The sequence below is a fragment of the Salvelinus alpinus genome, chromosome 7 (assembly GCF_045679555.1).
Source record: "Salvelinus alpinus chromosome 7, SLU_Salpinus.1, whole genome shotgun sequence".
NCBI lineage: Eukaryota > Metazoa > Chordata > Actinopteri > Salmoniformes > Salmonidae > Salvelinus > Salvelinus alpinus.
In genome coordinates this window covers 69,771,358-69,843,446 of record NC_092092.1, presented here as the reverse complement: position 1 = coordinate 69,843,446, position 72,089 = coordinate 69,771,358, and the positions used below count along the sequence as shown (strand labels likewise).

General features: G+C 42.2%; 3 protein-coding genes across 7 annotated transcripts in view; 2 read left to right on the top strand and 1 right to left on the bottom strand.

The window, feature by feature from the left end:
- Positions 1-18,391: 18,391 nt before the first annotated feature.
- On the bottom strand, positions 18,392-22,553 carry LOC139581559 (fibroblast growth factor 20-like). The gene is made up of 3 exons (XM_071411466.1): positions 21,815-22,553; positions 21,342-21,445; positions 18,392-19,860 (listed from the first exon to the last, which is right to left on the bottom strand). The coding sequence occupies exons 1-3, from the start codon at positions 22,104-22,106 to the stop codon at positions 19,615-19,617; spliced, it is 642 nt and encodes a 213-aa protein (XP_071267567.1). The 5' UTR covers positions 22,107-22,553; the 3' UTR covers positions 18,392-19,614.
- A 674-nt stretch (positions 22,554-23,227) lies between these two features.
- Positions 23,228-57,938, top strand: LOC139581558 (calcium uptake protein 3, mitochondrial-like). Of its 4 annotated transcripts, XM_071411465.1 has the most exons (15): positions 23,258-23,502; positions 25,107-25,254; positions 29,127-29,158; positions 29,861-29,939; positions 31,909-31,956; positions 32,061-32,143; positions 32,240-32,311; positions 37,358-37,399; positions 41,398-41,490; positions 42,418-42,509; positions 43,184-43,355; positions 45,908-46,016; positions 46,964-47,118; positions 51,401-51,478; positions 56,140-57,938. In XM_071411465.1, exons 1-14 carry the CDS (start codon positions 23,266-23,268, stop codon positions 51,476-51,478), a joined length of 1,440 nt encoding a protein of 479 aa, XP_071267566.1. In that variant the 5' UTR covers positions 23,258-23,265; the 3' UTR covers positions 56,140-57,938. The 4 variants fall into 4 exon arrangements, with proteins under 4 accessions (XP_071267563.1, XP_071267564.1, XP_071267565.1 ...); XM_071411462.1 differs by lacking the exon at positions 37,358-37,399 and having other exon boundaries at positions 23,228-23,502; positions 56,140-56,276; XM_071411463.1 differs by lacking the exon at positions 41,398-41,490 and having other exon boundaries at positions 23,228-23,502; positions 56,140-56,276.
- Positions 57,939-58,631: 693 nt separating this feature from the next.
- zdhhc2 (zinc finger DHHC-type palmitoyltransferase 2) overlaps positions 58,632-72,089 on the top strand; it is a 28,683-nt gene continuing 15,225 nt past the window's right edge. For both annotated transcript variants that reach the window (XM_071411454.1, XM_071411453.1), the window contains exon 1: positions 58,632-58,884. In XM_071411454.1, coding sequence (XP_071267555.1) covers positions 58,758-58,884 — 127 coding nt within the window. In that variant the 5' untranslated portion in view covers positions 58,632-58,757. The remainder of the gene's footprint in view (positions 58,885-72,089) is intronic.

Genomic DNA, 72,089 nt, shown 5'->3' with positions numbered 1-72,089 from the left:
ATTAGGTATTGGTAACCCCACTACATTAGGTATTGGTAACCCCACTACATTATGTACTGGTAACCCCACTACATTATGTACTGGTAACCCCACTACATTAGGTATTGGTAACCCCACTACATTAGGTATTGGTAACCCCACTACATTAGGTATTGGTAACCCCACTACATTAGGTATTGGTAACCCCAATACATTAGGTATTGGTAACACCACTACATTAGGTATTGGTAACACCACTACATTAGGTATTGGTAACACCACTACATTAGGTATTGGTAACACCACTACATTAGGTATTGGTAACCCCACTACATTAGGTATTGGTAACACCACTACATTAGGTATTGGTAACACCACTACATTAGGTATTGGTAACACCACTACATTAGGTATTGGTAACACCACTACATTAGGTATTGGTAACACCACTACATTAGGTATTGGTAACCCCTCTACATTAGGTATTGGTAACACCACTACATTAGGTACTGGTAACCCCACTACATTAGGTACTGGTAACCCCACTACATTAGGTATTGGTAACCCCACTACATTAGGTATTGGTAACCCCACTAATTAGGTATTGGTAACCCACTACATTATGTACTGGTAACCCCACTACATTAGGTACTGGTAACACCACTGCATTAGTTATTGGTAACCCCACTACATTAGGTATTGGTAACCCCACTACATTATGTACTGGTAACCCCACTACATTATGTATTGGTAACCCCACTACATTAGGTATTGGTAACCCCACTACATTAGGTATTGGTAACCCCACTACATTATGTACTGGTAACCCCACTACATTATGTACTGGTAACCCCACTACATTAGGTATTGGTAACCCCACTACATTAGGTATTGGTAACCCCACTACATTAGGTATTGGTAACCCCACTACATTAGGTATTGGTAACCCCAATACATTAGGTATTGGTAACACCACTACATTAGGTATTGGTAACACCACTACATTAGGTATTGGTAACACCACTACATTAGGTATTGGTAACACCACTACATTAGGTATTGGTAACACCACTACATTAGGTATTGGTAACCCCACTACATTAGGTATTGGTAACACCACTACATTAGGTATTGGTAACCCCAATACATTAGGTATTGGTAACACCACTACATTAGGTATTGGTAACACCACTACATTAGGTATTGGTAACACCACTACATTAGGTATTGGTAACACCACTACATTAGGTATTGGTAACACCACTACATTAGGTATTGGTAACCCCACTACATTAGGTATTGGTAACACCACTACATTAGGTATTGGTAACACCACTACATTAGGTATTGGTAACACCAATACATTAGGTATTGGTAACACCACTACATTAGGTATTGGTAACACCACTACATTAGGTATTGGTAACCCCACTACATTATGTACTGGTAACCCCACTACATTATTTACTGGTAACCCCACTACATTAGGTATTGGTAACACCACTACATTAGGTATTGGTAACCCCACTACATTAGGTATTGGTAACACCACTACATTAGGTATTGGTAACACCACTACATTAGGTATTGGTAACACCAATACATTAGGTATTGGTAACACCACTACATTAGGTATTGGTAACACCACTACATTAGGTATTGGTAACACCACTACATTAGGTATTGGTAACACCACTACATTAGGTATTGGTAACCCCACTACATTATGTACTGGTAACCCCACTACGTTATGTACTGGTAACCCCACTACATTAGGTATTGGTAACCCCACTACATTAGGTATTGGTAACCCCACTACATTAGGTATTGGTAACCCCACTACATTAGGTATTGGTAACCCCAATACATTAGGTATTGGTAACACCACTACATTAGGTATTGGTAACACCACTACATTAGGTATTGGTAACACCACTACATTAGGTATTGGTAACACCACTACATTAGGTATTGGTAACACCACTACATTAGGTATTGGTAACCCCACTACATTAGGTATTGGTAACACCACAACATTAGGTTTTGGTAACACCACTACATTAGGTATTGGTAACACCACTACATTAGGTATTGGTAACACCACTACATTAGGTATTGGTAACACCACTACATTAGGTATTGGTAACACCACTACATGAGGTATTGGTAACACCACTACATTAGGTATTGGTAACACCACTACATTAGGTATTGGTAACACCACTACATTAGGTATTGGTAACCCCAATACATTAGGTATTGGTAACACCACTACATTAGGTATTGGTAACACCACTACATTAGGTATTGGTAACACCACTACATTAGGTATTGGTAACACCACTACATTAGGTATTGGTAACACCACTACATTAGGTATTGGTAACCCCAATACATTAGGTATTGGTAACACCACTACATTAGGTATTGGTAACACCACTACATTAGGTATTGGTAACACCACTACATTAGGTATTGGTAGCCCCACTACATTAGGTATTGGTAACACCACTACATTAGGTACTGGTAACACCACTACATTAGGTATTGGTAACCCCTCTACATTAGGTATTGGTAACACCACTACATTAGGTACTGGTAACCCCACTACATTAGGTACTGGTAACCCCACTACATTAGGTATTGGTAACCCCACTACATTAGGTATTGGTAACCCCACTAATTAGGTATTGGTAACCCACTACATTATGTACTGGTAACCCCACTACATTAGGTACTGGTAACACCACTGCATTAGTTATTGGTAACCCCACTACATTAGGTATTGGTAACCCCACTACATTATGTACTGGTAACCCCACTACATTATGTATTGGTAACCCCACTACATTAGGTATTGGTAACCCCACTACATTAGGTATTGGTAACCCCACTACATTAGGTATTGGTAACCCCACTACATTATGTACTGGTAACCCCACTACATTATGTACTGGTAACCCCACTACATTAGGTATTGGTAACCCCACTACATTAGGTATTGGTAACCCCACTACATTAGGTATTGGTAACCCCACTACATTAGGTATTGGTAACCCCAATACATTAGGTATTGGTAACACCACTACATTAGGTATTGGTAACACCACTACATTAGGTATTGGTAACACCACTACATTAGGTATTGGTAACACCACTACATTAGGTATTGGTAACCCCACTACATTAGGTATTGGTAACCCCACTACATTAGGTATTGGTAACACCACTACATTGGGTATTGGTAACACCACTACATTAGGTATTGGTAACTCCACTACATTAGGTATTGGTAACACCACTACATTAGGTATTGGTAACACCACTACATTAGGTATTGGTAACACCACTACATTAGGTATTGGTAACACCACTACATTAGGTATTGGTAACACCACTACATTAGGTATTGGTAACACCACTATATTAGGTATTGGTAACACCCCTACATTAGGTATTGGTAACACCACTACATTAGGTATTGGTAACACCACTACATTAGGTATTGGTAACACCACTACATTAGGTATTGGTAACACCACTACATTAGGTATTGGTAACCCCAATACATTAGGTATTGGTAACACCACTACATTAGGTATTGGTAACACCACTACATTAGGTATTGGTAACACCACTACATTAGGTATTGGTAACACCACTACATTAGGTATTGGTAACACCACTACATTAGGTATTGGTAACCCCACTACATTAGGTATTGGTAACACCACTACATTAGGTACTGGTAACACCACTACATTAGGTATTGGTAACCCCACTACATTAGGTATTGGTAACACCACTACATTAGGTACTGGTAACACCACTACATTAGGTATTGGTAACCCCTCTACATTAGGTATTGGTAACACCACTACATTAGGTACTGGTAACACCACTACATTAGGTACTGGTAACCCCACTACATTAGGTACTGGTAACCCCACTACATTAGGTATTGGTAACCCCACTACATTAGGTATTGGTAACCCCATTACATTAGGTATTGGTAACCTTGTTGTGCCTTATTGCTATTATAAACTGGTTACCAACGTAATTAGAGCAGTGAAAATGTATGTTTTATAATACCCGTGGTATTCGGTCTCATGTACTATGGCAGTCAGCCAATCAGCATTCAGGGTTCGAACCACCCTGTTTAGAATTTTCTATAATTACGGTGGCATTTGCGTCCCTCACCTTCGCAATCATGAAAAACACTTTAATATTACAATTATTTACACATCATACATGTTTTTGTTTGGTTACACAACAGTGTTATCATAATGGTAAAATGATCTCAAGTCATTAAGCTGCCATTGTAGTTGATTTAGAATGGGAAGGTGTACCCAAATACATAAAAAAGCCATGCCCAAATGCTACTCAGGTTAAGAATGACCCTAATTTGACCCTCTGATATTTGAGGCAGAGAGAGTCTTGTGGTTGTGAAGTTTGGCATGATTGATTTACATTCTGGTGTTGAAATCATTACTAATCAAAAGACCAATACTGTGGCTAGGGGGTGATTATTTAAACAATTTGTCTTGTACATGACTCTAACCATGTTTGAGCCCAGCAGCGACAGCTACTCATTCTCTGTCCAATTCGGGTCAATAGCAGCCAGAACGAATGGGAGGAAAACAGTTAAAACAATTTGTCTTTTACATTTATTTTCATTGATCCTCTACAGAGAGAGCTACAGTTAACTGCCAAAATAAAGGAAACACATGAATAAATTAAGGATACAAAGTATATTAAAAGCAGGCGCTTCCACACAGGTGTGGTTCCTGAGTTAATTTAGCAATTAACATCCTATCATGCTTAGGGTCATGTATAAAAATGCTGGGCAGGCCATTATTTTGGCTACCATGGCTATGGCCCCATAGGATAACAATGCCCCCATCCACAGGGCACGAGTGGTCACTGAATGGTTTGATGAGCATGAAAACAATGTAAACCATATACCATGGCCATCTCAGTCACCAGATATCAACCCAACTGAACACTTATGGGAGATTCTGGAGTGTCGCCTGAGAGCGTTTTCCACCACCATCAACAAAACACCAAATTATGGAATTTCTCGTGGAAGAATGGTGTTGCCTTCCTTCCAATAGAGTTCCAGACCCTTGTAGAATCTATGCCAAGGTGCATTGAAGCTGTTCTGGCCCGTAATGGCCCAATGGCCTATAAAGATACTTTTTGTTGGCATTTCCTTTATTTTTGCAGTTACCTGTACATTTGCTGTGGTAACTTTGTTTGTTCTGTGCACACTCTTGCACATTGTTGTCATCCAAATTCAGAAGAAAAGTTCCTCCAGAATCCATGTCTTTATGTCGAATACAGTGTGTTTTATAAGTCATGGAATCACCCCTGAAGTAAGAAACCCATCCAAGAGGATTAGCAAGTCAATCACTAGTTGTTTGTTGAAAACTCAATGCATCCCACCACAGTAAACATGAAAAGAACTACAAGTTGTGCATCTAATTATTTTATTCTCAAATCAACTAATTCCTGTTTTAACGCAGAAAACAACATACAATTCCATCCTCATGAGCCTACTGTATAATAATGTTTTGTGGTCATCGGCACAATTAATTAATCAGTGGTTTTCTGATTTATTGGTTTGCATGCTATGAACGTGCAGGATTACACAGGAAATTCTTATTGCCTATCGTTTTCCCCTTCCTCTGTCTTTAATTCTCTCCCTCTCTCTAAGCCCTCTTTTCTCTCTGTCTTCCCCTCGTTTTGTTATTTTACCTGGAGGTGCAGGTGTGAAGGGGTGAGGCCGTGGAAAAACATTCGATTCCGTAAGCTTGTCATGAAGGAATCCATTGACTGACCACATCTTGGCACACAATGACAAATGGGTTAGCAATTTTCCGCCTGACTTAGGAACAACAAAGCACATTTCCACTTTCACCAGCAGGTATTGAGTGTAGAGTACAATCTATCTAATCTCATGCCTTCTACAAATAGACAAATAATATATATATTTTGTATTGGCTTTTGCCATGAAATTGTTTATTTTGGGCCCATACATATGATGTATCAATACATACATACATGTGATTATGTGAAAGCTTGACTTTAGATATAGGTGAGGCCATTTGCTTCAGTAGAACAGACTCCTCTAAGCATTAGAATGTGTTCTCTCTCTTTAATTACAGAATCAACTCCTGAAGCGAATGAGTCTTTGATATCTTATACCAAAAAGATCTTATAAGTACTTTATTTTCATTGAAAATCTTTTTTTAGTCTGTATGATGTGTGCTTTCATACTTATCCAAAGCAGGAAGTAATGTGTCAGTTTTATAAAGAAAAGCAGGACGTAATGTGTCAGTTTTATAAAGAAAAGCAGGAAGTAATGTGTCAGTTTTATAAAGAAAAGCAGGAAGTAATGTGTCAGTTTTATAAAGAAAAGCAGGACGTAATGTGTCAGTTTTAAAAAGAAAAGCAGGAAGTAATGTGTCTGTTTTATAAAGAAAAGCAGGACGTAATGTGTCAGTTTTATAAAGAAAAGCAGGAAGTAATGTGTCTGTTTTATAAAGAAAAGCAGGAAGTAATGTGTCAGTTTTAAAAAGAAAAGCAGGAAGTAATGTGTCTATTTTATAAAGAAAAGCAGGACGTAATGTGTCAGTTTTAAAAAGAAAAGCAGGAAGTAATGTGTCTGTTTCATAAAGAAAAGCAGGAAGTAATGTGTCTGTTTTATAAAGAAAAGCAGGAAGTAATGTATCTGTTTTATAAAGAAAGAATAAGCATAGCCTATACTCAGATTTACCCCCCAAGAGGAAACATTTTATCCACACTGCATGCTCCCCAAGTCAAAGTCATGTGTATTAGAAAACACATTATCATTACATGGGTCTAATTTCAGCATCCTGCAGAGTGTTTTGCATCCTAAACCAATTCTCCAGGATGTGTACGCTGCTCTGCATCCATCCTTAATGACTGTTGGTAATGCTGGGCTGTTAACCAGTGTTGTTGCTGCTGATTGAATTACTTACAAAACCCAGAAGAATGTTTAAAGTGGAAACTATGGAAATTAACCAATTGACCTTTGTTGTGACCTTAAAATCTGTGATCCCTGTGGGAGAGAGAACTGTCAGGCAGCTCCACAGCCAGAGAATCAAAGGGATCCAGGGATGGATTGGGGCCAAAAATTGGCCCGGGCATTTCTAACACCCCTGCCCCCTTTTTCACTCAATGCCCCCACACTGGTAATTTTTTTCCCCCTTAAGGCCCCCATTATTAGACAAATAATGATAATTTTGCGCAAAACCCCAAATTTAGACAGGCCCACTGGGCTAAAGATGAACCAACCCATCTGGCATTTGCCAGAATTGCCCTATGGCCAGTCCACCCCTAAGGGATCTATGCAGCTATTACTACTGCTGCACCCAGAGACCTACCACCAAGCCCCCAGTCCAACTCCCTCCTCTACCCTCATGTATAAATTATCATTACAAATCAATCGTTTCATAATGATGATGTATCTTATCGACTACTGGTTGTGTCAGACTGATTGCGGAAGTCCAACTACAGTACTGAACAAATATTTATCTGATACTGACTACCACATTCAATCAGATTACATTTTAGTTTTGGGGTAAAAAGGTGCTAGCTATGTCCCACAATTCATCATTGAGTGGAGTAATGTCTCTGTATTTAAATCCCTGCAGCTAAGTGAATGATTTGCGCTGGGGCATGAGTGAGCCATAATAGTGTGGTCTGAGTGTGTGTGTGTGCCCTGACAAGGTACTCCAGTCTGGGAGTCCGGCAGGGCGATTATGTCCTGTAGGGATAACCTGTCATGGTGCTGAGAGCCTAATTGATGCCTCATGCTTTTCAGGGGGCAATTATAGCGCCCAAATGTCAAGACCTAATTTGTGGCTTTGTAATGTGGACACATGGGCCGGGCACAGGGGCGGCGGAGGTGTCCACAAGGGACATAAAGACAGGTTTGGTCAGCAGATGTGAGGTGGAAATGGTGGTGGTGTGGGAGGGGGGGGGGATATGAAAGGTTTTGGTGTGGGGGGACACTTACTGTGGGGAAAGGCTATGAGGGGTTGTGGTGTGGGGGAAACTGACTGTGGGGAAAAGCTATGAAGGGTCATGGTGGGTGGGGAAACTGACAGTGGGGAAATGCTATGCAGGGTTGTGGTGGAGGAGGGACTGACTGTGGTGAAAAGCTATGAAGGATTGGTGATGGGAGGAAACTGACTGTGGGGAAAGGCTACGAAGGGTTGTTGTGGGGGGGAGGGTGCAGCGAGATAAAAAAAACTGTTGATCACAACTGGGAGCAGACAAGCAGAGATGTGGGTTGAGAGTGGGTAAGAAAAAATAGGTATTTCACAGAATATACTGTATAAGGTATAGCTAAAACACAGCATATATAACGTATAGCTAAAACACAGCATATAAAACATATAGCTAAAACAGAGTATACTGTATAACATACAGCTAAAACACAGCATATATAACGAATAGCAAAAAACAGAAAATACTGCATAACATATAGCTAAAACACAGCATATATAACGTATAGCTAAAGCACAGAATATACTGTATAACATATAGCTAAAACACAGAATATACTGTATAACATACAGCTAAAACACAACATATATAACGTATAGCTAAAACACAGCATATAAAACATATAGCTAAAACACAGAATATACTGTATAACATATATCTAAAATACAGCATATATAACGTATAGCTAAAACAGAATATACTGTATAACATATATCTAAAACACAGCATATATAACGTATAGCTAAAACAATCCCAGACATGTATGCAGTCATTCCTTGGGATTTATAGTGATGGGGTATTATTGTGACTAGACGTTTTACTGTGTACTGTATCATCTGAGTCAAGCAGCTGCTGCATATGCCAGGTGTCAATCTGTTGTTACGTCCCAAATGGTACCCTAGCACCCTATTCCCTATATGGGAATAGGTACTATATGGTGCTATATAGGGAATAGGGTGCAACATTAGGGCACCATAATACAGAATAGGGTGCAACAGTAGGGCACTATATAGGGAATAGGGTGCGACAGTAGGGTACTATATAGGGAATAGGGTGTGACAGTAGGGCACTATATAGGGAATAAGGTGCAACAGTAAGACACTATAGAGGGAATAGGGTGCCATTTGGGACGCAGCTGGTCTGTTTTTTGTATCAGCACAGTTTTCCTTCTCGGGCCTTCCAGTTCTTCTCCCAGTCTCAGATCATTTCTTTAATGCTCTAAGACACAACAGTGTCAGTTACCTGCTGGGTAGACTAGAACTGCAAGCCCTGCTCCAGGTCTATATGTTAAAACTGAAAGACAACATTTGCATGGTGTGGAAATAGCAGTGCTCTGAGGGTTTTTGCAAAGTTGTTTTTTCTCCTAATGTTTCCATGGAGATCTAAACAGAGGAGCATATTTTCCATTGGAGCTGACATCTCTGGAACTCAAATGACAGTAAATCAAATATGCAGAGCCTAATTGCAGTTTGTAGAAAGTAGACCACAAAACCCTCAAGGATAGCTATGACATAAAAAAAACAATTGTACTTGAAAGGAGTTACAATATAGGAAGTATAACAACATGGTCATTCTGTACTGCATACCTTGATGTCTTGTGTTGTGGGATGAACCTTTAGTACACCAATCTTCCTGGATGAGTTATCACAGAAGTCTAACATCTTCAGATGATGAAATCTTTTTCTTTCATTCTGCTATTTTGGGGGATTTTCTTCCTGGTCCCCAGGATGTGTGTTGGTTTCTATTGTAGATACAATCAAGGCAACTTCGCCAGAGAAGACATTTCCTGCAGTCCAATGACCTAGTGGCCTCATGGGTGGAATGTTTTTTCATATTTTTCATATTAATAAACTTTTTTTTTGTTGCTGAAAATCCAACAGTTTGTTATATTTCAGTCTTCTGTAATGTATAAAGTGTAATATTGGGATGCAAACTCAAAATGTAATACATGTCAACTCTATATCTGACATGGTACAGGTGTCTTATTTTTTTAAGCCCAAAACCATGTGTGTGAGGTGTATACTTTTGTTTCAAAGTAGATTTGTTTAAGACTACCACTCTGTGGGACCCTGATTTAGCCCACTGCAGTAAAAGTTTAAGGGATTCAGGAACAAAAATATCAAGTGCATAATAGCATACTTTTATCCTAGTCTTAATATGTCGGTAGACTGCCATGTACACAGACTTAAACAATGCACACAGACTTAATCCATGCATACACCATTGTAACTCATAATTTGGTGAGCATGGCAATTTACTATTGAATCAACAAACACCAAAGAGCCTAAAATCAATAGTTGTAGGATTTCAACAACACAAAGAGACAGTCAGACACCATCCTTAAGCAGACAGACAGACAGACACCACTTCTTAGAAGTGACCATGGCTTTACAACAGTAGGTGAGTTAAGCTCTTGGCACTTCCCCTGCTGTGTTCATCAGGCCAGCCTTTCTAAAGATAGAAATTATGCTCTCTAATAATTGGGGCAGACAACAAAGCTACCTATATTTCCAGCAGGCAGGTATGCTGGTGCTAACTCACCTCCCATATCCCCAGCTGACAAACAGGCGACAGAGGATGAGGAGCGGTGGGAACACCTGCACACGCTGTCTGACTGGAATGACTGACTGCAGAGATAGACAGGCAACGAAGATCACTGACTTCCATACCTGCTCCGTGGACTCATTCACACACGCACATGCACACGCACACGCACACACACACACACACACACACAGTCTTGTACAGCTAATCTTGTTGGGACACACAATTCAATCCCATTCAAAATCCTATTTTACCTAACCCCTAACCCTAACCCATACCATAAACCCTAACCCTAACCCTAAAACGAACCCTAGCTCCTAACCCTAAACCTAACCCTAGCTCCTAACCCTAAACTTAATTCTAACACTAACACTAATTCTAACCTTAACCCTAAACCCCCTAGAAATAGTATTTGACCAACAACATGTCCCCAGTTGGTCAAATTTTTGTTTGTTTACTCTTCATTGTTAAACACGTCCACACACACACACACACACACACACACACACACACACACACACACACACACACACACACACACACACACACACACACACACACACACACACACACACACACACACACACACACACACACACACACACACACACACACACACACACACACACACACACACACACACACACACACACACACACACACACACACACACACACACACGCTGAGACACACACCTGATTGGGCTTCCTGCAGAGGCCTTTGAGGCTGTGGCTGAGGAGGTGATGAAAGTCAGGAAGCATACAATAAGTGAGAGAGAGCCTCCGAGTGGGATGGATGAGGGGTTTAAGTGTTTTCACTAAGGAGCCACAGACCACCTGCTGGGGCAACAAAAGTATCTCTCTAAAGGCTAGGGTGACTCCAAAACATAAGTCCAACAAGTGCTAAAGAGCACTTCTGGGCATCAGGTATCACAAGTCAGGGTGGAAACCTGTTTAGAGACACGACCCTCAAAATGTCAAGGGAGAACACTTACATTAACACAAAGTGTTTTTCTATGGCCAGAAAGGTAATGGCTAAGTGCCAGACTTTTTAAATGTTAGGTTACTTTGAATATTTTGGTTTCTCATGGAGAACGTAATATCCAACAGAGGGAACCACAGACTAAGCCGGTCCTTTTCACATGGAAGCAACCTGTGATGACGCTCCCAAGGAATGGGAGCTGCCAGTCGTGACATTTCAGCACACTTCAATGATTACTGTTGAATACAATTTTTTTATAAAACATACATTTTATAACTGTAATGTTTCCAATTGCGCATCTGTTTTGTTTTAAAATAGCAATATTTTAGTTGCCAGGACTATGAAGAAAGAAAATTGCCCTTGTCTTTTTAAACCGAATATGTAACAATTAGTAATGCATCTAAACCCAGAATACGTATTTATGGGGTAGATAGTCAGGGAATACGTGTTTAAAGGATAGATAGTCAGAGAATACGTGTTTAAAGGATGATAGTCAGAGAATACGTGTTTAAAGGGTGGATAGTCAGGGAATACTTGTTTAAAGGATAGATAGTCAGGGAATATGAGTTTAAAGGGTAGATAGCCAGGGAATACGTGTTTAAAGGGTAGATAGTCAGAGAATACATGTTTAAAGGGTGGATAGCCAGGGAATACGTGTTTATGGGGTAGATAGTCAGGGAATACGTGTTTAAAGGGTAGATAGTCAGGGAATACGTGTTTAAGGGGTGGATAGTCAGGGAATACGTGTTTAAAGGGTAGATAGTCAGGGAATACGTGTTTAAAGGGTGGATAGTCAGGGAATACGTGTTTAAAGGGTAGATAGCCAGGGAATACGTGTTTAAAGGGTAGATAGTCAGAGAATACGTGTTTAAAGGGTGGATAGTCAGGGAATACTTGTTTAAAGGATAGATAGTCAGGGAATATGAGTTTAAAGGGTAGATAGCCAGGGAATACGTGTTTAAAGGGTAGATAGTCAGAGAATACATGTTTAAAGGGTGGATAGTCAGGGAATACGTGTTTAAAGGGTAGATAGTCAGGGAATACGTGTTTAAAGGGTAGATAGCCAGGGAATACGTGTTTATGGGGTAGATAGTCAGGGAATACGTGTTTAAAGGGTAGATAGTCAGGGAATACGTGTTTAAGGGGTGGATAGTCAGGGAATACGTGTTTAAAGGGTAGATAGTCAGGGAATACGTGTTTAAAGGGTGGATAGTCAGGGAATACGTGTTTAAAGGGTAGATAGCCAGGGAATACGTGTTTAAAGGGTAGATAGTCAGAGAATACGTGTTTAAAGGGTGGATAGTCAGGGAATACTTGTTTAAAGGATAGATAGTCAGGGAATATGAGTTTAAAGGGTAGATAGCCAGGGAATACGTGTTTAAAGGGTAGATAGCCAGGGAATACGTGTTTAAGGGGTAGATAGTCAGGGAATACGTGTTTAAAGGGTGGATAGTCAGGGAATACGTGTTTAAAGGGTAGATAGTCAGGGAATATGTGTTTAAGGGGTAGATAGTCAGGGAATACGTGTTTAAAGGGTGGATAGTCAGGGAATACGTGTTTAAAGGGTAGATAGCCAGGGAATATGTGTTTAAGGGGTAGATAGTCAGGGAATAAGTGTTTAAAAGGTAGATAGCCAAGAAATATGTGTTTATGGGGTAGATAGCCAGGGAATACGTATTTATGGGGTAGATAGCCAGGGAATACGTGTTTAAAGGGTAGATAGTCAGGGAATACGTGTTTAAAGGGTGGATAGTCAGGGAATACGTGTTTAAGGGGTGGATAGTCAGGGAATACGTGTTTAAAGGGTAGATAGTCAGGGAATACGTGTTTAAAGGGTAGATAGTCAGGGAATACGTGTTTAAGGGGTAGATAGTCAGGGAATACGTGTTTAAAGGGTAGATAGTCAGGGAATATGTATTTATGGGGTAGATAGCCAGGGAATACGTGTTTAAAGGGTAGATAGTCAGGGAATACGTGTTTAAAGGGTAGATAGTCAGGGAATACGTGTTTAAAGGGTAGATAGTCAGGGAATACGTGTTTAAGGGGTAGATAGTCAGGGAATACGTGTTTAAAGGGTAGATAGTCAGGGAATATGTATTTATGGGGTAGATAGCCAGGGAATACGTGTTTAAAGGGTAGATAGTCAGGGAATACGTGTTTAAGGGGTAGATAGTCAGGGAATACGTGTTTAAAGGGTAGATAGTCAGGGAATATGTATTTATGGGGTAGATAGCCAGGGAATACGTGTTTAAAGGGTAGATAGTCAGGGAATACGTGTTTAAGGGGTAGATAGTCAGGGAATACGTGTTTAAAGGGTAGATAGTCAGGGAATACGTGTTTAAGGGGTAGATAGTCAGGGAATACGTGTTTAAAGGGTAGATAGTCAGGGAATATGTATTTATGGGGTAGATAGCCAGGGAATACGTGTTTAAAGGGTAGATAGTCAGGGAATACGTGTTTAAAGGGTAGATAGTCAGGGAATACGTGTTTAAAGGGTAGATAGTCAGGGAATACGTGTTTAAGGGGTAGATAGTCAGGGAATACGTGTTTAAAGGGTAGATAGTCAGGGAATATGTATTTATGGGGTAGATAGCCAGGGAATACGTGTTTAAAGGGTAGATAGTCTGGGAATACGTGTTTATGTGGTAGATAGTCAGGGAATACGTATTTATGGGGTAGATAGCCAGGGAATACGTGTTTAAAGGGTAGATAGTCAGGGAATACGTGTTTAAAGGGTAGATAGTCAGGGAATACGTGTTTAAAGGGTAGATAGTCAGGGAATACGTGTTTAAAGGGTAGATAGCCAGGGAATATGTGTTTAAGGGGTAGATAGTCAGGGAATACGTGTTTAAAGGGTAGATAGCCAGGGAATACGTGTTTATGGGGTAGATAGCCAGGGAATACGTGTTTAAAGGGTAGATAGTCAGGGAATACGTGTTTAAAGGGTAGATAGTCAGGGAATACGTGTTTAAAGGGTAGATAGTCAGGGAATACGTGTTTAAAGGGTAGATAGCCAGGGAATACGTGTTTATGGGGTAGATAGTCAGGGAATACGTGTTTAAAGGGTAGATAGTCAGGGAATACGTGTTTAAGGGGTGGATAGTCAGGGAATACGTGTTTAAAGGGTAGATAGTCAGGGAATACGTGTTTAAAGGGTGGATAGTCAGGGAATACGTGTTTAAAGGGTAGATAGCCAGGGAATACGTGTTTAAAGGGTAGATAGTCAGAGAATACGTGTTTAAAGGGTGGATAGTCAGGGAATACTTGTTTAAAGGATAGATAGTCAGGGAATATGAGTTTAAAGGGTAGATAGCCAGGGAATACGTGTTTAAAGGGTAGATAGTCAGAGAATACATGTTTAAAGGGTGGATAGTCAGGGAATACGTGTTTAAAGGGTAGATAGTCAGGGAATACGTGTTTAAAGGGTAGATAGCCAGGGAATACGTGTTTATGGGGTAGATAGTCAGGGATTACGTGTTTAAAGGGTAGATAGTCAGGGAATACGTGTTTAAGGGGTGGATAGTCAGGGAATACGTGTTTAAAGGGTAGATAGTCAGGGAATACGTGTTTAAAGGGTGGATAGTCAGGGAATACGTGTTTAAAGGGTAGATAGCCAGGGAATACGTGTTTAAAGGGTAGATAGTCAGAGAATACGTGTTTAAAGGGTGGATAGTAAGGGAATACTTGTTTAAAGGATAGATAGTCAGGGAATATGAGTTTAAAGGGTAGATAGCCAGGGAATACGTGTTTAAAGGGTAGATAGCCAGGGAATACGTGTTTAAGGGGTAGATAGTCAGGGAATACGTGTTTAAAGGGTGGATAGTCAGGGAATACGTGTTTAAAGGGTAGATAGTCAGGGAATATGTGTTTAAGGGGTAGATAGTCAGGGAATACGTGTTTAAAGGGTGGATAGTCAGGGAATACGTGTTTAAAGGGTAGATAGCCAGGGAATATGTGTTTAAGGGGTAGATAGTCAGGGAATAAGTGTTTAAAAGGTAGATAGCCAAGAAATATGTGTTTATGGGGTAGATAGCCAGGGAATATGTATTTATGGGGTAGATAGCCAGGGAATACGTGTTTAAAGGGTAGATAGTCAGGGAATACGTGTTTAAAGGGTGGATAGTCAGGGAATACGTGTTTAAGGGGTGGATAGTCAGGGAATACGTGTTTAAAGGGTAGATAGTCAGGGAATACGTGTTTAAAGGGTAGATAGTCAGGGAATACGTGTTTAAGGGGTAGATAGTCAGGGAATACGTGTTTAAAGGGTAGATAGTCAGGGAATATGTATTTATGGGGTAGATAGCCAGGGAATACGTGTTTAAAGGGTAGATAGTCAGGGAATACGTGTTTAAAGGGTAGATAGTCAGGGAATACGTGTTTAAAGGGTAGATAGTCAGGGAATACGTGTTTAAGGGGTAGATAGTCAGGGAATACGTGTTTAAAGGGTAGATAGTCAGGGAATATGTATTTATGGGGTAGATAGCCAGGGAATACGTGTTTAAAGGGTAGATAGTCAGGGAATACGTGTTTAAGGGGTAGATAGTCAGGGAATACGTGTTTAAAGGGTAGATAGTCAGGGAATATGTATTTATGGGGTAGATAGCCAGGGAATACGTGTTTAAAGGGTAGATAGTCAGGGAATACGTGTTTAAGGGGTAGATAGTCAGGGAATACGTGTTTAAAGGGTAGATAGTCAGGGAATACGTGTTTAAGGGGTAGATAGTCAGGGAATACGTGTTTAAAGGGTAGATAGTCAGGGAATATGTATTTATGGGGTAGATAGCCAGGGAATACGTGTTTAAAGGGTAGATAGTCAGGGAATACGTGTTTAAAGGGTAGATAGTCAGGGAATACGTGTTTAAAGGGTAGATAGTCAGGGAATACGTGTTTAAGGGGTAGATAGTCAGGGAATACGTGTTTAAAGGGTAGATAGTCAGGGAATATGTATTTATGGGGTAGATAGCCAGGGAATACGTGTTTAAAGGGTAGATAGTCTGGGAATACGTGTTTATGTGGTAGATAGTCAGGGAATACGTATTTATGGGGTAGATAGCCAGGGAATACGTGTTTAAAGGGTAGATAGTCAGGGAATACGTGTTTAAAGGGTAGATAGTCAGGGAATACGTGTTTAAAGGGTAGATAGTCAGGGAATACGTGTTTAAAGGGTAGATAGCCAGGGAATATGTGTTTAAGGGGTAGATAGTCAGGGAATACGTGTTTAAAGGGTAGATAGCCAGGGAATACGTGTTTATGGGGTAGATAGCCAGGGAATACGTGTTTATAGGGTAGATAGTCAGGGAATAGAAGCACAAGCACACTCGCATTAACATCTGCTAACCATGTGTATGCGACCAATAACATTTTATTTTATTTTATTTGAAAGTCAGGGAATAAGTGTTTAAAAGGTAGATAGCCAAGAAATATGTGTTTATGGGGTAGATAGTCAGGGAATACGTATTTATGGGGTAGATAGCCAGGGAATACGTGTTTATGGGGAAGATAGCCAGGGAATACGTGTTTATGGGGAAGATAGCCAGGGAATACGTGTTTATGGGGTAGATAGCCATGGAATACGTATTTATGGGGTAGATAGCCGGGGAATATGTGTTTATGGGGAAGATAGCCAGGGAATACGTGTTTATGGGGTAGATAGCCAGGGAATACGTGTTTATGGGGTAGATAGCCAGGGAATACGTGTTTATGGGGTAGATAGCCAGGGAATACGTGTTTATGGGGTAGATAGCCAGGGATTAGGTGTTTATGGGGTAGCTAGCCAGGGAATATGTGTTTATGGGGTAGATAGTCAGGGAATGTACACATAAACATAGAGAGCACAGTTGAACAAGGTGCATGATATCATTATGTTGAGAAGAGATAGAGGTAGTTGTTGATTATGTAGGTGTTCTGATGGGAAAGTCCCATCATATCCTACAAGGCTGAGAGTTGGCAGCAGAGCAGACTCCCCATGTCAAGACAGCAGTTGGCTTGCCATCACAGAGATGTTGAGATCACAGGCCTTTAGCTTTCATGCTTCAACACAGATATCCTCCCAACCGTTGAGGAAACTGTACAAAGATACCAAGATGGTGGCTTTTAAATAAATATGCTTTTCAGCCATTGTCCGAAGATCATATGTTTTATATAACGTTCTAATTCCTGTTTCGTTCTAAATATTGTTTAGGTTACAGTTGGATAGAGACATGCAGGTACTAAGAGGGCTATATCTCCTCCTTTGAGCACAAGCCCCTATAAATAATTTGGCTATCACTGAAATTGCATGGATATTGTAAAACAATCTCTCTGTGAAACAATTTCACACAAAGAAATAACCATCAACTCAGTGGACACGCGTTCTGCTGCGTTAAAGCTGTCAGCAGACTAAAAAAAGGATAAGGTATTACAAAAAAAGAATGGGACACAAAGGTTTTCACTCAGTCTGGAGGCTGGAGAGATTTCTTGGCCACCTTGGCTCTCTTTCATTGTTCAATAATACTATTAATCAGGACTATCATTCTGCAACTGTCAACAGAGCTTACTTAGCCCTTATCGCGCTGACCTCCAGTTTTATACAGCTGCCAAGCCGCTGAACAGACCAGCGGTAAAGGTCATTTTTTATTTGGCCCTGGCTGTGTCATTGTGAGGCCGCTACGTGAGCAAGTTCCACAGAGTGACTTTGAAGTTTTTATGCATGTATGGGAACCTCGCTCTTGTCTCTCAACATAATGGCAATCATAAAAAGAACAACAATGATCTCGTAAATAGGTTTATATATTTGAACTCACCAAATTCAAAAGACAAAACTATAGATACCAATGCATTACGCCTCTTTAGAAAATGTGAACTTTTAAAACTGAGTTAAACTTGTTTATTTTTTATAATTTTTTTGTCAGTTGGTTCATCAAGAAAACCATAGAGGTAATAAACAGTGTGGTCCTCTTAGTTTCTAAACCCAAATGTTAAAACATTTACAATACATCATTAAATGTTCCAAACAGATATCAAAAAGACAAATCTAGTTCACTGACTTTAATAAGGATACACTGCCACAGACTTTAAATGTGATGCGTACAGCAGAGGGCTTTTGGGGAAAGAATCAGCAAATGACAGTTTTCCCCCCACATTATTTTAAGACAATCTCACAATGTGGCCCAAGCTAAGTGAGAAAACTGATATCCTCAGATTAAAAGAAATATGATTTCTATATAGATACAATTTCTAGTGGTTTCTCTATACAGTACTGTATATTTAACTGCAAAAATATATTCTGAAATAAATAAATATATAACATAAATATATGTATCTAGAAATGAATAAATAATACATTTTGAAATGATATCTGTGGCAAATATCTTTCTGCTCCTTTCAGCATGATCTAGTCACATGTAAAACGAGAAGAAAAACAGGTGAATTCCTTCAAAATCCTTCTTGAATGAACAGAGCCCCCCCAAATAAAAAAATAGTTACTTTAACTGTATAGAATCCCATAGATTTTGCCATTCTAACAATAGATAATAGAACAGTTCTATCACTATGTTCTATCTCTATGTTCTATCTCTATGATTCCAACTAGATCCTCAGTCCAAAGACACTTCCTGAAATGTATTGGCCCTCAAACAGAAGAGTGACCCTCCCTCCCTCCTGCATCAGCATCGCTTCCTCTGATCCTGTTCCTCTCCTATTCCACACGACAGCTACTCTCGGGGGTCAGTTGGCCCCTGGAACAAACAGCCTCCTCATGCCTTGGTGTGCATGTTGACAATGTCAGACATTCTAGACTGTCTTTGTCACCGCTGAGAGCTGGCCCGTGCATTCTGAGGGGAGACCCCTGGCTAGTACCTTTATCCCCAGTGTAGGCCTTCCCTGCTGGCTGGCTGGAGCTGGGGCCGCTGTAGGGCTGGGACTGGGGCTGGGGCTGGGGCTGGGGCTGCTGTAGGACTAGTTGGCTCCACTGTCTTAACACCGCCAGTCACACTGCCTGGCCTGCACACATCCCTGCTTCCCACAGCAGGAGGGACTAGAGCTCAATACACAGCTATTCCTGGTCTGATCTGGGACGGTGGGTGCAGGCCAGTCTCAGCTGTGGCCCAGAATCTCCTTGTACAGCTCCGGTACCCGGTCAGGGTCCACGGGCCTGGGCAGGAAGTGGGTGAACTTTTGGTGTCGCCTGGACTTTGTTCCATCCCGAGCCGTGCCGTCCTTGTTTAACGCCACAAAGTAGCGAGTCCCTTTGTCTCCGTGCTTGTAGAGGTTGGAGGAGTATGTGTTGTACCAGTTCTCCTCAAACTGCTCCCTGAAGACACACTCAGCGCTCAGCTTCTCCTGCAGGGTAGAAACCAAGTCAGATCAGATTATGATGTCAGATTCGTTGACAATAAATCAACGGTCTTACCAGAGCAAGGATACATTTTTGGTAAGGCTGCTTGGTTTGTTTTGTTTATTTGAATGCCCATTAGCTTTTGCCAAAGCAACAGCTATTCTTCCTGGGGTCCAGACAAAATCATCAAACATGACAAGTAACAAAACACTGATACACAAGAACAGTCACACAAATGTAAAATACAACGCTATACAAACAATACAACTAAATAATAATGTGTGTGTAGATTGTGTGTTAGAGTATGATAGAGTGTGTGCGTATATTTGTGTGTGTGTCATTTCACAGTCCCTATTGTGGACGATGATAAGACCATAACTAGTGCAGAACTGGATCATTTATGGCAGAGTGACAGCAGAACTGGATCCCTTATGGCAGAGTGACAGCAGAACTGGATCCTTTATGGCAGAGTGACAGCAGAACTGGATCATTTATGGCAGTGTGACAGCAGAACTGGATCCTTTATGGCAGAGTGACAGCAGAACTGGATCATTTACGGCAGAGTGACAGCAGAACTGGATCATTTATGGCAGAGTGACAGCAGAACTGGATCATTTATGGCAGAGTGACAGCAGAACTGGATCATTTATGGCAGAGTGACAGCAGAACTGGATCATTTATGGCAGAGTGACAGCAGAACTGGATCCTTTATGGCAGAGTGACAGCAGAACTGGATCCTTTATGGCAGAGTGACAGCAGAACTGGATCATTTATGGCAGAGTGACAGCAGAACTGGATCATTTATGGCAGAGTGACAGCAGAACTGGATCATTTATGGCAGAGTGACAGCAGAACTGGATCCTTTATGGCAGAGTGACAGCAGAACTGGATCCTTTATGGCAGAGTGACAGCAGAACTGGATCCTTTATGGCAGAGTGACAGCAGAACTGGATCCTTTATGGCAGAGTGACAGCAGAACTGGATCCTTTATGGCAGAGTGACAGCAGAACTGTATCCTTTATGGCAGAGTGACAGCAGAACTGGATCATTTATGGCAGAGTGACAGCAGAACTGGATCATTTATGGCAGAGTGACAGCAGAACTGGATCCTTTATGGCAGAGTGACAGCAGAACTGGATCATTTACGGCAGAGTGACAGCAGAACTGGATCATTTACGACAGAGTGACAGCAGAACTGGATCCTTTATGGCAGAGTGACAGCAGAACTGGATCCTTTACGGCAGAGTGACAGCAGAACTGGATCATTTACGGCAGAGTGACAGCAGAACTGGATCCTTTACGGCAGAGTGACAGCAGAACTGGATCCTTTACGGCAGAGTGACAGCAATAGTCAAGGAAACCCATTAATGCCACCTGCTGGTATATTCTAATGTATATTGGACAACAAAAGACCCAGAGACCCTTCTACAACATATATGTAATGAGAGGTGGGACTACAGAAACAGCAAATGAGGGTAATACTTACAGAACCATAGAGCTCTCCCTTGTCATTCATCCCCAGGTAGAGAGCACTGTCCACTCCTCGAATGCTTATCAATCCAACAGCAATGCTTATGAATTCCAAAATACCTGGAGAAGAATAAATCCGTTGTTCCAGGTGTATTTCACCAGAGAAACCTTCTATCACAGATTGTGACACACTAGGATAGAGTATAGCCACATTTTCCCTATAGGACTTTCACATTACTTCCAGTGATAATTATTGAACAAATTATAACAGTTGCACTATTGCTTTAGGGCTAATATTGGCAACTGATGTTATGGTAGGAAACTGATCTTGTTACACAAATAAAAATAAGAATAATAAAAATAAGAATAATTATTATAACAATAACTTGTATTATATAATAATGATTCAATATTGGTAACATTTTTAACCATAAAATATGAATGTGTAATATGAGATCTGTAATAACACACTAATAACTTGATAATTACCGAATCTACTGTGGTCCTTTCTTGTCCCTTGCACAGTGCCATCAGGAAGAATTTCCAGATGAAATCCAGTTCTACAGTATAACTGCCTTCTCCGGAGAATCCCTTTTAAAAGTGTTAAATCTGCCGTGGCGCTCCGGGACAGGCTTTCCCCGGCACCAGGTACGAGGTGTTCACCCTGACCCAGCAGTACCGCTGGACTCTCTCCAAGAGACGTCAGGAGAAAATGGGACCCGACGTGTCCTACACCATCAATGGCGTGCAAGAAGCTTCCAACTTCACCCAGAGCAGCCATCGCAGCAGAGTCCTCCCGGTCGTCAGAGTCGGAGCGGGTAAAGTTCAACAGAGAGATCCTGAGTGAGCGCTCTCGCGTCGACAGTTACCAGATTGCTACTCTGTTGCCTATTGCATGTTTACGTTCGCGTCCGTTACTAAGCAAATGCTCTGTTGAACTGAAACGGATTAGTCCCTTTTGTCCCTTGACATGTATACCTTGGGTAAATGAGCTCTCGTGGCATATACGTTATGAGAACACATTCGTTCCAAAATATGACCCTACCGCTTGATGTCTTCATCAGTTGAGTTAAGGTAATGTTGCTCAATTCTGGTAGTTCCCACCGCTCACGAAGGGTTGGAAAATTGTGAAAATCAAATACAGTAGCAAGTCAGAACCTTTTACAGAGAGCTACCAATGTATCCAACCCCTCTTTCTATGAGAGACACAAGACCACTGCTCTGCAGGTAAGGGAGGCTAGCTGTTGGAGGATTGCGCACACAGTGCCTAAAGACGTGAGGCAGGTGCAAAATGACGGGGACTTTTAGTGGGCGGGGCTATCGTTCAGACTTGCCTTGGCAGAGATTTTTTTCTTCCTAAAGTATAAAATAAGACAGAGAGAGGGAGAGAGAGAGGGAGAGAGAGGGAGAGAGAGAGGGAGAGAGAGAGGGAGAGAGAGAGAGAGAGAGAGAGAGAGAGAGAGAGAGAGAGAGAGAGAGAGAGAGAGAGAGGGAGTTTGATCATGTATTTGGTTACATTGCAATATGTTGGCCATTGATTGTACTTTGCTACTTACCTATGGCAACGATAGTGACAGTCCTATCGCATTCTCACACTCATTAGTCTACTTCAGTTTGCACTGCACCAACCAGCAAGAGCAACTACCACAACCTAACAAACACCGTGATGTGATCAAAATACTTACACATGAAACAACACATTCAATAGCCTATGTATTGAGCTATATAATCAATGCAATGTGATGCCTCTATTTTAAGGCATTGCCATATTATCCCGAAAAATTCTAAGAGAAACTTGGATTCTTGACTGAGAGACGCTATAAAACTGGGAGCGCAAAACATTCAGGTAAAACGGGGTGAAACGTCACACGGATTATCTCGCGATGGAAAAGAACCGCTTGCCGCGATCTTCTGCTATGACACTTCAATGAACAACAGCCATGGCTGCCTTCCGTAGACTTATTTCCACATCGACTAATTTCTCATCTACCTCAGGGAGATTTGTATTTTGGAAACAAACACCGAAGAGAACTAAGACATTTAAACGTATTGCAACTGGAGTATGTATCGCCACCGGAGCTGGTTTCGCGAGTTATTACAATGTCCAAAAGAAACTGTCAAACCAAATCGATAATGGTTTACTTCTCGCATTACCAGCAGTATCTGCTACAGATAAGGTATTGTATAGCCTACTTGTCATGGCATGGGGCATTAGTATATATAGCATGTATAATAAATATCATATTTATCTGTCTATGTAATAGCCTAGCAGATAGCCTAATATTAATAATGCACGCAATAGGCTGCCAGTGAGTGACTCTGTAGCTACACGTTAACATGCCCACTCAACTCACAACGCGAGGCAGAGCTGAAAATACTATTATTTTCGGGTAAGATTCGAGGCTGACGTTCCGTGATAGTAAAAAACCCATTGCATAAATAAAAAACTATCAAACAGGAATGCATTGTGTAGACAGAAACACACATGGTCATTTAATTTAAATGGACCAATGTGACTATTTGCCCCATTATAACAAGGGCGCTGTCCATGACATGGGGTGCTGAAATGTTTTGTACTGGTCTATTTCGTGAATTTAGATTAAAATTACGTTACATAAATATAACCTACATATTAAGACCTCTTATAACAATTTAAATTCTCTATTTTATTTTTTTACAAGTGCCATGATTGCTATGTGAGAATAGGTGGAGGCAGTCTTCCTCGTCATAATATGCTTGTATAGGGCTATTTACATAGAGTGAGAAGACTTGGACATGTACAGGCAAACAGACAGGCAGTGACAATAATAATAGTGGAAACCAATAAGGCCCAGTGAGGCGTTGCTCTCACTCCCTCTGTTTAGTTGGCAGGTTTGTTTTAGGATGATCTGTGGGATCATTGCTGTAAAGCCTTCATTAGACTGTTGGATCAGTAAACTGTGCTGAAGTCACTGACCACGGTCTAGTTTGCAACCCTCCTTTTACATTGTGTTCCTTTTTTAATACTTCCCAAATGGCACCCTATTCCCTATATAGTGCACTCTTTTTGACCAGGCTCTAGGGAATGGGGTGCCATTTGGGGCATAGCCTTTGTCCCCACCCTCTTATCTAACTCTAGGGTGGTGAGGGTGGGAATGATGGTGAGGGTGGGAGTGGTGGTGACGGGACGTGGCTTGATGTAACCTTGACTGGGGGTTTGAGACACAGGAATCCAGGAACGTAGGAAACTGGACACGAGGACTTGGCGGAGGGGCTGACATTTGATGGTGGGGGTTTACCCAGAGGAGGAGGGGTGTGGGGGCTGGGGAGAGGGCGGGGAAGAAGGGGGGAACACATTCCCTGAGGTGTTTGCTGTGTGCCCAGTGGGCCTGGCACTCTGCCACCAGAGAGAGACGTCCACTCTGTCCTCGCCAGGCCAGGCAGGCCTGCCTCTTGATATCGCTGTTTTTTAAACATTTGTAGGGACGTTATCTGGTGCACAGGCCTGAATAACTGGCCTGACAAAACATGGTGCCCATTTTTTAAAGTAAAACATGGGTTCTAGTTTTTAGCTCATGGGTTCTTCAAATTGGCTCATCTCCGCTGTAACTATTCTCCAAGTCAATGCTGTAAATGAGTGTGTTCTTACACTGTTTGCCCATGAAAAAACATGTTGTTTTTAAAACTATTCATTGAAACCTTTTTCACACTTTGCTTAAAAACTTTATAAATTATTTTGGATGTGTGTGTGTGTGTGTGTGTGTGTGTGTGTGTGTGTGTGTGTGTGTGTGTTTTGTTTCAGGCCAAGACATTTGATCTGGATGATGGGGATGTGTACATGTCGTCCCATGAGGCCAGGTTTCGGTTGTTCAGCTCAGTGGAATATGAGGGACAGCTATATATGACCCCATTGAACTTCATTGAGTCTGTCACCATGGGTGAGCCTAAGAGTGAGTACTAACCAACACACACACACACACACACACACACACACACACACACACACACACACACACACACACACACACACACACACACACACACACACACACACACACACACACACACACACACACACACACACACACATATCTCAAACACCCACCACGTATTGCTTCTCCTGATATAGTCGATAAATAGACATCAAACTAAGATGTTGACATAAGGTGCTGATTAAATAACAATCTTCAGCAGTTCTATTCTGTACTGTACAGATGATGATGGTAGAGTCCGAGGTGCCAATGTTGTTTGCTGGACACTCACATCAACACTCTTTATGTAAAGGCCTTGTGAGTGACATAAAAATAACTGTGTGATTGGCTAGGAGTCAAGTAGATACAGATCTTTACTAGCAGCACCACTGTTACGTCTCATTTCTGTAGCAACAAACTCTGACGGACAGACAAGCAGACAGACGGAGACAAAACAGCATGTCTCAAGTGATAGACATTCATGATGTCTGTGATTCATGATGTCTGTGAATCATGATGATTTTAGTCACTACATCAGAACCTGTTAAACACATGGTAAATTATCAGATATAAACTCACAGTATTGGGATTGAATAAAGATCTTGTCTCCTTCACAAATGGCACCCTATTCCATAGATAGTGCACTGTGTAGGGAATAGGGTGCCGTTTGTTACATAGCTCTGTATTCTGGGGCCTGTTGATGTGGTGTGTCTTGGTTTCCCTGGCATGTAACGAGGGATATAAATGGAGCACTAATGTGAATAGCACACATTGCGTCAGCCTTCTCTCCTCACTCTCTCTGATGGCTAATGTGTTACGAAATAGGGATAATGACGTTTTATGGTTTTATGCTGTGGTTGTAAAATCAGATAAGTTTTTTCCCTGACTGAGGATGTTTGGAAAAGTCTGGGATATAGGGCAATTATATATCACAGAATATTGTCATAATTTACATACATTCTTTCATATGAAAATACCTTCTGCTTTGTGTTACTGTTCAATTAAAATGATATCGCCAGATTCCCGTTTTCTAAAATTGTGGGAGCCTGTATGGTATTGTGGTAACCTATGTGGTATTGTGGTAACCTGTATGGTATTGTGGTAACCTATGTGGTATTGTGGTAACCTGTATGGTATTGTGGTAACCTATGTGGTATTGTGGTAACCTGTATGGTATTGTGGTAACCTATGTGGTATTGTGGTAACCTATAGGGTATTGTGGTAGCCTGTATGGTATTGTGGTAACCTATATGGTATTGTGGTAACCTATGTGGTATTGTGGTAGCCTGTATGGTATTGTGGTAACCTATGTGGTATTGTGGTAACCTATGTGGTATTGTGGTAACCTATGTGGTATTGTGGTAACCTATATGATATTGTGGTAACCTATATGGTATTGTGGTAACCTATGTGGTATTGTGGTAGCCTGTATGGTATTGTGGTAACCTATGTGGTATTGTGGTAACCTATATGGTATTGTGGTAACCTGTATGGTATTGTGGTAACCTGTATGGTATTGTGGTAACCTGTATGGTATTGTGGTAACCTATGTGGTATTGTGGTAACCTATATGGTATTGTGGTAACCTATATGGTATTGTGGTAACCTACAGTGGCTTCAGTCTGCTTTCCAACAGACACTGGGAGACAAATTCAGCTTTCAGCAGGACAATAACCTAAAACACAAGGCCAAATATACACCGGAGTTGCTTACCAAGATGAATGTTCCTGAGTGGCGTAGTTATAGTTTGGATTTAAATTGGCTTGAAAATCTATGGCAGGACTTGAAAATGGCTGTCTAGCAATAAAATAAAAAAAGATAAGCACATTTTGTACAATCCAGCTGTACACAGCTCTTAGAGACTTACACAGAAAGACTCACAACTGTAATCACAGCCAAAGGTGCTTCTAAAAAGTTTTGACTCAGGGGTGTGAATACGTTTGTAAATTAGATATTTCTGTATTTAATTTTCAATAAATTAGCAAAAACATCTTTGTCATTATGTGGTATTGTGTGTAGATGTGTGAGAGAAAAAAATCTATTTAATCCATTTTGATGTCAGGCTGTATGTAACACAACAAAATGTGGAATAAGTCAAGGGGTATGAATACATTCTGAAGGCACTGTATATGGTACTGTGGGAGCCTGTGTGGGTGGTTTCAAACTTGTTCCCATGACGAAAAAGGAGCATCTCAGGTATTTCAGAGAAATTGCCTGTTTGCTTAGAACAGTGTTGGTTTTAATTCTGCCAAGGTAAATGGTCACTCTTTTCTAGTGATTTTAATGATTTTCTCTCTTCAAAGAACGAGCCAGCCAGCCAGCCAAATAAGCCCTGACCCAATGTATTCCTATACTGAGGCTAAAATGTCTGTTGGGAAAGGCACCAGTATAACTCTGGTCCCCATTGTTAGAGACTGATGTATGTCTAATGAAAGAGTTCATAGTCTGTGTTGATGTGTCTGTTTTACAGTAAGGACATAGCTATCATTGCTACACATAGTTTTCTCAGGGTTTTTTCATCAACATTTTAGTCAAAACCGCAAAGATCTTCTGCTGAACAAAAATATTTACATTTCTGAGTTACAATTCAAATAAGGAAATCAGTCAATTGAAATACATTCATTGGGCCCTAATCTATGGATTTGACATGACTGGGCAGGGACGCAGTCATTAGTGGGCCTGGGAGGGCATAGGCCCACCCACTTGGGAGCCAAGCCCACCCACTGGGGAGCCAGGCCCAGCCAATTAGAGGGAGTGTTTCTCCACAAAACGACTTTATTACAGACAGAAACACTCCTCAGTTTCATCAGCTGTCCGGTAGGCTGGTCTCCGACGATCTCGCAGGTGAAGAAGCCAGATGTGGAGGTTCTGGGCTGGCGTGGTTACACGTGGTCTGCGGTTGTGAGGCCGGTTGGACGTACTGCCAAATTCTCTAAAACGACGTTGGAGGCGGCTTATGGTAGAGAAATTAACATTAAATTCTCTGGCAACAGCTTTTGTCGACATTCCTTCTGTCAGCATGCCAATTGCACGCTCCCTAAAAACTTGAGTCATCTGTGGCATCTGTGGCATTGTGTTGTGTGACAAAACTGCACATTTTGATCATGCTGTTTAATCAGCTTCTTGATATGCCAATCCTGTCAGGTGGATTATCTTGGCAAAGGTGAAATGCTCACTAACAGGGATGTAAACACATTTTTGCACAGAAATAAGCTTTTTGTTCGTATGAAAAATGTCTGGGAAATTTTATTTGAGCTCATAAAACATGGGACCAACATATGTTGCATTTATATTTTTGTTCAGTGTATTTTTACTGGACCACTGTGCCATGAAACCCCTGGGTCACCCTAATCTTTATACATTTCAGGCCTTGGTGTGAATGTGAATGAACTTTTCAGGGGATTAAATGCACAAATTGAGGATTTCTTATATTTGCTTGTCTATCCAGACACCTCAGTTTGGTGGGAGAGCTCTACAAAGCAAAGGGTCATCATAACTGCTTCCTCCATCAGAAACAGACCTTAAAGTTATTGTCACTGTTATCATCCCTCTGGGGTGGTAGGGCCATGTGAATCACCTAGCCAGGTGTTTTTATGAAGCCAACGCCTTATCTTATGGCCAGGGACCTTTTTATGGAGTATTGGAATGCGTTCCTCGAGATATGGCACTCATGTTTCAGTACAGCCCTGAGTCCAGCTGTCCTTTCTTACACATAGCCACTTGTTTTTCCACCATAAAGTACATTATAGGCTTGTTCATAGCATGTTGTGCGAATAATTGTAATTTTTTTCACCATGGATAATACTGATCAGTTCATTTATTCTGAACAATACTTTCCTTTTTCTTTTTAGAAAAGAGGATTTGGAAGTCTCTAACAAAACAGGTGGGAGGTTTGTGATTAAAGCACTGCATGCATTGACAAGTGTGAAAATGTATTTGAAATAGAACCCTGCTTTTCTAAGAGAACAATCGATGTACACTGAGTGGAGAAAAAATTAGGAACACCTTCCTAATATTGAGTTGCACCCCCTTTTGCCCTCCAAACAGCCTCAATTTGTTAGGGCATGGACTCTACAAGGTGTCCAAAGCATTCCACAGGGATGCTGGCCCAGGTTGACTTCAATGCTTCCCACAGTTGTGTCAAGTTGCCTGGATGTCCTTTGGGTGGTGGACCATTCTTGATACACACAGGAAACTGTTGAGCGTGAAAAACCCAGCAGCGTTGCAGTTCTTGACACAAACCAGTGCACCTGGCACCTACTACCATACCCCGTTCAGCACTTCAATCTTTTGTCTTGCCCATTCATCCTCTGAATGGCACACATACACAATCCATGTCTCAATTGTCTCAAGGCTTAAATATGATTCTTCAAAGTGTCTCCTCCCCTTCATCTACACTGATTGAAGTGGATTTAACAAGTGACTTCAATAAGGGATCATAGCTTTCACCTGGATTCACCAGGTCAGTCTATGTCATGGAAAAAGGTGTTCCTAATGTTACACTCAGTGTATAATAATGAATTATTCATGTTTGTGTACTGATTCTTCAAAGAGTAAATACTGTGATTTTCTTCCATTGTTGAAGGAGTTGGAACAGATGCTGGCAGACACCCCTACTGTTTTTAAAGGATCATCCAATTTATTCAGGAACCTACGTCACCGAGGTGAGACTCCTTAACTCTCTCTATCATCAAGAATATGGCCAGTGGAATGTTTGCAGGTTCCATATACCAAATCAATCGAGAACAGAGTACAGGCAGTAAACACCATCTTATCTTTCCATCAATCAGTGATGTTGTCATTTGCTCTCAGGTAACCTTAGATACGAGGGTGAAGGAAATCTACCCTATATAGGATGTACCATTGATTAGCGATACCGTTACCAGTTATAATAAACTACATCCCCGTACTGAGAATGAGATGAGCTTGTATTTTTAAAATAGTGTAGCGATCCTTGAAATATGAGCCACGTTACGATTCCCATCAAGTAGGTTAAATTTATTGGTGCAATGCATAGTGTGTTTGCCTTTTACACAAGAGACCCGGGTTCGCTTCCCGCTCCCTCGATTCGCTACAATATTGACAAGCTGAGGAAAGGAGGTAATTGTAAGTGTTCTTCAATGTTGTTATTTTCATGGAAACATGCTTCAAGTAACCTGTTCTCATTGCTCCCTGAAGAAGTGAACATCACTCCCTGCGTTTCAAACCCTGTGTTTGGTGTATAAGTTCTCCCTGCTCTCTCCTCTGTTGCTTTAGCTAAGTGCCAACGCTGGGATCTGGGGCTTTTAATCCTGCTGTTAAACATGGCGGTTTTGCCGAGAAAAAAAGGATTGGATTGATCAGCGAACAAAGCCTTGCTTTGAGAATGAGAGGTGCTGTTTGAACCCGGTTATGTTGAGGCATGTCCCACTGGCTGCCTCCTGATCACCATGGACATGATGAATCCTAAGAATGGAGTAGGATTACATCTCCGGTTCTGCCACTCTATACGAAGTGTTTCTGAGGAATTATTTCTATTGTCTGACAACATCTACTTGAGCTCAGAGGTTGGAAGGGTTGGGGATTGGGGAGGGAAGGGGAGGGTTGGAGAGGGGAGGGAAGGTTTCTCTCTCCCTGAGTGAAGGTGTGTGTGGTATTGGTGAGACACGGCTGGAATCTTAAAGATTTTTTCCCTCCAACCTATTTAACCCTTAAAAAGTCAGAGAACTTTAGTCATTTTTAGGCCCTATACATTTTCAACAGAGAAGTTCTCGAGCAGATCAGTGTCTCATGTTGGGATGCACCATTTCATTGGGACTTTTCAACAGAAACTCTCTATTGGCATCCAGTACTTCCCCACCGCATTCAACTATCCAAACGCAGACAAACATCAGATATCTGCAGAACTTTTATATGACAAGGAGTATCAGAAATATAAAGAAAGAGGATTTTATTGGATGCACTACCATAGTCCATTCATAGTATTTTTTTCCTCCCAAGTGTCCTTTTTTTGGGGGAAATCTCCCTGGAGCAAAGGCCATACCTGAATCCTTTTCCCATAACACCCAGAGCTGTCTGTGCTGGAGTCACTGTCTTCTCCTGCAAACAAACGCTTGGGAATGCTTTCAGAGGCAGCAAGACAACCCTCCTCAGTCTACTGAGATGGACTCTGACAGTTACTCTTCTCTTCTCCTCGCAGTCACACAACAAAGGGAGTTCTAGAACACAAAAAGGAACAGGAAGCCGAATCAGGCATCCACAATCAGTGACAGATCACTGGAGAATGTTTTACACCTTGTTATCCAAACAGAGGACGCACCGAAGCCAGCACTGGGGCTTCATTTTGTTTGGGTTTGTGTCCAGATAGGTCACTTACGTTGTAAAGCCTCTGTTTGTGTGATGAGAACACCAACCATGAATTAAGAGGCACCTTTTTAAGATGTTATCAATATGAAAGAGAAGATTAGCTGTTGTCTAAAGGTGTTGCACTATTTCGTGGGGTGTTTTATTCATGTGAAGAGTTAGGGCAGGACTTTGAAAAACTCTATATAACTCAAGTAAACTGCTAGACTAATGTTCAATTATTTTATGAACTTTCTATATACATTTATGACAGTCAAGGTTAAAGCCAAACATTTGTATTTTTGTTTCCAGGCATCATCGGTTACACAGAGTATCTATTCCTGCTCTGCATTTTAACAAGTAAGTATGTTTGATTAGATATTTTATTAAAAAAAGAAAACATACGTAAGATGTTAGTTTGAACGTGGTTTCTTGTCTTATCTCTTTTCTCGGTCCTTTCCCAGAACCTCATGCTGGCTTTAAGATAGCTTTCAACATGTTTGATGCTGATGGAAACAAAATGGTGGACAAACGGGAGTTCTTGGTGGTATGTAATTATCTTAAGGTTAAATGAGAAGGATAGTTCCTTTGGTTAGTGAAGGAAGTCTGAAGAACATCTGAACATCTTCTGTCTTCTAACCAGCTTGAGGAAATCTTCCGTAAGAAAAAGGATGGAAAAGAAGCAGATGATGGTGCTCCAAGGTCTGACAAGCTGGTAAGGAGAGGCATTTCTTTGGTGAATATTCTTCGCATTTAGGCCATGCATTTCACTTATTGCATTTATTTTAGGTATTAATTCCTGTAAGGTTCAGTTAGATAGAAATTACGAAGAGCAATGTTTCCCCATTATACATTTAAAGTTTGGAACAATAAAATTGTCCTGCAGGAAGTATGGAAGTCAGGGAGAAAGTGTTTGAGCTGTAGACAGACGGTATGTTGGATGTGGTAGACTGTAGACAGACATGGTGGATGTGGTAGGCTGTAGACAGACAGTATGGTGGATGTGGTAGACTGTAGACAGACAGTATGGTGGATGTGGTAGACTGTAGACAGACGGTATGTTGGATGTGGTAGGCTGTAGACAGACAGCATGGTGGATGTGGTAGACTGTAGACAGACGGTATGTTGGATGTGGTAGGCTGTAGACAGACAGTATGGTGGATGTGGTAGACTGTAGACAGACATGGTGGATGTGGTAGGCTGTAGACAGACAGTATGGTGGATGTGGTAGACTGTAGACAGACAGTATGGTGGATGTGGTAGACTGTAGACAGACAGTATGGTGGATGTGGTAGACTGTAGACAGACAGTATGGTGGATGTGGTAGACTGTAGACAGACATGGTGGATGTGGTAGACTGTAGACAGACATGGTGGATGTGGTAGACTGGAGACAGACATGGTGAATGTGGTAGGCTGTAGACAGACAGTATGGTGGATGTGGTAGACTGTAGACAGACATGGTGGATGTGGTAGACTGTAGACAGACATGGTGGATGTGGTAGGCTGTAGACTGACATGGTGGATGTGGTAGGCTATAGACAGACAGTATGGTGGATGTGGTAGACTGTAGACAGACATGGTGGATGTGGTAGACTGTAGACAGACATGGTGGATGTGGTAGACTGTAGACAGACATGGTGGATGTGGTAGGCTGTAGACAGACGGTATGGTGGATGTGGTAGGCTGTAGACAGACATTATGGTGGATGTGGTAGGCTGTAGACAGACATTATGGTGGATGTGATAGACTATAGACAGACATTATAGTGGATGTGGTAGACTGTAGACAGACGGTATGTTGGATGTGGTAGGCTGTAGACAGACAGTATGTTGGATGTGATAGACTATAGGCAGACATTATAGTGGATGTGGTAGACTGTAGACAGACAGTATGATGGATGTGGTAGGCAGTAGACAGACATTATCGTGGATGTGGTAGACTGTAGACAGACATGGTGGATGTGGTAGGCTATAGACAGACAGTATGTTGGATTTTGATAGACTGTAGAAAGACAGTATGTTGGATGTGATAGACTGTAGAAAGACATTATGGTGGATGTGGTAGACTGTAGACAGACATGGTGGATGTGGTAGACTGTAGACAGACATGGTGGATGTGGTAGGCTGTAGACAGACAGTATGGTGGATGTGGTAGACTGTAGACAGACAGTATGGTGGATGTGGTAGACTGTAGACAGACAGTATGGTGGATGTGGTAGGCTGTAGACAGAGATGGTGGATGTGGTAGACTGTAGACAGACATGGTGGATGTGGTAGACTGTAGACAGACGGTATGGTGGATGTGGTAGGCTGTAGACAGACGGTATGGTTGATATGGTAGACTGGAGACAGACATTATCGTGGATGTGGTAGACTGTAGACAGACATGGTGGATGTGGTAGGCTATAGACAGACATTATGGTGGATGTGGTAGACTGTAGACAGACATGGTGGATGTGGTAGGCTGTAGACAGACATTATGGTGGATGTGGTAGACTGTAGACAGACATGGTGGATGTGATAGGCTATAGACAGACAGTATGTTGGATGTGGTAGACTGGAGACAAACAGTATGGTGGATGTGGTAGACTGTAGACAGACAGTATGGTGGATGAGGTAGGCTGTAGACAGACATTATGGTGGATGTGGTAGACTGTAGACAGACAGTATGGTGGATGTGGTAGGCTGTAGACAGACATGGTGGATGTGGTAGGCTATAGACAGACATTATGGTGGATGTGGTAGGCTATAGACAGACATTATGGTGGATGTGGTAGACTGGAGACAGACATTATCGTGGATGTGGTAGACTGTAGACAGACATGGTGGATGTGGTAGGCTATAGACAGACATTATGGTGGATGTGGTAGACTGTAGACAGACATGGTGGATGTGGTAGGCTGTAGACAGACATTATGGTGGATGTGGTAGACTGTAGACAGACAGTATGGTGGATGTGGTAGACTGTAGACAGACAGTATGGTGGATGTGGTAGGTTGTAGACAGACAGTATGGTGGATGTGGTAGGTTGTAGACAGACAGTATGGTGGATGTGGTAGGTTGTAGACAGACAGTATGGTGGATGTGGTAGGCTGTAGACAGACAGTATGGTGGATGTGGTAGACTGTAGACAGACATGGTGGATGTGGTAGACTGTAGACAGACATGGTGGATGTGGTAGGTTGTAGACAGACAGTATGGTGGATGTGGTAGACTGTAGACAGACATGGTGAATGTGGTAGGCTGTAGACAGACAGTATGGTGGATGTGGTAGACTGTAGACAGACATGGTGGATGTGGTAGGCTGTAGACAGACATGGTGGATGTGGTAGACTGTAGACAGACATGGTGGATGTGGTAGGCTGTAGACAGACAGTATGGTGGATGTACCACCAGGATTTGATCACAATGATAAAACAGACTATCTGAGTGAGGTCCTATCACATCAACAGTACAACAGCATTAGTCTTATTCAGTGAACCAATGAAAGGAGTGTACATTCTTGGAAATGTTTACATTAAATTTAATGTAAAGTCTTTAGATTGATAGACTATGAAATGTTTTGTGATAATGTCCTGTATTGTTGAAGACACTTTTGAACATAGAACAATGGACAGTCTTCCCTGCATGTTCTAACATGGTTCTATCTCTACCCTATCTCTAACATGGTTCTATCTCTAACATGATTCTATCTCTACCCTATCTCTAACATGGTTCTATCTCTAGCCTTTCCCTAACATGGTTTTATCACTACTCTATCTCTAACATGGTTCTATCTCTAGCCTCTTTAACATGGCTCTATCTCTACCCCATATCTCTAACATGGTTCTATCTCTAACATGGTTCTATCTCTACCCTTTCCCTAACATGGTTATATCTCTACCCTATCTCTAACATGGTTATATCTCTACTCTACCCTATCTCTAACATGGTTCTATCTCTACCCTAACATGGTTCTATCTCTACCCTATCTCTAACATGGTTCTATCTCTACCCTATCTCTAACATGGTTCTATCTCTACCCTATCTCTAACATGGTTCTATCTCTACCCTATCTCTAACATGGTTCTATCTCTACCCTATCTCTAACATGGTTATATCTCTACCCTATCTCTAACATGGTTCTATCTCTACCCTATATCTAACATGGTTCTATCTCTACCCTGTCTCTAACATGGTTCTATCTCTACCCTGTCTCTAACATGGTTCTATCTCTACCCTGTCTCTAACATGGTTCTATCTCTACCCTGTCTCTAACATGGTTCTATCTCTACCCTGTCTCTAACATGGTTCTATCTCTACCCTGTCTCTAACATGGTTCTATCTCTACCCTATCTCTAACATGGTTCTATCTCTACCCTATCTCTAACATGGTTCTATCTCTACCCTATCTCTAACATGGTTCTATCTCTACCCTGTCTCTAACATGGTTCTATCTCTACCCTATCTCTAACATGATTATATCTCTACCCTATCTCTAACATGGTTCTATCTCTACCATATCTCTAACATGGTTATATCTCTACTCTACCCTATCTCTAACATGGTTCTATCTCTACCCTATCTCTAAAATGGTTCTATCTCTACCCTATATCTAACATGGTTCTATCTCTACCCTATCTAAAACATGGTTCTATCTCTACCCTATCTCTAACATGGTTCTATCTCTACCCTATCTCTAACATGGTTCTATCTCTACCCTGTCTCTAACATGGTTCTATCTCTACCCTGTCTCTAACATGGTTCTATCTCTACCCTATCTCTAACATGGTTCTATCTCTACCCTATCTCTAACATGGTTCTATCTCTACCCTATCTCTAACATGGTTCTATCTCTACCCTGTCTCTAACATGGTTCTATCTCTACCCTATCTCTAACATGATTCTATCTCTACCCTATCTCTAACATGGTTCTATCTCTACCCTATCTCTAACATGGTTAAATCTCTACCCTATATCTAACATGGTTCTATCTCTACCCTGTCTCTAACATGGTTATATCTCTACCCTATATCTAACATGGTTCTATCTCATGGTTCTATCTCTACCCTGTCTCTAACATGGTTCTATCTCTACCCTATATCTAACATGGTTCTATCTCTACCCTATCTCTAACATGGTTCTATCTCTACCCTATATCTAACATGGTTCTATCTCTACCCTATCTCTAACATGGTTCTATCTCTACCCTATCTCTAACATGGTTCTATCTCTACCCTATCTTTAACATGGTTCTATCTCTACCCTATCTCTAACATGGTTCTATCTCTACCCTATATCTAACATGGTTCTATCTCTACCCTGTCTCTAACATGGTTATATCTCTACCCTGTCTCTAACATGGTTCTATCTCTACCCTGTCTCTAACATGGTTCTATCTCTACCCTATCTCTAACATGGTTCTATCTCTACCCTATCTCTAACATGGTTCTATCTCTACCATATCTCTAACATGGTTATATCTCTACTCTACCCTATCTCTAACATGGTTCTATCTCTACCCTATCTCTAAAATGGTTCTATCTCTACCCTATATCTAACATGGTTCTATCTCTACCCTATCTAACACATGGTTCTATCTCTACCCTATCTCTAACATGGTTCTATCTCTACCCTATCTCTAACATGGTTCTATCTCTACCCTGTCTCTAACATGGTTCTATCTCTACCCTGTCTCTAACATGGTTCTATCTCTACCCTGTCTCTAACATGGTTCTATATCTTGCATGCCCGCATCCATCTTTCCCCTGCATTTTATAGAACCTGCAACTGTATGGGAACCGGGAGTCCCGTGCACAGAGAGTATGTATTCTCCCTCTCCCCAGAATATCTGCACTGTCTGTTATGTGTTTTCTTCTTGGCTAGCCTGTTGCATGTGGCCTATTTTGCTTATGAAAAATGTAAGGAATCTACTGTAGTAACTTAGCCAAGTGGGCTAATGGGCATGAAAACCACGGAAGCCATTCCATGCTAAATGCATTGATGATATTACTGTATCTTGGCCTTCTCATGTGCAAGGTTAGCAGAGCGTCATGCGAGCTGCGAGGTAGCCAGGACAATGCAGCCGTAATGGGTCCAGTCCAAACTCTGAATGTGCCGCTGGACTGCCACAGCACAGCAGATGATTTATGTACTGGCCTTCTGTCTGTCAGAGTGGCTGGCTGAGCGATGGGTTCTATGGGCCCAGAGATCCCTTTTCAAAAGGCCCTTATCTGAAGACTGACAGCATTCCTCCCGGACCCCCATGTTTTATTTTTACAGTTTCTTGAAAAGTGGTATTTGGGCTCGGGTTACCTTTTGTGGTGGGCTTGACAATGCTGATCGGCGTGCCAGTCAGTGAGAGCTATAGAGCTAGTACTGCTAGAATGAATGTCTCAACACAGACACATAGAAAAGGGTGCTGCTGCAGCTAGCAAGAAGAAAACCAGGGCTTTTGAGATGGTTGTTTTAAGAGCTGTTGGGTTAAGGTGTGTCTTGGTTTTGATTTGTTCTGCATCACTCAAGGTATCCTCCCAGAGAATGGTTCAAAAGGCAAATATTTTCAAACTCTACATGACAGGCATGTCTTGAAACCTGCGGTTGGGCTTTCCCCACCCGTGTATTCTAATTACAAACGTTTCATACTCTTTTAATGGGCCGAGATGAAGATAGAGCAGCGGTACATTAAAGACTTAGTAATTAGCTCTGGGATCAAGTCATGAATCTCCCTCTGGTGAGGAGCGATGAAGTGCAGAGGAAGAGATGTTTTATCAGCTGTCTCAACTGTCTCATTCCCCTGCCAGGCATGGAAAAAGAATAAGATAAATAAATATTATGAAATGAAGCAAGACACATTTTGAGGACATGTGTTAGAGGATCTGGCTCTCACTGGTTGGCTGTTCGTGGTGCCTTTGAACAAGGCGATGTCGAGACATGAGAGACATTGAGAACCAGGGCAAAAAGGATGAGGTAAAAAAAAACAGCACTCAACTGAGTGTTTTGCTCACCTGTGGGTGGAGGCAGAAGTTGGCCCTGGAAAACTGTTTCACTGGGAATTTTTGTTTCAAGGAAAGTCCGAGAGCTAAAACCTGATTGAATGGTGAATAGTACTACAGTTGAAGTGGGAAGTTAACATACACTTAGGTTGGAGTCATTAAAACTCATTTTTCAACCACTCCACAAATGTCTTGTTAACAAACTATAGTTTTGGCAAGTCGGTTAGGACATCTACTTTGTGCATTACACAAGTAATCTTTCCAACAATTGTTTACAGATAGATGATTTCACAATTCCAGTGGGTCAGAAGTTTACATACACTAAGTTGACTGTGCCTTTAAACAGCTTGGAAAATTCCAGAAAATGATGTCATGGCTTTAGAAGCTTCTGCTAGGCTAATTGACATAATTTGAGTCAGTTGGAGGTGTACCTGTGGATGTATTTCAAGGCCTACCTTCAAAACTCAGTGCTTCTTTGCTTGACATCATGGGAAAATCAAAAGAAATCAGCCAAGACCTCAGAAAAAAACATGTAGAACTTCACAAGTCTGGTTCATCCTTCGGAGCAATTTCCAAACTCCTGAAGGTACCAAGTTCATCTGTACAAACAATTATACGCAAGTATAAACACCATGGGACCACGCAGCCGTCATAACGCTCAGGAAGGAGACGTGTCTCCTAGAGATGAACGTACTTTGGTGCGAAAGTGCAAATCAATGCCAGAACAACAGCAAAGGACCTAGTGATGAGGAAACAGGTACAAAGTATCTATATCCACAGTAAAACGAGTCCTATATCAACATAACCTGAAAGGCCGCTCAGCAAGGAAGAAGCCACTGCTCCAAAACCGCCATAAAAAAGACAGACTACGGTTTGCAACTGCACATGGGGACAAAGACCGTACTTTTTGGAGAAATGTCTACTGGTCTGATGAAACAAAAATAGAACTGTTCGGCTATAATGACCATCGTTATGTTTGGAGGAAAAAGGGGGACGCTTGCAAGCCGAATAACACCATCCCAACCGCGAAGCACGGGGGTGGCAGCATCGTGATGTGGGGGTGCTTTGCTGCAGGAGGGACTGGTGCACTTCACAAAATAGATGACATCATGAGGGAGGAAAATTATATGGATATATTGAAGCAACATCTCAAGACATCAGTCAGGATGTTAAAGCTTGGTCGCAAATGGGTCTTCCAAATGGACAATGACCCCAAGCATACTTCCAAAGTTGTGGCGAAATGGCTTAAGGACAACAAAGTCAAGGTATTGGCCATCACAAAGCCCTGACCTCAATCCTATAGACAATGTGTGGGCAGAACTGAAAAAGCGTGTGCGAGCAAGGAGGCCTACAAACCTGACTCGGTTACACCAACTCTGTCAGGAGGAATGGGCCAAAATTCACCCAACTTATTTTGAGAAGCGTGTGGAAGGCTACCTGAAACGTTTGACCCAAGTTAAACAATTTAAAGGCAATGCTACCAAATACTAATTGAGTGTATGTAAACTTCTGATCCACTGGGAATGTGATGTGAAGAAATAAAAGCTGAAATAAATGTCTCTCTACTATTATTCTGACATTTCACATTCTTAAAATAAAGTGGTGATCCTAACTGACCTAAGACAGGGAATTTTTCCTAGGATTAAATGTCAGGAATTGTGAAAAACTGAGTTTAAATGTATTTGGCTAAGGTGTGTGTAAACTTCCGACTTCAACTGTACATGTAATGTTATCATTCATATAACTAGTATTACTAGTACTGTTACCAAACAGTGATAATGCTGGACTCTCCATTATTATTTCAATAGGACTGCAGGAGCAAAGGAATTCACTGTTGCGTGACCTTACTGAGTGAGAGTTGGTCACACTGGTGAGAAGCAGCCTTGTTTGTTTGATATCACACTAGTCCAGACATAACATTCACTTGGATGAAAAAGACACTTTGACTTCCACAGACACTTTGGGATGCAGCATTTGAAAGAATCATTGTATTCTTGAAATGTATTGGATGGTTTCAATTGCCCGTGATTATACAAGAGTGGCAACATTTTCTCATTGATAGAGTGTAACCTGCATCCCCCTCTGGGACACGGTAGGGTGGGCCACTATCAACTACAATGAACAAAGAGAGATATCATTCCAAAATGTTTATTTAATCACAGTCTGATCCCATTTCACAAGTGTGGATGAAAAGTACACCGTAACCTGCATTCAGCTCGCAGCTATGTTCAAACGGTGATGTATTCAGATTGAGTGGATTCAGTTACACTGTAAAGCTGTCATGAATTCACCCTTCACGCCCTGTGTGTCTCGGACATATGCAGCTGTCTTGACTGAATTCCTCGCCAGAAGGCTGCATGCTCCAGTGCAGAGCAGAGCTCACAGCTTTATGGATGGGGTTTTTCAGTCTTTCACAGACTTCCTAGATATGTGGTTACTATACCGACAGTGAGGACTTCTCAGCACTCATGTCCTGTCTAAGACTGCCTGGCTGGGTGGTTGGATGTCAGAGAGTTATTTTACTGTTGTCACTGCAAGGATGAGTTCAGTAGTGTCAATGAGTAGTTCAAATCAGTTGGCTATTTGAAGGATACTCTGTCTGCCTGTCTGTCTGTCTGTCGGTCTGTTTGTCTATTCATCTGTTTGTTTCTAGTTCTGTCTGTCTGTCCGTCTGTCCATCTCTACTTCTGTCTGTCCATCAGTCTGTTTGCCTGTTTTTGTGTGTGTGTTTAATGTTAATGCCTGATGCTAATGCTGTTAATATCTGCCAGATGTGCTCTGTTGTCATCTAACAGCTCTGCCTCCACTACTCTACCACCATCACAGGTCCTTAGAAAAGAGGCCCAGCAGTTAGAGCCCCGGGGCATGTGGGATGCTCTGAGAAAGGGGGCAAGCCAAGCTCTCTTTTCTGACCTAGAGGTAGCTACACAAGTCTTGTTTTCAGATGTGTTCCTTTCCTATTTAACCTGTAGATGTTTACGGGTTCTCTTGATTAGGTCTGTGTAATGTTGTGTCTTAAATGTCACATGATATGGATCATGCTCAATATATTGATTTATTTTGTTGTTGATGGTAAACTATGTTGTTGGCCCAAGTTTGGTTGATGACTCTGATATGGCTCAGTACCATGTGTAACATGACTCTGATATGGCTCAGTACCATGTGTAACATGACTCTGATATGGCTCAGTACCATGTGTAACATGACTCTGATATGGCTCAGAACCATGTGTAACATGACTCTGATATGGCTCAGAACCATGTGTAACATGACTCTGATATGGCTCAGAACCATGTGTAACATGACTCTGATATGGCTCAGTACCATGTGTAACATGACTCTGATATGGCTCAGTACCATGTGTAACATGACTCTGATATGGCTCAGTACCATGTGTAACATGACTCTGATATGGCTCAGTACCATGTGTAACATGACTCTGATATGGCTCAGTACCATGTGTAACATGACTCTGATATGGCTCAGAACCATGTGTAACTGTCAGGAGAAGGGAAAATGCTGGAAGTTCAACGTTGGTCTCCACATATTAACCATTAACATAGTCAATTGTAAAATGACTGAAGTGTGCTACATTTACACATTGATATTAGACAATGAAGGGAGGATAAAAGCATTTGTCTGCATTTGTGTTGTTCAAGAGCTCTGTATGTGGCACTTGGCTGCATGTTTCTACGTACAAGCATGTGTGTGTGTTTGTGTGAGTGAAATGTATTTTGCATGGTTGGGTCCTTGTGGATAAGTGGTCCTCGTGGTCGGCCATAAGTGGTCCATTTCTTTATGAGGAATGGAAGTCAGACTGAATCACACATTTGTTTTCCCTCCCAGAATATGGATGAAAATATGACCGACACGACCCTGCTGGTTCATTTCTTCGGGAAAAAGGGAAAGGCAGAGTTGGGCTTCGATGATTTTTACAGGCAAGTAGGGAAATGTACAAAAACTCCAACTTACATCTTGCATTTGCAGTGTCAGATATATATAATGTGCAACAAAGTACTGAGTAAGGGTCTGAATACTTTCAGAGTGCGCTGTATATAATGTACTATAGACAATTGTAATTTCTACTAGTTATAGAAATATTTGCACATTTGAATTAATCATACTCATCCTAACTCATTGTGGTAGCTATAGTCAGGCACCCAGTCCAGTGTCCCCTCTCTCTGTATGTGAGTTGGTGGTGGCATTACCTATTACCAGTACCTCTATCTCCCTCTTCACTTCTCTGTCTCCCTCTCCATCTCTCTGTCTCTCTCTTCACCTCGCTGTCGCCTTCTCCATCTCTTTCTCCCTCTTCACCTCGCTGTCTCCCTCTTCACTCCCCACTGTCTCCCTCTTCTCCTCTCTGTCTCCCTCTCTTCTCCTCTCTGTCTCCCTCTCCACACCTCTCTGTCTCCCTCTTCACCTCTCTTCTCCTCTCCATCTCCCTCTCTTCTCCTCTATGTCTCCCTCTCCACACCTCTCTGTCTCCCTCTTCACTCCTCTCTGTCTCCCTCTCCTCTCTGTCTCCCTCTCCACCCCTCTCTTTCTCCCTCTCCACCCTTCTCTGTCTCCCTCTCCACACCTCTCTGTCTCCCTCTCCATCCCTCCCCAGATTCATGGACAACTTGCAGACAGAGGTGCTTGAGATTGAGTTCCTGTCCTATTCCAAAGGCCTGCCTATCATCAGTGAGGAGGACTTTGCCCACATCCTGTTGCGTTTCACCAACGTAGACGACATTGCAGGTTACCTGGACAATGTGCGCAAGAGCATTACAGATGAGAAGGTGATTGTGGAGCGCTTGCAATGTAGTCTTTGCCTTATGCTAACACACTCAAACACCCTAAGGCTCCCTCCTCACCTCAAACTACCTCCATCTCCCCTCACCTCAAATTAACTCCATCTCCCCTCACCTCAAACTACATCGATCCCCCTTCACCTCAAACTACCTCGATCCCCCCTCTCCTCAAACTACTCCATCTACCTCTATCTCCCACCTCAAACTACCTCCATCTCCTCTCACCTCAAACTACCTGCATCTCACCTCAAACTACCTCCATCCCGCTCACCTCAAACTACCTCCATTTCCCCTTACCTCAAACTACCTCCATCTCCCCTCACCTCAAACTACCTCTATCTCACCTCAAACTACCTCCATCCCCGTTCACCTCAAACTACCTACACCCCCCTCACCTAAAACTACCTACATCTCACCTCAAACTACCTCCATCCCCCCTCACCTCAAACTACCTCCATATCACATCAAACTACCTCCATCCCCCCTCACCTCAAACTATCTCCATCTACCTCCATCTCCCCTCACCTCAAACTACCTCCACCCCCCTCTCTCAAACTACCTCATACCACATCAAACTACCTACATCCCCCCTCACCTCAAACTACCTCCATCTCACCTCAAACTACCTCGATACCCCCTCACCTCAAACTACCTCGATCCCCCTTCACCTCAAACTATCTTGATCCCCCCTCACCTCAAACCACCTCCATCTCCCCTCACCTCAAACTACCTCGATCCCCCTTCACCTCAAACTACCTTGATCCCCCCTCACCTCAAACTACCTCCATCTCCTCTCACCTCAAACTACCTCCATCTCCTCTCACCTCAAACTACCTGCATCTCACCTGCATCTCACCTCAAACTACCTCCATCCCCGCTCACCTCAAACTACCTCCATTTCCCCTTACCTCAAACTACCTTCATCTACCTCCATCTCCCCTCACATCAAACTACCTCCATATCCCCTCAATCTACCTCCATCCCCCTCACCTAAAACTTCCTCCATCCCCCTCCCTCACCCCCTTTACCGTTACCTCCCAGAAAACTCCCCTCTGCCCCCCTTAACCCCCCAGACGACCCCCCACACACCTCCCCTCTTCCCCCCTTAACCCCCACCAGATGATCCCCCCTACACACCCTCTCAGCCCTTTGCCCTTGACTCACCAACACCCCCTGGCCCCCAAGGCAACTCAGCCTAAATACCATCATAGCCTTTTGTTCCAGACACATGCAAGTGTGCTTTTCTTAGTTTGGAAGTGTGAGATGGATTTAGTCAACCAGTAATCAACTGGTCATTCTCATGTTTTTCAATCAATTAAATCTTATTTTCTATTTTCAGTTTTGACCAAGAATATTAAATGTTACTTATTTAGCAATAAACTGACTGGCAATAATGTGTAGAGTGGTATCAGGTAACCAGCTTGCTATAACATAGATAGTGATACACCAAGATGGAATGGAATTTCTTATTGTGTAATTTCTGTTCTGTGGTATTACTGAAATGATAAATGTGGACATACTATCTAACCAAATACTTGTCTGAAAACTTCTCTCTTGTAGTTTTTCACTTGCGGTGAAGGCAACCGTGAATTAGTTGCTGAGTGAAACTTTCACATTTTAGGTTTTTAGTTGTTTTTCATTCGACACACTGACCCGCACATAAAGAGGTGAGCAGCTTCTCAGCGGGCTGAGTAGCTTGTTGCTAGATCGCCATTGATAATCAAGTGGGTCTCATCGTTGTGCTAAGAGATAGTTTATGGAGCTTGCTTTGTTAAAATAGCAAAGCGTCACAAATGGCTCGTTACATCATTTGTTAGGCTCAGTGTGTTGGTTGTGTTGGAGGGGCCACTGAGGGAGGGAGCAAGCTATAGGAGTTTCTAGTAACATTGGGATGGTTGCGTTGTAAGGGCGCCAGAGGGAGCGAGATATAGGAGTTTCTAGTAGCAGTGGGATGGTTGAGTGGACATCAATAGGGCCTGTGTTTGACTCATCTGCCAACCCTGAGATGTTTGGGATTCAGCCCCCTTTTGTTTTTGTTTATGTAAGTGTTAGGTTAATCTGCTTTAGAAAACTCTGCAAACACACTGACCTTTTCCCCAAAAGCTACAATCAACTCATAGTATCCATACCAGGGGGGAACGACCCAGCGATGTATACTCTGTCTGTTTGGTCGTTTTCCTGCCTTTGTGTCTGTTATCTGTGTGATGTCTTCAAGGTCCCGCGGACACTAAAGGCTTCCCTCTGGTTTAAGTGGAGTAGATTATGTGTCATGTGAAGTGCTGTTGCATTGTCTGGCTGGCCTTTTGGGTTGGGACATCCAGTCGTTTGCTTTATGTGTAATTCATTCCTGTCTCTCTCACGCAGTTTGAGCCTCAGATTTGACTCTTCTTTTTACTTTTATACTTTAATATAATAGTGAATCTTTGTCAGTTTTTATTGATTTGAGTTGAGATAAATTACTGTTTAGTCTGCTTTGTAAAATGAATAGATTTAATTGATTTGGCTGACTTGGGTTTGATATGATTTGAATTCCCTTGTAGGGAATCACCTTTGATGAGTTCAGATCCTTCTTCCAATTCATGAACAACCTGGAGGATTTCGCTATAGCCATGCAAATGTACAACTTTGCCAACCGTTCCATTGGCCAAGGTTAGTTCCAATCATTCCATTGGCTAAGGTTTGTTCCAATCGTTCCATTGGCCAAGGTTAGTTCCAATCATTCCATTGGCCAATGTTAGTTCAAATCATTCCATTGGCCAAGGTTAGTTCCAATCATTCCATTGGCCAAGGTTTGTTCCAATCGTTCCATTGGCCAAGGTTAGTTCCAATCATTCCATTGGCCAAGGTTAGTTCAAATCGTTCCATTGGCCAAGGTTAGTTCCAATCGTTCCATTGGCCAAGGTTAGTTCAAATCGTTCCATTGGCCAAGGTTAGTTCCATTCATTCCAATGGCCAAGGTTAGTTCCAATCGTTCCATTGGCCAAGGTTAGTTCAAATCATTCCATTGGCCAAGGTTAGTTCCAATCGTTCCAATGGCCAAGGTTAGTTCCAATCATTCCATTGGCCAAGGTTAGTTCCAATCATTCCATTGGCCAAGGTTAGTTCAAATCGTTCCATTGGCCAAGGTTAGTTCCAATCATTCCATTGGCCAAGGTTAGTTCCAATCATCCCATTGGCCAAGGTTAGTTCCAATCATTCCATTGGCCAAGGTTAGTTCCAATCATTCCATTGGCCAAGGTTACTTCCAATCGTTCCATTGGCCAAGGTTAGTTCCACTCTTTATTTGATTTGTTTGACTACTGAAATAAATGGACGAGGAATAACCACACTGTTTTTACACTGTTCCACTGTTCCACTCTTCAACTGTTCCACTCGTCCACTCTTCCACTGTTTACACTGTTCCACTGTTAACACACCATCGATACACTATGACTGCGTCCCAAATGGCACCATATTCCCTATATAGTGCACTACTTTTGACCCCATTGACCCTGGTATAGGGAAAAGGGTGCCATTTGGGACGGAGACTATAATGGTGGTCCAACTTAGTGGCACAAATAGTGGCATGGTGATTCTGTTCCCCTCGTCCCTCTCAGATGAGTTGGCCCGGGCAGTCTATGTGACGACGGGGCTGAAGCTGACTAAACACCTGGTCAACACTGTGTTCCACATCTTCGACGAGGACCGTGACGGACAGCTCAGTTACAAGGAGTTCATTGGTGTCATGAAGGACCGGCTGCACCGCCGCACGGTAAGGAGAGGGGCAGGCAGGCAAGGAGGGAGGGAGGGAGGGTAAGACAGGCAGGGAGGGAAGGAGGGTAAGACAGGCAGGAAAGAAAGGAGTGTAAGACAGGCAGGGAGGGAAGGAGGCAGGCTGGGACGGAGGGAGAAGGCAGGGAGGAAGGGTGGAGTAGAGTTGTGTGGAGGACGTCAGGATAGCTGATAGAGATATAGTCCTTCATATGTAATGGGAACAGGGACAAATAGATCATGTTCACAGACTATCTAAACAGAGCAATGCATGTTTATCATAAGCTATGTTTAGAATTACCATGTCTTATATGTTGATAGTTTAGACACAGTCACTATCTAATGTTGATAGTTTATGGAACAGTCACTATCTAGTGTTGATAGTTTAGATACAGTCACTATCTAATGTTGATAGTTTAGATACAGTCACTATCTAATGTTGATAGTTTAGACACAGTCACTATCTAATGTTGATAGTTTAGATACAGTCACTATCTAATGTTGATAGTTTAGACACAGTCACTATCTAATGTTGATAGTTTAGATACAGTCACTATCTAATGTTGATAGTTTAGATAGTGACTGGTCCCTAATGTTGATTGTTTAGGGAACATTCACTATCTAATGTTGATAGTTTGGGGAACAGTCACTATCTAATGTGGATAGTTTAAACAGAGTCACTATCTAATGTTGATCGTTTAAACACAGTCAGTATCTAATGTTGATATTTTTGACACAGTCACTATCTACTGATTGTTTAGACACAGTCACTATCTAATGTTGATAGTTGAGACACAGTCACTATCTAATGTTAATAGTTTAGACACAGTCACGATCTAATGTTGATAGTTTAGACACAGTCACTATCTAATGTTAATAGTTTAGACACAGTCACTATCTAATGTTGATAGTTTACACACAGTCACCATCTAATGTTGATAGTTTAGACACAGTCACTATCTAATGTTAATAGTTTAGACACAGTCACTATCTAATGTTGATAGTTTACACACAGTCACCATCTAATGTTGATAGTTTAGACACAGTCACTATCTAATGTTGATAGTTTAGACACAGTCACTATCTAATGTTGATAGTTTAGACACAGTCACTACCTAATGTTGATAATTTACACACAGTCACTATTTAATGATAGTTTAGACACAGTCACTATCTAATGTTAATAGTTTAGGGAAGAGTAACTATCTAATGTTAATAGTTTAGGGAAGAGTAACTATCTAATGTTGATAATTTACACACAGTCACTATTTAATGATAGTTTAGACACAGTCACTATCTAATGTTAATAGTTTAGGGAAGAGTAACTATCTAATGTTAATAGTTTAGGGAAGAGTAACTATCTAATGTTGATAGTTTAGGGAACAATCACCATCTAATGTTGATAGTTTAGACACAGTCACTATCTAATCTTGATAGTTTAGGGAACAGTCACTATCTAATGTTGATAGTTTAGATAGTGAACAGTCCCTAATGTTGATAGTTTAGGGAACAGTCACTATCTATTGTTGATAGTGTAGATACAGTCACTATCTATTGTTGATAGTGTAGATACAGTCACTATCTAATGTTGATAGTTTAGACACAGTCACTATCTAATGTTAATAGTTTAGACACAGTCACTATCTAATGTTGATAGTTTAGGGAACAGTCACTATCTAATGTTGATAGTTTAGGGAACAGTCACTATCTAATGTTGATAGTTTAGGGAACAGTCACTATCTAATGTTGATCGTTTAAACACAGTTACTATATAATGTTGATCGTTTAAACACAGTCACTATATAATGTTGATCGTTTAAACACAGTCACTATCTAATGTTGATAGTTTAGGGAACAGTCACTATCTAATGTTGATAGTTTAGGGAACAGTCACTATCTAATGTTGATCGTTTAAACACAGTCACTATCTAATGTTGATAGTTTAGGGAACAGTCACTATCTAATGTTGATAGTTTGGGGAACAGTCACTATCTAATGTGGATAGTTTAAACAGAGTCACTATATAATGTTGATCGTTTAAACACAGTCAGTATCTAATGTTGATATTTTTGACACAATCACTATCTAATGATTGTTTAGACACAGTCACTATCTAATGTTGATCATTAAGGGAACAGTCACTATCTAATGTTGATCATTTTGACACAGTCACTATCTAATGTTGATTGTTTAGGGAACAGTCACTATCTATTTTTTACATTTTAAACAAAGTCACTATCTAATGTTGATCGTTTAAAGACAGTCAGTATCTAATGTTGATATTTTCGACACAGTCACTATCTAATGATTGTTTAGACACAGTCACTATCTAATGTTGATCGTTTAGGGAACAGTCACTATCTAATGTTGATAGTTTAGACACAGTAAACTATGTAATGTTGATCGTTAAGGGAACAGTCGCTATCTAATGTTGATAGTTTAGATTCAGTCACTATCTAATGTTGATAGTTTAGATAGTGACTGGTCCCTAATGTTGATTGTTTAGGGAACAGTCACTATCTAATGTTGATCGTTTAAACACAGTCAATATCTAATGTTGATTGTTTAGGGAACAGTCACTATCTATTTTTGACATTTTAAACAGAGTCACGATCTAATGTTGATCGTTTAAACACAGTCAGTATCTAATGTTGATCGTTTAAACACAGTCAGTATCTAATGTTGATATTTTTGACACAGTCACTATCTAATGTTGATCATTAAGGGAACAGTCACTATCTAATGGTGATCATTTCGACACAGTCACTATCTAATGATTATTTAGACACAGTCACTATTTAATGCTGATCGTTTATGGAAGAGTCACTATCTAATGTTGATAGTTTAGATACAGTCACTATCTAATGTTGATAGTTTAGATAGTGACTGGTCCCTAATGTTGATTGTTTAGGTAACAGTCACTATCTAATGTGGACAGTTTAAACAGAGTCACTATCTAATGTTGATCGTTTAAAGACAGTCAGTATCTAATGTTGATCGTTTAAAGACAGTCAGTATCTAATGTTGATATTTTCGACAAAGTCACTATCTAATGATTGTTTAGACACAGTCACTATCTAATGTTGATCATTTAGGGAATAGTCACTACCTAATTTTGATAGTTTAGACACAGTCACTATCTAATGTTGATAGTTTAGGGAATAGTCACTATCTAATGTGGATAGTTTAGGGAACAGTCACTATCTAATGTGGATAGTTTAAACAGAGTCACTATATAATGTGGATAGTTTAGGGAACAGTCATTTTGTAATGTTGATAGTTTAGACAGAGTCACTATCTAATGTGGATAGTTTAGGGAACAGTCACTATCTAATGTGGATAGTTTAAACAGAGTCACTATATAATGTGGATAGTTTAGGGAACAGTCATTTTGTAATGTTGATAGTTTAGACAGAGTCACTATCTAATGTGGATAAGTTAGGGAACAGTCATTTTGTAATGTTGATAGTTTAGACAGAGACGCTATCCAATGTTGATAATTTAATCACAGTCACTATCTGATGTTGATAGTTTAGGGAACAGTCACTATCTGATGTTGATAGTTTAGGGAACAGTCACTATCTGATGTTGATAGTTTAGGGAACAGTCACTATCTGATGTTGATAGTTTAGGGAACAGTCACTATCTGATGTTGATAGTTTAGGGAACAGTCACTATCTAATGTTGATTGTTTAGGGAACAGTCACTATCTGATGTTGATAGTTTAGGGAACAGTCACTATCTAATGTTGATTGTTTAGGGAACAGTCACTATATAATGTTGATAGTTTAGGGAACAGTCACTATCTAATGTTGATTGTTTAGGGAACAGTCACTATATAATGTTGATCGTTTAGACACAGTTACATTTACATTTAAGTCATTTAGCAGACGCTCTTATCCAGAGCGACTTACAAATTGGTGCTCTTGTCCACAGTCACTACCTTATGTCAATGTCGCAAATACATGGGAACAAACAGTTTTCATATTCATTATTTGTTTTACATTGGTTCATGTTCATTGGTTCTTGTTCATTTATTCATGATCATTTGTTCATGGTCATTGGCTCATGGTTAATAGTTAATGGTCAAATGAGTCGCTTATCTGACATTTTGACGGTCATTTGAGTTCAGTCTCAATTCCACTTCTAAATTCTGCTTCCAATTTTTGTGAAGATTTGCTTCCACCTAGTGGGGAATAATGACCATTGTATTTTATATTTTCTGTTTACATTATTCTCTCTTTCTCTTTCTCTCTCTCTCTCTCTTTATCTCTCTCTCTCAGGCGTTTAGAGTGGATGACAAGAAGAAGTTCACTTCTTTCAAGTCCTGTCTGAAGAAGGAGATCTCGTCAGGCAGATAGGTATATCTAGACTCTTTGTTCAATCCACAATAGAAGTATAGTTAATGCTATTTTGATTTGGAGATATAGATGCCACCATACCACATTATGATGGTCTTTGTTCCAGGTCCTTCTTCAAAGGAGCTTAATTTTTTATGAAGTAGATAGAACAATCTCTCTTTTCAACTAGTAATGTGGTACGTTAAGTCAGCTCCTGGGATGTGGTATGTTAAGTCAGCTCCTGGGATGTGGTACATTAAGTCAGCTCCTGGGATGTGGTACGTTAAGTCAGCTCCTGGGATGTGGTACATTAAGTCAGCTCCTGGGATGTGGTACATTAAGTCAGCTCCTGGGATGTGGTATGTTAAGTCAGCTCCTGGGATGTGGTACGTTAAGTCATCTCCTGGGATGTGGTATGTTAAGTCATCTCCTGGGATGTGGTACGTTAAGTCATCTCCTGGGATGTGGTATGTTAAGTCAGCTCCTGGGATGTGGTACGTTAAGTCAGCTCCTGGGATGTGGTACATTAAGTCAGCTCCTGGGATGTGGTACGTTAAGTCAGCTCCTGGGATGTGGTACGTTAAGTCAGCTCCTGGGATGTGGTACGTTAAGTCAGCTCCTGGGATGTGGTACGTTAAGTCAGCTCCTGGGATGTGGTACGTTAAGTCAGCTCCTGGGATGTGGTACATTAAGTCAGCTCCTGGGATGTGGTACATTAAGTCAGCTCCTGGGATGTGGTATGTTAAGTCATCTCCTGGGATGAAGTATGTTAAGTCATCTCCTGGGATGAAGTATGTTAAGTAGCTCCTAGGATGTGGTACATTAAGCCAGCTCCTGGTATGTGTTAGAGTTCCACACTAACTCTTGTCAGCCTCAGCATTGAGTTATACTGTAATATTAAGGCCTGATTAACTGCTACCAGACACCAGCTTAACTCTGCATACATGAGCGGTCCGATTTAAACCCATAAGAATGTTTCACAGGAAAAAGACCATACTGCTCAAACAATGTGATGAAACAACACAAGGCTGGCACTGGGTCCATTTACCTTACAAACTGATCTGCATGTTTTTACATGGGACTAAAAGATAAAAACATCTTGTCTCCGAGTGTATTTTACAGAGCATAGTATAGAACATGGCATTCCAAATGGCATCCTATTCCCTTTATAGTGCGCTACATTATAGGGCTCTGGTCAAAAGTAGTGCATTATATAGGGAATAGGGTGCCATTTTGGATATAATCATAGAATGCATTGTTTTTCAATCTCTGCTATTTGTCTGTAGCCCATTCAGGGTCAAAGGTCATGGAGGAGTGTACACTACATGACCAAAAGTATGTGGACATCTGCTCGTCGAACATCTCATTCCAAAATAATGGGTATTAATATGTAGTTGGTCCCCCCTGGGAAGGCTTTCTACTAGATGTTGGAACAATGCTGCGGGGACTTGCTTCCATTCAGCCACAAGAGCATTAGTGAGGTTGGGCACTGATGTTGGGAAATTAGGCCTGGCTCGCAGTCTGCATTCCAATTCATCCCAAAGGTGTTCGATATGGTTGAGGTCAGGGCTCTGTGCAGGCCAGTCAATTTCTTCCACAGCGATCTCGACAAACCATTTCTGCATGGACCTCACTTTGAGCACGGGGGCATTGTCAAGCTGAAACAGGGACTTCCACAAACTGTTGCCACAAAGTTGTAATCACAGAATCATCTAGAATGTCATTGTATGCTGTAGCTTTAAGATTTCCCTTCACTGGAAGTAAGGGGTCTATCCCAAACCAGACTATTATTCCTCCTCCACCAAGCTTTACAGTTGGCACTATGCATTGGGAGATGTAGGCCAACCCAGTTTCGTCTATCGGACTGCCAGATGGTGAAGCGTGACTCATCACTCCAGAGAAGGCATTTCCTCTCCTCCAGAGACCAATGGCGGCAAGCTTTACACATCTCCATGGCATTGCGCATGGTGACCTTAGGTTTGTGTGCGGCTGCTCGCCCATGGAAACCCATTTCATGAAGCTACCGACAAACAGTTTTTGTTTTGACATTGCTTCCAGAGGTAGATGACACCATTCTGTATACTTCTGGCCCTTCTTTGGACACTGTGTTAACAACCATCCAGACAAGCTTCAATGCCATACAACTCTCCTTCCGTGGCCTCCAACTGCTCTTAAATACAAGTAAAACTAAATGCATGCTCTTCAACCGATCGCTGCCTACACCTGCCCGCCCGTCCATCATCACTACTCTGGACGGTTCTGACTTAGAATATGTGGACAACTACAAATACCTAGGTGTCTGTTTAGACTGTAAACTCTCCTTCCAGACTCACATCAAACATCTCCAATCCAAAGTTAAATCTAGAATTGGCTTCCTATTTCGCAACAAAGCATCCTTCACTCATGCTGCCAAACATACCCTCGTAAAACTGACCATCCTACCGATCCTCGACTTCGGCGATGTCATTTACAAAATAGCCTCCAATACCCTACTCAATAAATTGGATGCAGTCTATCACAGTGCCATCCGTTTTGTCACCAAAGCCCCATATACTACCCACCACTGCGACCTGTACGCTCTCGTTGGCTGGCCCTCGCTTTATACTCGTCGCCAAACCCACGGGCTCCAGGTCATCTACAAGACCCTGCTAGGTAAAGTCCCCCCTTATCTCAGCTCGCTGGTCACCATAGCAGCACCCACCTGTAGCACGCACTCCAGCAGGTATATCTCTCTGGTCACCCCCAAAGCCAATTCCTCATTTGGCCGCCTCTCCTTCCAGTTCTCTGCGGCCAATGACTGGAACGAACTACAAAAATCTCTGAAACTGGAAACACTTATCTCCCTCACTAGCTTTAAGCACCAGCTGTCAGAGCAGCTCACAGATTACTGCACTTGTACATAGTCCATCTATAATTTAGCCCAAACAACTACCTCTTCCCCTACTGTATTTATTTATTTATTTTGCTTCTTTGCACCCCATTATTTATATTTCTACTTTGCACATTCTCCCACTGCAAATCTACCATTCCAGTGTTTTACTTGCTATATTGTATTTACTTCGCCACCATGGCCTTTTTTTGCCTTTACCCCCCTTATCTCACCTCATTTGCTCACATTGTATATAGACTTATTTTTCTACTGTATTATTGACTGTATGTTTGTTTTACTCCATGTGTAACTCTGTGTTGTTGTATGTTGAACTGCTTTGCTTTATCTTGGCCAGGTCGCAATTGTAAATGAGAACTTGTTCTCAACTTGCCTACCTGGTTAAATAAAGGTGAAATAAAAAATTAATAAATAAAGTTTGGAAGTCGGTAGTGAGTGTTGCAACCGAGGACAGACAATTTTTACGCGTTACGCTCTTCAGCACTCGGCGGTTCCGTTCTGTGAGCTTATGTGGCCTACCTCTTCGCTGCTGAGCCATTGTTGCTCCTAGATGTTTCCACTTCATAATAACAGCAGCTCTAGCAGGCAGAAATTTGACGAACTGACTTGTTGGAAAGGTGGCATCCTATGATGGTGCCACGTTGAAAGTCATTGAGGTCTTCAGTAAGAACATTCTACTGCCAATGTTTTTCTATGGCGATTGCATGGCTGTGTGCTCGATTTGATACACCTGTCAGCAATGGATATGGCTGAAATAGCCAAATCCTCTAATTTGAAGGGGTGTCCACATACTTTTGTATATATAGTGTATGTGCACATTTTAGACCGTTTCATTGGTCCTTAAATACAATATCCACCACTCAAGGGCACTGGGTCATGCAAAACAAACTTGCCCAATTATGTTGCTATACAAACACTAGATTGCTGATGCAATGTATTGGCCAATGAGAGGCTCTGAAGCCACCATTTTCCATATTGGTACTCCTCAGTAGGAGCAGTTCCTCCATAGGAATTAATGGAATTCTACAGTATTTGAATTTCATTTTTCAAGCACAAAATTACATGCATTTAAGTATTTCTTTCTTGTAGTGGTGACAGTAACTTTAGCACTCTAACCATTCTACTTTAAAGCTGAAATCCGCATAAGGGGAAACAGCGCCACTGTTTGCCCCAACACATTTGTTATTGTTTTTGTTTTGTTGATTAAACGGAGGAGAGGAGCATCCAACATTGTGGTAAAAAAAAAAAAGTACATACACTGCTGTTCTATCGTGCGTGCAATGATGTTCAATGATGTGCAATGATGTTCAATGATGTGCAATGATGTGTAATGATGTTCAATGATGTTCAGTGATGCTCCATGATGTCCGAGGGGAAAAAGCTGTGTCATTGTTTGAAGTAGCTTCTTTGTTGTTGTAATATCTCAAATGGACGTGGCAGTTTCACCATTATGGATTCCAGCTTTAAGATTTTTTTTTTGTATAATTTAAAAGTATGCGTCAAGGTGTCTAATACAATATACTACTGTGAGCTAAAACCAATGTAGACATCTAGTGTTTATATACTGTACATCATTGGTATGAGATTATGGCCAGGAGTTGTTCCTGAACACCTGATCTGACCAGGAAAAGCTCTAGGCCATCTAGGGATTCTTGAGGTTAGTTTATAATTAACTCAGCAGTACAGTTTCTTTCTCCAGTATTTTTATGTTGTCACTGAACAGGTCGATAGTGTTAGATGCTGTGTGTGCTATGTTCCTCAATGTATTCTCTAATAATTACTTTTCCTTTTGCAGATCACCAGCTGAATGTCCTGCACTCTCAGTCTGCACCCCCCTCTACCTGGATAGACTTCCCCTGATCCATGAAGATCATTCAAAACAACAGTACAGTTCATTTTGCTATCAATGTGAAGATGAGAGAAGGATAGATGAATGTGTCAGTCTCTGCATAGTGGTCTAAAAAGGTGAACTGAACTAGGATTCTCCCCACCTAGGCCTAGTTGGATGCTACTCGAGGTGTTTTCAAGTTGAGATTGATGTGAGAAAACAAAGGATTTCTCTGATGACCCTAAAACTAAGCCATTTTAAATACCTGAAGTCTTAAGCTTGTTGTTCAGCTTTCAGTCTGAAATCAACAATATGTAGTGCTGTGATGTTAAATTGCATTGATGGTATTTTATTTTTCTACCAGATTGTTTAAAAACAAATGAAATCAGGGGAATGCTATGGATCAGGACTGGTTTAACACCTTCCTGGTCTTCTACAAGTCACACGAGCTGATAGGGTCACTGGAAACTCCAACCTATTGTTGTAACAGATTTAGTCACCCAGGGTGAATATATTATTGATTCATCTATCTATCTATGTACAGTATTTATTCACCATTTTACCGTATTCATTTGTTATTCATTTGTTTGTTTATCACTGTAAGTCTCTGAAAAGGAAAAACCCATTTGGTTGTTTTGTGGCTGGCAGGCTGTAGCTCTGACAGTGTGTGTAGTATTGTTCAGTGTGGTTCCCTCCCAGTCCTAAACCTGCTAATCTGCCTCTATGCATTGCTGACATACTTTCTCCAAGCCTGTCTGCAGCCCACTGCACAGATCAGCTTACGCAGGGGAGTACAGCCTCCCTCTTGTGTTCTGTTCACATGGCTGCCTTCTGCAGCTGATTCTCAAATAACTCAGAGCCAGCTAGCTAACACCTTTCAAATGGGGGTTTTATCTCTGGGGTTCATTGTGTAAATAGAGGCAGCTAACTCCGTTAATAATTATTATAATCAAGAGTTTACTCTGATGTAATGGAGAAATTCAGTGTGTATATTAACTATACACACTATTCATACTAGGCCTATTCAGCCTACTGACAGGGATTCTATACAATGAGGACTATATTAATTTGCGGTAATTGTTTTTACTAAAGGCAAAATACAATGTTTAAATAACATGAGGTTACTGTTCAGAGGCGTACCTGTGTTTATTTCCCAATGGGTTACCCAGGAAAATCTTGTTCTACTGTGTACCATCATGACATATATATTTTAAAATGTCAAATATAGTGTATATGCATTTCAGTGATGTTTTCTAGAGACTGTAGTTCTGATCTGAAGTGGTGGATTTCCTGCTTGAATAGAGACTTGGGTCTCTATTAAATCCGTATCACAGAAATTCAGCGTTAGTGTGGTTGGAATTTAATGTTCCTGTGTTAGCAGAGACTCATTGTAAACGCTGCAGATGTCGGCTCAATAGGAAATGGCCTTTACGTGTTTAGCATGCTATCTGTAATGCTCCAGCGATACAGATTGAACATAGCCCTTGGTTTGCTAGTTCCAATGTCTAACAATATTATCTCGTATGTTACATATTAAATCAAATAAATGGTTTTGTCTAATTAGCCTACTTCTTTGCATGGTATAACAGAATACATTAGTAATGTGAATATCCTACATCTCCTCTTAGTTTACCTCTTTTGAATGATGTTTGGAAGTCATGTGGATGACAGCTCTCTCTACAGAACTTTGTTTAGATGATCAAATGGATTACACAGGCTGTTGCAGGCTGTTACATTGACTTGGTAAATAAAGATGTTAAGAACAATCAATAGCTCTGTGTCATTTTTGTTCTGGATTTCACGCACGCACACACACACACACACACACACACACACACACACACACACACACACACACACACACACACACACACACACACACACACACACACACACACACACACACACACACACACACACACACACACACACACACACCCACACACACACACACACACACACACACACGCACACTTGAACAACCCCTGACCTCAAAGGAAATATTTGGTTGGTGTTTTCACACAAGTCAGCTAATTACCAGCTGACTGTGTCACACATTCCTCAGACATTTGAAACAGAGGGGCTATATATTATTACCAGCATATGCACAGACAGCCCTGTTTTACTTATTGACATAAAAGACAATCAAATAGGCCTATTCTACAAAAAGGCACATTTAATGAAGCATAAGGTCTGATAATTGTTTTCTCCATCATACACTGTAGGCCTACTTTCACCAACGTTAGATCTATGGCAAGACAACATTAAAAACAACTTAAATGGTGATTCACATTCTTTTCTCTGCATCAATGGTCAGAGGCTCAATTGGATCATTCCAAAGAATAAAAATGTGTTTGCAGCATCCCACGAACGTCATGGCAACTTGGTGAAAAGGGGTGGTGCTGACTATTTTGCAGCGCAGAGAGGAACGAGAGACGTCGCGCTGCCGCTCTCTGCGAAACGAGGTGGGGGCAGCAGAACAGAAGTGCTACGTCCTGGCTGTCGATCATACGCGATTTACAGGCAGTAATGAAGTGACAGACAGACAAAAACTTAATGTCAAACAAATGGTGTCTAAATAGAATATGGCGCCGTCGGGCTCGCGTAGTATCAAACGGAGCTGTCAGACAGTTTTGTATTGGATTCCAGTTATTTTTATCACCCTCATAGTGGCTTGGTCTTACTACGCGTATGTTGTACAGCTCTGCATAGGTAAGGATAACTCCACTATCAGCACAGTATGGGTTTTAACGCTTATAGGATGCTGTGGATGCCTTGCAGTGCCCTTATAACCGATGTGACCATGTGTTTTTCCCTGCTCCTGTGCTGCGTCTCATTTCAGCGTTCACTCATTTTGGTCCTGTCTGATTTTAGATGCAGAACTATTTGTTTATGCAGGTGCTTGTAGTTGACAGTACCAATTTGTATCATAATTACAAAGACAAAGTTATTCTGGACACATGTTCATGAATATGTTGGTTCATGGACGTCTTCCATAAAAACTGTTGAGTCACAGCTATAACTGAAATAGATTACATTAGTTGCACATGTGTTAAACAATATGGGGAGCATATAATGTGTGATCATAATAAATTAATGACAGTAGAAATGTAAATATTGGTTGTTTATATATGGGCTGAGTTTTATATTATTCAATAATATTGGCAATGTGTTTGATTATCTCAAAGAATCTCTCATATATGTATAGCCATTTATTATAATCCAAACAACTATACAAAAAACAATCCCTGAGGAAATTGAAGGGTGTATATCAACTTGTAGTGTGTCTGTAAAACATTCAAGTTTTGGTCCGCTTAAAAATTGTATGACCATGAAAATTCAAGCCCCCTCCATTTGAGTTCCTCTCCAGGTGAAAAATCACCTCACAAGGATGGGTTTAAAGATTGATGGCCTGGACCAGAGCCATATATATATATATATATATATATATATATTATGTATGTATGTGACTGTACTATCCTGTGCCTGTATGGAGGGATTATATGTACGTACTACTACTTCATACAGCTCTGACAACATTCGTTACATGTGTTCATGTGTCGCATATTCACCACAACACTTTGACGTGATCAGCACTTGATTTACAAGTGTAGTCTAAGGGCCCTGGTCAAAAGTAGTCCCCTATAGGGTGCCATTTCGGACATTTAGTTCCACCCACATAGCTTTCAAGGCTGTTTTTTAGACCGCCAATGTTACATTTTGTTAAATTATAGTGTAAAAGAGCATAATATTACACAACATATTGAATTGGCCTGAATAGGGATACTGATTCCTGAGGTGAGGAGCTCTGTGTGTGTCAGAAGAAACCAGGGCCAGCCCACTCCTTGCTCTATTTGGCAGTATGTCAGGTCACCACCTCCTCTGCAAATGGACTCTGCATTTACCAAGAAGCATCACACGCAAACTAGTCTGGATTCAAAGAGCAGTGGTTGCAAGGTTGCAAAGTATCGTTTTTGAATGTTGCTATGCTTGTACTATCATCAGTCTATTGTCCAATCAATTCCTTTTCTGTTTGACACGCACATTGTTTTTACCTTAGTCTTTTGGATTTAACAACAACCATGTCAGCTGACTTTGAGGTAATATTCCACAAAGGGTGAATAATGACCTGTTTTGACCATGTCTTTGGCATTCTGCCCTAATTTTTTTTTTTTCTGTATAAATAGCCCTAAAATACAGTATCTGTAAACAGACCATAAATGTCTTCCTTTTTGTTTTCTTCTAAAGCTGTGAGTGCTATTATTTGATACAATATCAGTACTTGTTGCATTTACAACTTGTCTAAGTCATATCATCCACTGATTTCAGTCAGAGCATGGCTGTGGATTGACTGCATTGTTTGAATGGAATGTTGGCATATTAGCAGTTAATTTGGAAAATGAATGGAACCATTCCTCTAAAACTGTCTGGCTAGCTAGCTAACATACAGTGCAGATAAACTCTTCAAATGTATTATTTTACACAATATCTTATCACAGCACTGGCAAACAATGGTTGACCAACTCCCTTACCAAAATGGCTGACCTTTATCCCATCTTAAGAAGGTTCATTTCCATTCTAGTACTCTAATTCCTAATTCTATGGTCTCAAGTGAGAGTGTTGCTGCCCTAATTCTACACCGCTGCACTACAGTGTCTCAGGTGAGAGTGTTGCTGCCCTAATTCTACACCGCTGCACTACAGTGTCTCAGGTGAGAGTGTTGCTGCCCTAATTCTACACCGCTGCACTACAGTGTCTCAGGTGAGAGTGTTGCTGCCCTAATTCTCCACCGCTGCACTACAGTGTCTCAAGTGAGAGTGTTGCTGTCCTAATTCTACACCGCTGCACTACAGTGTCTCAAGTGAGAGTGTTGCTGCCCTAATTCTACACCGCTGCACTACAGTGTCTCAGGTGAGAGTGTTGCTGCCCTAATTCTACACCGCTGCACTACAGTGTCTCAGGTGAGAGTGTTGCTGTCATCATTTTGAGTTCCCCTCCCAGCCAGCCCAGGCATCAGCCCAGTCAGGTTGACCCTCCCAGCCAGCCCAGTCATCAGCCCAGTCAGGTTGACCCTCCCAGCCAGCCCAGTCATCAGCCCAGTCAGGTTGACCCTCCCAGCCAGCCCAGTCATCAGCCCAGTCAGGTTGACCCTCCCAGCCAGCCCAGTCATCATCCCAGTCAGGTTGACCCTCCCAGCCAGCCCAGTCATCAGCCCAGTCAGGTTGACCCTCCCAGCCAGCCCAGTCATCAGCCCAGTCAGGTTGACCCTCCCAGCCAGCCCAGTCATCAGCCCAGTCAGGTTGACCCTCCCAGCCAGCCCAGTCATCAGCCCAGTCAGGTTGACCCTCCCAGCCAGCCCAGTCATCAGCCCAGTCAGGTTGACCCTCCCAGCCAGCCCAGTCATCAGCCCAGTCAGGTTGACCCTCCCAGCCAGCCCAGTCATCATCCCAGTCAGGTTGACCCTCCCAGCCAGCCCAGTCATCAGCCCAGTCAGGTTGACCCTCCCAGCCAGCCCAGTCATCATCCCAGTCAGGTTGACCCTCCCAGCCAGCCCAGTCATCAGCCCAGTCAGGTTGACCCTCCCAGCCAGCCCAGTCATCATCCCAGTCAGGTTGACCCTCTCAGGTTGACCCTCCCAGCCAGCCCAGTCATCATCCCAGTCAGGTTGACCCTCCCTGCCAGCCCAGTCATTATCCCAGTCAGGTTGACCCTCCCAGCCAGCCCAGTCATCATCCCAGTCAGGTTGACCCTCCCAGCCAGCCCAGTCATCAGCCCAGTCAGGTTGACCCTCCCAGCCAGCCCAGTCATCAGTCCAGTCAGGTTGACCCTCCCAGCCAGCCCAGTCAGGTTGACCCTCCCAGCCAGCCCAGTCATCAGCCCAGCCAGGTTGACCCTCCCAGCCAGCCCAGTCATCAGCCCAGTCAGGTTGACCCTCCCAGCCAGCCCAGTCATCAGCCCAGTCAGGTTGACCCTCCCAGCCAGCCCAGTCATCAGCCCAGTCAGGTTGACCCTCCCAGCCAGCCCAGTCATCAGCCCAGTCAGGTTTACCCTCCCAGCCAGCCCAGTCATCAGCCCAGTCAGGTTGACCCTCACCTCCTGTTTCCTTCCTGCTGTTCTAAACACTATCTAAAACAGGTCAACTTTCCCCGTTTGTCTTAGAACACAATATTATGGCCAGTAACAGGGTCAATCACTTTGTCAAAACCCTTCTCTACCCCGGAGGTAAGAAAGGCTGAAAATCTCTGACCGGCCCTATAGAGTTATTCCTAACCATGTGGCCTGGCCAGGAAACACAGGGGCTCAAGTAAAGTTCTCAGCGGATGTTGTTAAGTAATTGATTCATCTGTTATTATCAATGCTTTTAGTGCATACAACTAATATGATAGTTTGATATTGGCATTGACTGTAAAATTATTTTTTTATATATATTTGTAATTTTCTTCTATCTGCAATGAAACCAGTAAGATATGACTAGAAGTGTTGTTGCCTGCGGCCAGCATGTGGTGTGATGAGGTCCAGAGATAACTGTAGGAGGGTATCGTCAGCTGATCCCTCTGTTAATCCCATTGTCTGACTCGCATGCAATCTCTGCCTGACCCAGATTTCCTTAAAATTATCTTTAATAAATGGCAGCAGGGTCTTTAAAGTTGACAAAATGTTAGTCACATATCTGTGACAGTGGAGGCTCATCAGAGGAGGAAGGGGAGGACCATCCTCCTCAGTGAATTTCATAAAGATAAAAATAGTGAAACATTCAAAAAGTTTTTTTGATAAAACTATACTAAATATATTCACGTCAACAAATAATTGATTAAAACACACTGTTTTGCAATGAAGGTCTACAGTAGTTTCCGTTCTCCTCTGGGTACATTGACTTCAATATAAAACCTAGGAGGCTCATGGTTCTCACCCCCTTCTATAGACTTACACAATAATTCTGACAACTTCTGGAGGATTTCCTCCAACCTATTAGAGCTCTTGCAGCATGAACTGACATGTTGTCCACCCAATCAAAGGATCAGAGAATCAATCTACACTACATTACCAAAAGTATGTGGAAACCTGCTTGTCGAAAATCTTGTTCCAAAATCATTGGTATTAATATGGAGTTGGTCCCCCCTTTGCTGCTATAATAGCCTCCACTCTTCTGGGAAGGCTTACCACTAGATGTTGGAACATTGCTGCGGGGACTTGCTTCCATTCAGCCACAAGAGCATTAGTGAGGTTGTGCACTGATGTTGGGCGATTAGGCCTGGCTCGCAGTTGGCATTCCAATTCATCACAAAGGTGTTCGACGGGGTTGAGGTCAGGGCTCTGTGCAGGCCAGTCAATTTCTTGCACACTGATCTCGACAAACCATTTCTGCTTGGACCTCGCTTTGTGTACGGGGGCAGGAAAGGGCCTTCCCTAAACTGTTGCCACAAAGTTGGAAGCACAGAATCATCTAGAATGTCATTGTATTCTGTAGCATTAAGATTCCCCTTTACTAAGGGGGGCCTAGCCCAAACCATGAAAAACAGCCCCAGACCGTTATTCCTCCTCTACCAAACTTTACAGTTGGCACTATGCATTCGGGCAGGTGGTGTTCTCCTGGCATCCGCCAAACCAGAATCCTCCGTTGGACAGCCAGATGGTGAAATGTGATTCATCACTCCAGAGAATGCATTTCCACTGCTCCAGAGTCCAATGGCGGTGAGCTTTACACCACTCCAGCGACACTTGGCAATGCACATGGTGATCAATTCTTGTTCTGATGTTGCTTCCAGAGGCAGTTTGGAACTCGGTAGTGAGTGTTGCAACCGAGGACAGACGATTTTTAAGCGATAAGCGCTTCAGCACTCGGCGGTCCTGTCCTGTGAGATTTTGTGGCCTACCACTTCGCAGCTGAGCCGTTGTTGCTCCTAGACGTTTCCACTTCAGAATAACAGCACTTACAGTTGACCAGGGCAGCTCTAGCAGGGCAGAAATTTTACGAACTGACTTGTTTGGAAGGTGGCATCCCATGATGGTGCCACGTTGAAAGTCACTGAGCTCTTCACCATTCTATTGCCAATGTTTGTCTATGGAGTTTGTATGGCTGTGTACTCAATTTTATACACCTCCCAGCAACGGGTGTGTCTGAAATAGCCGAATCCACTCATTTTAAGTGGTGTCCACATACTTTTGTATATATAGTGTAGTACTGATAGCATAAGCTACAGCTAGCTAGCACTACAGTGCATAAAATGTGGTGAGTAGTTGACTCAAAGAGAGAAAGACAATAGTTTAACAGTTTTGAACAACTTAATGTATTCCTAAATTAAGGAGAAGCAAAAGAGAGAGAGAGACAGATTGAGATTTAGTTGTATTTTTAAAAAACTTTCACTTAGCTAGTGAATGTAGCTAGCTAGTTTAACCTACTCAAACACCTGACTCAAACAGAGAGGGATGCTATGTTAGCTAGCTATTGCTATCCAGCACTGGATGGATGAGAGACAGCTAGTTCACCTGTGAAGTCCTTGTGTCGCAGACCTGGGCTCTGTTGCAATAGCAGGACGCACGCACGCACGCACACACGCACGCACCACACACACGCACGCACCACACACACAGCCAGTTTCAGTTGCTCAGATAATTTTCCCTCTGACTGTATGTTGTGCAGACTGCAGTGTGCTCTGAGCAGGCTCAGGGATGGAACTTAAGGATGTTGGGCACTGGCCAGCCAGGCTAGTAGACTACCATTTTTACTAGCCCGGGTCTAAAATCTGTGCCATGCAATATTTGAAAAGACAACATTTCTCTAGGCGGCAGGCTAGTTTGGTCCATTTTCTACTAGCCCGGTTGAACAGTACTAGCCTCAGGCTAGCTAGCTAGCTTAATATCCATCCCTGGGTGTGCTACTTCAAGGGCTTTTTAAAACTGGAAGGAACAAGGATGATGAGCTCTTGGGGAACTATGTGTTGCCTATTTATTTTATTAGTTATGTGTAGGATGCTGTGTCTCAATTAGGGAGCTGGTCCTGTCTTTTCGGGGCTGTTCATATTGTTTATTAGGTGTGTGTTAATGCTGTTGATGTGTATTAGGTGTGTGTTAATGCTGTTGATGTGTATTAGGTGTGTGTTAATGCTGTTGATGTGTGTTAATGCTGTTGATGTGTATTAGGTGTGTGTTAATACTGTTGATGTGTGTTAATGCTGTTGATGTGTATTAGGTGTGTGTTAATGCTGTTGATGTGTATTAGGTGTGTGTTAATGCTGTTGATGTGTATTAGGTGTGTGTTAATGCTGTTGATGTGTGTTAATGCTGTTGGTGTGTATTAGGTGTGTGTTAATGTTGTTGATGTGTATTAGGTGTGTGTTAATGCTGTTGATGTGTATTAGGTGTGTGTTAATGCTGTTGATGTGTATTAGGTGTGTGTTAATGCTGTTGATGTGTATTAGGTGTGTGTTAATGCTGTTGATGTGTATTAGGTGTGTGTTAATGCTGTTGATGTGTGTTAATGCTGTTGATGTGTATTAGGTGTGTGTTAATACTGTTGATGTGTGTTAATGCTGTTGATGTGTATTAGGTGTGTGTTAATGCTGTTGATGTGTATTAGGTGTGTGTTAATGCTGTTGATGTGTATTAGGTGTGTGTTAATGCTGTTGATGTGTATTAGGTGTGTGTTAATGCTGTTGATGTGTGTTAATGCTGTTGGTGTGTATTAGGTGTGTGTTAATGTTGTTGATGTCTATTAGGTGTGTGTTAATGCTGTTGATGTGTATTAGGTGTGTGTTAATGCTGTTGATGTGTATTAGGTGTGTGTTAATGCTGTTGATGTGTATTAGGTGTGTGTTAATGCTGTTGATGTGTATTAGGTGTGTGTTAATGCTGTTGATGTGTGTTAATGCTGTTGATGTGTATTAGGTGTGTGTTAATACTGTTGATGTGTGTTAATGCTGTTGATGTGTATTAGGTGTGTGTTAATGCTGTTGATGTGTATTAGGTGTGTGTTAATACTGTTGATGTGTGTTAATGCTGTTGATGTGTATTAGGTGTGTGTTAATGCTGTTGATATGTGTTATTGCTGTTGATGTGTATTCGGTGTGTGTTAATGCTGTTGATGTGTATTAGGTGTGTGTTAATGCTGTTGATGTGTATTAGGTGTGTGTTAATGCTGTTGATGTGTATTAGGTGTGTGTTAATGCTGTTGATGTGTATTAGGTGTGTGTTAATGCTGTTGATGTGTATTAGGTGTGCATTGGTGCTGTTGGTGTGTATTAAGCAGGGGTTGGAACCTACATTATTTTCATCTAAACAGAACCGATTTTTTTTTAACGTTCCCCTCCACCAATCATGCAGTGCGGATAGCAATGAGAATTGAGCAGATTGCTATGAAGTGGGCAAGCTATAGCTCAGTGAGTTGTTTACATGTGTGATGGAAAGACACGTGCGAGATGCATCGTACATTTTGCGGGTGGGGAGAGAATGAGAGAGCAGGTCCGGCTCCAGGATGACATGCCTGAGGTGACATTTTAAATACATGGGTGGACACAACTAGTATTGCTTTATGAGCTCTAATAAAATAAGGTAGATTGGTCCTACTGCTGTTGAAATGTACAAAAATGTATTTGAAATGTAGCCTTACACATCAACAACCATTGTTTTGTATAATGGCACAAGAAAGATATGCACCCCATTATGACATACAAGTGTATACAAAAATGCAGCCGTAGACCTACACATAATACAAAATGCAGCCGTAGACCTACACATAATACAAAATGCAGCCGTAGCTGCCGTAGACCTACACATAATACAAAATGCAGCCATAGCTGCCGTAGACCTACACATAATACAAAATGCAGCCGTAGACCTACACATAATACAAAATGCAGCCGTAGCTGCCGTAGGCCTACACATAATAGAAAATGCTGCCGTAGGCCTACACATAATACAAAATGCCGCCGTAGGTCTACACATAATACAAAATGCAGCCGTAGCTGCCGTAGGCCTACACATAATACAAAATGCAGCAGTAGGTCTACACATAATACAAAATGCAGCCGTAGCTGCCGTAGGACCTACACATAATACAAAATGTAGCAGTAGGTCTACACAAAATACAAAATGCAGCCGTAGCTGCCGTAGGACTACACATAATACAAAATGCAGCCGTAGGTCTACACATAATACAAAATGCAGCCATAGCTGCCGTAGGCCTACACATAATATAAATGCAGCCGTAGGTCTACACATAATACAAAATGCAGCCGTAGGTCTACACATAATACAAAATGCAGCCGTAGGTCTACACATAATACAAAATGCAGCCGTAGCTGCCGTAGGCCTACACATAATACAAAATGCAGCCGTAGGTCTACACATAATACAAAATGCAGCCGTAGCTGCCGTAGGCCTACACATAATACAAAATGCAGCCGTAGGTCTACACATAATACAAAATGCAGCCGTAGCTGCCGTAGGCCTACACATAATACAAAATGCAGCCGTAGGTCTACACATAATACAAATTGCAGCCGTTGCTGCCGTAGGTCTATTCATACAGCCGTAGCTGCCGTAGGCCTACACATACAGCCGTATCTGCCGTAGGCCTACACATAATTTGCGCCTACCAACAGGATGAGCACTGCTAGCGTATCAAAGATTCTTACAGGCTTCATAGCTTAAACTTTTCTGTTGAATTTGTGACTCTACGCGATGAGCGTAACCTACAGTAAGCCAACCTGCCACTTCTCCAGGTGCACAATATTTTCTGTGGGAGAGTTTCAGAAAATAGGGCTGTGAGACACGGGCTTAATCCTAGACACATGGAATGTAGGGTGAATACGGAGAGTACAGGGTAACAAAAGACGAACCGCAGTGGAACTAAGGACTCTAGAGATGGGGAAAGGGCCAATGAAACGGGGGGAAAGTTTGCGGGACTTCACCCGAAGGGGCAGGTCCCGTGTGGATAGCCGTACCCTCGGCCTAATGCGATAGCGAGGAGCTGGAGTCCGGCGGCAATCTGCTTGTCGACTATACCTGGAGTTGGTCTTGAGATGCGCCGCCCGGGCTCTTTTCCAGGTACGCCGACAGTGACGGACGAACATCTGGGCCGAGGGTATGTTGACTTCCTGCTCATGTTCTGGGAAGAGAGGAGGTTGATATCCCATGGAGCACTCGAAAGGGGAAAGTCCCGTGGCCAAACAGAGAAGAGTGTTCCCGGGCATACTCCACCCAAACCAGTTGTCGGCTCCAGGTAGTGGGGTTGGTCGAGACGAGGCATCTTAAGGTTGTTTCTAGGTCTTGGTTTGCCCGCTCCAACTGGCCGTTGGATTGGGGATGGAATCCGGAGGACAGGCTGGCCGACGACCCAATAAGGGTGCAGAACGCGTTCCAGAACTGAGACGAGAACTGAGGACCCCGGTCGGAGACCATGTCCACCGGGAGTCCGTGGATCCTGAAGACGTGCTGCACCATGAGCTGGGCCGTCTCTTTGGCAGAGGGTAGTTTGTGGAGAGGGATGAAATGGGCGGCCTTGGAAAACCGATCCACTACCGTCAGAATGACGGTGTTGCCATCAGACGGAGGGAGCCCAGTGACAAAGTCCAGGGAGATATGGGACCAGGGACGATGAGGGACAGGTAGTGGCTGAAGGAGGCCGGAAGGAGTCTTATTCTGAGCACAAACGGTGCATGCGGCAACGAAGGCAGATGCGTCAGGAACCATTGTGGGCCACCAGAAACGTTGTCGGAGGAAGGCCAGGGTCATCCGGAACTCGCCAGGAGGAATGAGCCCATTTCAGGACCCGGGACCGGACTGAATTAGGGACGAACAACCGGTTAGCCGGGCCACCTCCAGGGGCATGCTGGGAACGTTGTGCCTTGCAGACCAGTGTCTCAATACCCCAGCCCACAGCAGCCGCAAGGCATGAGGTAGGGAGGATGGTCTCGGAGTCAGAGGATGTGGCAGCGGGACTGTACAGGCGAGAGAGGGCAACAGGTTTAACATTCTTGGACCCTGGGCGATAGGAAATTGTGAAGTTCAACCTGGTGAATAACAGAGCCCACTGGGCCTGCCTGGAGTTATTAAGGCGCTTGGTTGTGCGGAGATATTCCAAACGGATGTTCTGCTCCCTTCAGCCAGTCTCCACTCCTCCAGTGCCATCTTGACCGCCAGGAGTTCTCGGTTACACACGTCCTAGTTTCTTTCTGCAGAGTTGAGACGATGGGACAGGAAGGAACAGGAATGGAGCTTTTGGTCCTGGACAGATCGCTGGGACAGGATAGCCCCCACTCCAACTTCAGAAGCATCGACCTCAACCACAAACCGACGGTTTGGGTCCGGATGGACGAGGATGGGGGCTGTAGTGAACCAACACTTCAGGTCCACAAAGGCTATGTCAACCGCTGGGGACCATGTGAACGGTACCTTGGGAGAGCCGAGAGGGGGGCCCGCCAGGGTGCTGTAGCCTCGAATAAAACACCGGTAGAAATTGGAAAACCCCAGGAAACGTTGTAGCTGCACCCTGGACGTAGGTTGGGGCCAATCCACTACTGCTTTCACCTTTTCCGGGTCCATCTGGACATTTCCTTCCACGATGACATATCCCAGAAAGGAGAGGGTAGAACGGTGGAACTCGCATTTCTCCGCTTTCACAAATAACTAATTCTCCAGGAGACGCTGAAGGACTTGTCTAACATGGAGGACGTGTTCTTGGGCAGAAGGGAAAAAAACAGGATGATGTCGAGGTAGACGGACACGACACGGTTTAACATGTCCCGAAGCACATCGTTTACCAGGGTCTGGAAGTGTTGAAGGCTGTCTTCCACTCATCCCCTTCGCGTATCCGAACCAGGTGGTAGGCATTCCAAAGGTCCAGTTTGGAAAAGATGGTAGCCCCCTGGTGAGGTTCGGAAGCCAAGGAGAGGAGTGGTAGGGGGTAACAATTCTTGATCGTTATGTCAATGCATGGACGCAGGGTCTTGTCCTTCTTTTCCACAAAGAAAAACCCTGTGCCGGCAGGGGGCCAGTTCGTACTATAAGGGCACAATGCGAGACCCAGATGCAGATGGTTTGAGTCTTTGATATTTATTAATAATCTAAAAGAGGTAGGCAAGAGAATGGTCGTGGACAGGCAAAAGGTCAAAACCAGTTCAGAGTCCAGGAGGTACAGAGTGGCAGGCTCGAGGTCAGGGCAGGGCAGGCAGAATGGTCAGGCTGGTGGGTACAGAGACCAGAAAACAGGCAAGGGTCAAAACCGGGAGGACTAGCAAAAGAGAATAGAAAAGGCAGGAGCACGGGGAAAAACACGCTGGTTGACTTGGAACATACAAGACGAACTGGCACAGACAGACAGAAAACACAGGTTTAAATAACCAGGGGATAATGGGGAAGATGGGTGACACCTGGAAGGGGTGGAGACAAGCACAAGGACAGGTGAAACAGATCAAGGTGTGACAGAAAAGCAAACGAAATCAAACTAAGTGTATATTCTGTATTCATAGCTGATGTTACATTTCCTGCATGGTAGTAGCCAATTTTAATAAGATAAGAGTAAATGCAAATTCAGAGAGCACACACACACACACTATAGCAAGAGAGCAGGGAGAGGCAAAAAAGTAGGCTATGTGTCATTTTCATAGTATTGACATCATTTTTAAAGTAGCCTATCACACAACGACTGTGTAATGCAAATGAATGATAACATAGTGAACGTTTACTTACTTCCTTTAGCAGGCTACACTGTGTATTGGTCCTATACTACTCTGACATACAACATGTACTAAAATGTAGGCCTGAACTGCAGCCACATACACAACAACTGTTATTTTGTACACAAGAAAGCATGCCATGTCACAAGAAAGCATGCCCAAGATGTGCTCATTAAAACATCACACGCCGTAACCATCGATTCAGGACCATGGACTGAAGGCTACCGTCATTATGCTCCATGAAGGAATAGGCTGCCAATATCAGCACCACCAAAGTGGATAGCCAATGGACCACTTTGGTCATAAAATAACACAAAAGCTGTATTTCTATTAATAGCAATGTCTTGACCTTGTTCACATCCCAAAAGTTTGGGCTCTCTGCATCCATGCATCCACAGAGCTTCCACTAGTTGACTATTTCGCTAAATCGTGATGACATTTCCCCCAGCACGGCATAGAAAGTGCTGAAAAACAGTCATCTCTTCTCCATCATCATGCTGACCCACTGTGCTTTCAACTACATACTCTTGCAGAGTTAAACTCATCCGTCTCCGTTGTTTGCTTGGAGCTGGTGTGCCCGTACCTTCTTGGCATGCCTCCCAAAGCTTTTTGAATTCAGCATCACATCGCCGTTTTTCAGCGCACCCATAAGAGCTGCAGACAAGTTTGACACCAGTGTGCAGATCAGTAGCTTCTGACTGCAGTAACTCATTAGGAGGGTCGAAGAGCCCCAGAATTGTGTGAGTCATGTTCACAATAAACTTAAAGCTTGGCTCTGTCACTGCTTTCAATAAGCCTCAATGGCCTCAAGTCTCACATCTGTGCCATATGCGCGAGTAAATTCGATTTCACAGAGCTTCTCTGTGATGTTGTCACTTGTTTTCAAAATGACTGACACTGTGGCGAGGTGTCCAGTCCATCTCTGATCAAGAACTCTTTTCAGTTTTTCTCCAGTGTACTGTGCAGCCACCGTGGGTTTCCTAAAGAAGTTGTACAGAGAGCTAGACACATTGAACAAGTCGTCTATTGTGTCATCAGACGACATAGCATGCACCACAACCAAATGCAGACCTTGAACCAGGCTCTACAAAAGGTTTGCTTTCTCCCACTGAAAATGTGGCTTTGGTAAGTGTCAAGATAAACCTGCGCTCCGTCCTCATCACTGAGGTCGTCAGGTGGCTGGGGTAAGGCTGGCTCCTCATCACTGAGGTCGTCAGGTGACTGGGGTAAGGCTGGCTCCTC

Coding starts and splice junctions, on each gene's coding strand:
- LOC139581558 (XM_071411465.1), top strand. CDS start 23,266: ATGGCTGCCTTCCGTAGACTTATTTCCACATCGACTAATTTCTCATCT. Junction 29,159..29,860: donor GGAAGTCTCTAACAAAACAG/GTGGGAGGTTTG, acceptor CCATTGTTGAAG/GAGTTGGAACAGATGCTGGC. Junction 41,491..42,417: donor CTCTCTTTTCTGACCTAGAG/GTAGCTACACAA, acceptor TTTCCCTCCCAG/AATATGGATGAAAATATGAC.
- LOC139581559 (XM_071411466.1), bottom strand. CDS start 22,106: ATGGCTGCTCTGGGTGAAGTTGGAAGCTTCTTGCACGCCATTGATGGT. Junction 21,446..21,814: donor AAAGGACCACAGTAGATTCG/GTAATTATCAAG, acceptor ATTCTTCTCCAG/GTATTTTGGAATTCATAAGC. Junction 19,861..21,341: donor AGGGAGAGCTCTATGGTTCT/GTAAGTATTACC, acceptor TCTACCCTGCAG/GAGAAGCTGAGCGCTGAGTG.